The sequence below is a fragment of the Ostrinia furnacalis genome, unplaced genomic scaffold (genome assembly GCF_004193835.3).
Source record: "Ostrinia furnacalis isolate ACB-3 unplaced genomic scaffold, ASM419383v2 OfSCF0885, whole genome shotgun sequence".
Taxonomy (NCBI): Eukaryota; Metazoa; Arthropoda; class Insecta; order Lepidoptera; family Crambidae; genus Ostrinia; species Ostrinia furnacalis.
This window is the reverse complement of record NW_021131124.1, coordinates 12,267-84,355: the sequence shown is the minus strand read 5'-3', so window position 1 is coordinate 84,355 and position 72,089 is coordinate 12,267. Positions and strand designations below refer to the sequence as shown.

The 72,089-nt window shown below is 37.9% G+C and overlaps 6 protein-coding genes across 6 annotated transcripts; 5 read left to right on the top strand and 1 right to left on the bottom strand.

The window, feature by feature from the left end:
* Positions 1-5,212: 5,212 nt before the first annotated feature.
* On the bottom strand, positions 5,213-11,965 carry Octalpha2R (alpha2-adrenergic-like octopamine receptor). Its single transcript, XM_028301199.1, has 6 exons — positions 11,960-11,965; positions 10,974-11,153; positions 10,041-10,144; positions 7,941-8,079; positions 5,852-5,927; positions 5,213-5,761 (listed from the first exon to the last, which is right to left on the bottom strand). Exons 1-6 carry the CDS (start codon positions 11,963-11,965, stop codon positions 5,349-5,351), a joined length of 918 nt encoding a protein of 305 aa, XP_028157000.1. The 3' UTR covers positions 5,213-5,348.
* A 25,948-nt stretch (positions 11,966-37,913) lies between these two features.
* On the top strand, positions 37,914-45,107 carry LOC114350405 (uncharacterized). Its single transcript, XM_028301198.1, has 3 exons — positions 37,914-38,664; positions 42,597-42,793; positions 44,394-45,107. The coding sequence occupies exons 1-3, from the start codon at positions 37,914-37,916 to the stop codon at positions 45,105-45,107; spliced, it is 1,662 nt and encodes a 553-aa protein (XP_028156999.1).
* A 351-nt stretch (positions 45,108-45,458) lies between these two features.
* Positions 45,459-46,292, top strand: LOC114350404 (ommochrome-binding protein-like). Its single transcript, XM_028301197.1, has one exon. It carries the CDS (start codon positions 45,459-45,461, stop codon positions 46,290-46,292), a length of 834 nt encoding a protein of 277 aa, XP_028156998.1.
* Positions 46,293-48,474: 2,182 nt separating this feature from the next.
* Positions 48,475-51,874, top strand: LOC114350403 (ommochrome-binding protein-like). The gene is made up of 3 exons (XM_028301196.1): positions 48,475-48,674; positions 48,985-49,081; positions 51,161-51,874. The coding sequence occupies exons 1-3, from the start codon at positions 48,475-48,477 to the stop codon at positions 51,872-51,874; spliced, it is 1,011 nt and encodes a 336-aa protein (XP_028156997.1).
* Positions 51,875-52,217: 343 nt separating this feature from the next.
* Positions 52,218-53,055, top strand: LOC114350402 (ommochrome-binding protein-like). The gene has a single exon (XM_028301195.1). It carries the CDS (start codon positions 52,222-52,224, stop codon positions 53,053-53,055), a length of 834 nt encoding a protein of 277 aa, XP_028156996.1. The 5' UTR covers positions 52,218-52,221.
* Positions 53,056-53,968: 913 nt separating this feature from the next.
* Positions 53,969-57,207, top strand: LOC114350401 (ommochrome-binding protein-like; the record flags this gene model as incomplete). The annotated part of the gene is made up of 2 exons (XM_028301194.1): positions 53,969-53,985; positions 56,520-57,207. Coding segments are annotated over exons 1-2 (705 nt in total), but the record flags the coding sequence as incomplete, so codon positions are not given.
* Between the last annotated feature and the right edge of the window lie 14,882 nt (positions 57,208-72,089).

Here is a 72,089-nt window from a genome sequence, read left to right as displayed (position 1 = left end):
ATTTGAAATGGTTGTCCAACATGGTTCATTCATGGCCGCACACTTTACATCGAATAAAAAGTAGTAAAAAATAAAAATTGATACTAGATGACATTATAAAGGTAAATCAGGCTGTTATGTCTTTACATGTAATGCTACACAAAAAACAATTTAAACTGCCAACATCCGAAACTATCCGAAACTTTTGAATCGGTTACGGTTACGGATTCGGATATTTTTTTACTTCGGATATCCGAAAGTTTCGGTTACGGTTACGGATATCCATAACATCCCTGGTATGCGGCGCCGCAATACGGCGCCGTCTCGCTCAATCGAAGTGCTGTGTGCCTGCGATGCGGCGCCGGAAAGCACCGTCTGGCATAGTTATCATTGTTATTACAAGCTTTATTACAAGCTTTTTATTATTACAAGCTTTATATTGACTTCACTTGTGTGGGACAAATCTTGCGACTGAATTTAAGACCACTTCTCCACAACCAATTGAGCTAAAATTTGGTATACTTATGTAATTACGATGACAATGCAATGTTATGGTACCATTGAGCTGGTCTGATGATGGAGTCAGGAGGTGGCCATAGGAACTCCTAAACGAAACAGCGGAAACTTATTGAGTTTGGGTTCGTTGGATTCGACTTCCCGAGGACTTTGGTGCTAAATGATGATCAGGGCCCAGAGACTGAGATACAACTAAAAAGTGTAAAATAAAATTCAAATCAAATCAAATCAAAAAGATTTTTATTGAGCCATCCATTAGTCTTACTATAATAAAAAAATAACTTTTTTAAAAACAAGCTTTTTATATGCAGGACGCCGCAGCGACACCGCTCCGCCGCCGCACCGCGACCGCACCGCACCGTGTGGCTTCTCCCTCAGCCAAAACAACGCGTTTAGATCGCGTCAGCAATGGCTATGGCGCGTTGGTTTGGCCGAAGCTTTAGAGCTGAATTACGATTTAATTATTTAATATCTTAGCTAATGCTGAGTTTTTTTTAGTTTCAGTATACTGTAAATTATTAAACTCTTATGAAATAAATATTTATTTTATCTGTATTTTATTTAGGGCTGATTTTGCAATCGTCGGATAACTTTAAACTGAAAGAATGACAAGGTTATTCTTTAGTTAAAAGATATCTGACGATTAAAAAATCAGCCCTTAGAAACAAAGATGGTTGAAATATTTTTTTCTGATCTCTTACTATCGTTGAAATTCTATTATATAGAATGTAGGACACTATTTGTAGTGAATCTGTAGGTTTTAAAATATCTTAGGACATTACATATAGCAAATTATAGTTGAAATCTACAATATAAATACTTTGTACGTACCTTAAGCGTATGGGTAACACTGCCGGGCAAAATCCAAATGAAAAAATATTTTTCAAAAATTATTCCTTAATCAAAAATATTTTTTTATTTTATTCCCACTGCAGTTTTTTAGAAAACTCTACATAACACAGCTAATTATTTAGAATAAGCTATGCTCACAAAATCTTTCATAATTTTTTGTTTTTATTAAAGCTATGAAATTCCTTTTTATTATATTTTACAATGATTAAAGGAATATATTATAGTTAGTATGTATAATCATTCAAATCCTTTAGTGTTTTTGCAGTTTCATATAAATGTACAGATTCTAAGATTGCTACATAATATATTAAATTCTCTACAAAAGAAAATGTTTTTTATATCTTTACATTCAGTTTTTAATGCAAACTATAATGCTCAGGTCATTTCATGTCATGAAAGAAAATTTTATACTAAAGTATTTATGATTTATATTTTTTATTATGACTACTATTTACTTTCGATAGTTCTTAGCTCTAATGTTTAAAATCACTTGATTTGCATTAGAAACGTTTTTAACAGCCTAACCAATAAAAAGTATACTTACTATGATTATTGCTCGCATATTTTTGGTACACGTTTGACCATGAAATGACCGTTTGACTCTAGAAAAAGCCGAAAATATCAACAAATTGACCTAAGACGTAATACTATGTAGATTTATATGTATTATTTTGCCGCTAAATATTATTTGAACCTATTGTAATTGAGCCTTGGTTGATGTCTCTGTATCAAGTAGTATTAATATTATAATTACAATTTTGTGCGAAATTTTAACTTGCGTTGGTTACATCGTTTTCTCGAAGATACGGATTAATTAATGTATAACTTAAATGAAAAAAAAAACACAAGTATAAACTTAAAAATAAACGAGGAAATGGAATTTGAATTTGAACTATACTTGTGAACTGAGACTACTGCTAATCTTTTCGTTAAAATAAGAATTAAAAATAGATAAAGAAAAAGAATATTAAATGAAAAAAGTTTTTATAAAATTAAAAAAAATTTGTTAGTCCTTCGAGAGCTTTAATAGGATTCTGTTTATTTAATCGGATTCGGAAAAGTAATTTTAAAATTAGGGAAATCCTTTTTCATTTATTATAAGGTCGCGTTCACATTGTACGAATAGCCTTCCATCGATTGATCACTTGGCGATAGTGAATCGTTTTATTTTTTCTATCCATGAAATACGAGGTTTAAGGTTACCTTTCTTACATTAAAAAAACGCTACTAATATTATAAATGCGAAAGTAAATCTGTCTGTCCATTACTTTTTCACGTATAAATCACTAAACCAATTTGAGTGAACTTTGATTAGAGATATATTTGATATCAAGGAAAAAACATAGGACAGTTCTATTCCCAGTCTTTTTGTGACTGGCCTATAGCCACTTGGGAGAAGGAGCGGATAAAAGTTAGTTCACAATTAATTTGACCTACGATTTTTTTAAATTAATGGTTCAAATAAACATGCTCTTACTTTATTGCGTATAAGTGCCACTAGTGGTCAAAATTGAATAAAATATTTTTGATTTTGATTTGATTTTAATCCTGTGTGAACGCAGCCTTACCCAGTTTTTAAATATCAAAGTTGTTTCAACGAAATTAAGCAGCGAACTGAAAAATAATCTTTATAAAGAAATATATTTCTGTATAAGTGCTTTGGAGTAATGAAGCTGTAATATTGAAAATCTGATAAAGTTACTTAAGTACCAAATAGTCTATGGGATGAAAAAGGATTTGCTTTTGAGGCGCTTTGAAAGTCCCTCCGAATAAATCATTGAGAATATTTGAAAATCTAAAACAAAATTGATCACCAGTGTTGTAGATAGAAGAGTCGAATCACATCGGATCCTTTGCGTAGACGAGCTTGTGGTTCATACTCATAATTATACTATGGTTTTATACTAACTTCTGTTTTTGTTTTTGCGTGAATTTAGGTATGTCGCAAAAAGACTAAGACCAGAAAAAACTGGGTTCATATAGCTATCATATTATTATAAACCGTGCATTTTTAATCCACTCAACTCATAAGATTTCTTTTTCTGTTGAAAATAAGTTTTATAACCTCTGATGTGTATCTTCATCTCTTTACCAAAATTCATCGAAGTTAGTTTAGTGATTTTGGCCTGAAAATTATAACAGACAGAATAATATTAGCATTGTGATATCTCTGTTATTAATGACATCTTTGTGGAGTTTGTAAATAGTAGTATTTGTAGCACTATCATAAAGCTTTCGTATAGATCTCCTATTTCCCATAGGCCTACATTTAGGCCCAGAACAGACGGTGAAACGCAACTGCAACGAAACTGCAACTGCTAGTTACTTTTGAGTTGCATCTAAGTTTCTGCCATAGCGTCCGTTGAGAGACCACACATGACGCGACCAGTTTGAAACTTTCAGTTTCAGTTTCATTCATTAGAATCATCAGAAAGTTTCGTTGCAGTTGCGTTTCACCGTCTGTTCTGGGCCTTACTCGACTCGATTTATTTATAAGCAGAGATATGCCCTAAATACTTCGTGTTTCCGGTGCGATGGTTAAACCTGAACTGCCATAGGCGTCAAATGGCTCATGTAACGACCTGAGGCACGAGCCGGAACCGACGACGGCTTAACGCACTTACGACGGAATCTTCTCCGTTATTCACTGGCTCTTACGCCATAAAACGTTACGAGAACTGGGAATATTTTAAAGTTTACTTTCATATTTAGACGCACGTTTATCTTATGAAGGTAATAATTAGCCATTATCCATAAGTTGCAAGTGGAAACAGATTTAAAGTTAGTAGACTTACGCAAATCGAACGCACAGAGTTGAATAGAACTCTGTGATTGGTTCATGTGTTACTATGTGCATCCACGCGCACTGTGAGGCCTCATAGTAATGTTTGTGAATACGGACGTTACTAATTTGGTGGTATGTCCAAAGAAACGTTATTAAAAACTATTTCCTCAATCTTTTTCCGCACAATTATAATTAATCCTCATCTTTGATGAAACGATGCAATCATATTAGATTAAACAGTGATCAACGGTTTGTACAGGAATTTTTGTGACAGCAATTTTATTTCTTGAACTGCTAACTATCTCCAAACATCAACATCATCCAAGGCCCATGAACACTAATATCTTGACTGGTATCAATTCACATCAGCTATCGCATGTTGTTATAAGGAAAAACGAGAATTAAACGACATCTTACTCAAGTATATTTTTGTCTGATGTTTCGACCGAATTGCATCAACATTGGCCACAAAATAGCCGATTTGCACAGAGGTTAGGTTCACCTAAAACTATCCACACATTCCACAGTGACCAAATGAGTACAAGCTCTCTCTCGCAACATTTCTGTACACCACCAACGCGTCAGTATTCGGTGTCTACTCAACCGTGAATTGAAGCGAGATTGCGTTCTTTTAATCACTGGATTCCATGTTGTAGATAATTTTAACCCTCTTTTCGAAACTCTTATGCCCGTTTCACCATCAATCCCTAATTTTTAAGTGACCCCTATGGTAACACATAACAGGAATTATGTTTTCATAGGGGTCACTTAAAAATCAGAGATTGATGGTGAAATCGGGCATCAGTTTCTTTTTCATTTTTGATGGTCGAAATGTGAATAAGAATAAGAATAAGAATGTCTTTATTTGCTTCAAACATGGTATAAGGATGTTGGTTTTTACAATGTGCTCATGTTTAGCCTTTTAAAAATAGCATGCAAATCATTTTCATAAAATGTCATTTCAATAAAATATTGTATACCAAATTACATTAAAGAGAGATAAGATGTGAGGTAATTAAAAGGCAATTCTCTTAAGTGAGATTATTTTTTTGATTCGCGTTCTTTCTTATAACATCCACGCAACGCATAAGTTTAAAAGTAATTATCACATGTCATGATTCGACTAGCGTACATTGTAAAGACCTGGCACTGCCCGCCGCTGAGCCAACAGAATGCGGTTGGCGACGCATCGGTAACAGCACAGGTAGGCTAAACATCACTTGAACAGTATCCTTCTGAACGCCCTCCTGAAATCCTTATTGAATATCGTGTAGATCACAGGATTCAGGACAGAGTTCATGTACCCCAGCCAGAACGCAATCGCGAAAGCGTTGGGCGGGATCACGCATTGTCTGCACGCCGCTTTTAGTATGTACAGAAAGAAGAATGGAAGCCAGCAGGCGATGAAGCTCCCCATGATTAATCCTAGTATAAGAGTGGCTCGTTTCTCTTTCTTTCTCGCGAGCCTCTTCTTCTCCCTTTCAGGGTCCCGAGGCTTGTGAGGCTTGGGTAAGGCGGGCTCGAGTTCAGATTTACTGGGTTGAGATTTCTCCTGCCTCCTGTCGGATTTTTTGAAGAGCCGCAGCTTTAGGGGTTTGACGCCTCCGCAGCGGCTAACGACGCCGGAATCTGAGGAAGAGGGTTCTAATTCAGATACCATGTCAGCGTCGATGGCCACGCTAGGCGCGCGCCCCCGGCACTGCTGTAGTTGGAGCTCACCGTTCACGGATAACGTGGAACTTCTGTGCGGGCAGGACGCTAGAGGGTTCTTCGTCACTTGTGCTGATGTTACCACCTGGAAGGTAATGTTTGTGTTAAACGTTGGGTTTCCAAAGTATCGAAGTGGTTTATTGTGGTTTGACACTCTTTCAAAAAGTATTTTTTGTGGAGAAGAGAATATGTAGCCTGAAGCAGCTTAACTGATGGCATTCGCAAGTCTTTAATGATAGTAATTGAGAATTCTCTAACTGGCTATTCGTCTAAGACAATTAGCATGCGTAAAGGAGTGCATCCGAGAGAAATTACTCTTTTCAATAGTTTAAACGCCGGGGCAAGAAAACAAACACTTCACTGAGGCATTAAAACCCTCAGTCTCATATTATTATGATTATAAATCCCATCAATAACCTGATTTATCGTACAGAAATTAAGGTCGCATGAGCTGTCGACATCATCATGACTATCATCATCAGATCATTAAGTTTCCACTGCAGGAGAACGACCCTCTCTAATTTACAAGAAGCAAGAGGGAGGAAAGACCAAATCCTGCCTACACTCCTCAGGCTGACCAAACTGGTTAGGGGAGCCTCCAGACAGGTTGTTTTGATGTCATTCTTTATGAATTAGGCGCACGAGTGACGTTCTATCACCGACAGTATATCTTTCTTTTTACGAAGAGAGAAAGAGAGACAACGTAGTATTCTTTTCTTATCTGCGGAGAGACATACTATAGTCTGGCCTGTGAGCACGTAGAATTTTGTCCAATGACCCCAAGCTACCCATCCTTATCGCTCGCGCGTAATTATGTTGCTGTCGCGCTCGCACACTCACTGCGGGCGCCCGTTGCACAGTCGCGACAGCAATATAATTACGCGCGAGCGATAAGGATGGGTAGCTTGGGGTCATTGGACAAAATTCTACGTGCAGACCGGGCTTTAGGCTGTCACGGTGACAAAATAACCTTTGCGCGCGCGTCTTTTTAGAATTTTTTATTGCAGCTATCTCGCTCTCACCTTCAACGTATCTTTTCTCTCGTCAGGTGGAGGGGGCATCGTGTCGCCCGCTTCACTCGTTGAGATGTCGGACGCGAGGTCGCACGTCACTGTCGGTATTTGAACCTGTGGCGTCTCTATTGTTGATATTTGGCTCTCCCTGGAAATAAAGGTTGGATGTTCTTGAATAGTTGTAAAATATTGTAGGTGTTTTAAATTGTAGATGGAGTAATTAGAATGTAATTTAAATTAGGTGAGCTGTTGCCTTCATAGTATTTTATTTGGCAAGATAGAATAAAAGAAATGATGGCAATTTTAAAATGTGCTGTCATCTGTGCGTTAAAGATTTAAAAGAAACGTCTTAATTTAATAATACTAATATGGAATCTGGATGGAAAACTTGGATGAAAAATGAATAACCCAATGAGGGTAACCCAAAAATCCGCCAGATGGCAATATGTAGACGCGAGGTCCAAATGCTGCGTGATTGGTGGATTTTGACATATCTGTCAATGTCATGTCAAAACAATTATGCAGCATTTGGACCTCGCATCTACGTATTGCCATCTGGCGGATTTTTCAATCGCGAAAACCCTCATTATGTAAAATTTCATGTTTACGTTAGCATTAATCAGTTGAATGGGATTTCTGCCATGTACCTTTTTATTGCCTTATAATTATTGTAATGTGAAGTCAGTAATTATTAAAGTAACAACTCACCCAATCCCGATTATCGATAAAATTAATCCAAAAACTCTACAGCATGCATAGATAAAACTAACATCAAAATTTAGACACAAACACAGCATTCCTCTACTGTAGAACTGTAATAAATTACCTCAAAGGTGACAGATCTCGGAAGGTATGGATGCGGAAAGGGGGCCTGTAGCTACGGGAATAATATCTCCGATGGTTTAGGGCAAGAAACTTTCAAGGAAGCACACTTATCAACCCGGAAACGGATCGTAACCGTATCAACTCGAGGTCAGTATTTTTTGTTTCANCGTGCAGATCGGGCTTTAGGCTGTCACGGTGACAAAATAACCTTTGCGCGCGCGTCTTTATAGATTTTTTTATTGCAGCTATCTCGCTCTCACCTTCAGCGTGTCTTTTCTCTCGTCAGGTGGAGGGGGCATCGTGTCGCCCGCTTCACTCGTCGAGATGTCGGACGCGAGGTCACACGTCACTGTCGGGATTTGAACCTGTGGCGTCTCTATTGTTGATATTTGGCTCTCCCTGGAAATAAAGGTTGGATGTTCTTGAATAGTTGTAAAAAATTGTAGGTGATATGCAGATGGAGTAATAAGAATGTAATTTAAATTAGGTGAGCTGTTGCCTCCATAGTATTATTTCGCAAGATAAAATAAAAGAAGACTGATGTGCTCTAAAGATTTAAAAGAAACATCTTAGTAATATCACAGGTAATATTAACTACGAGTAATATGGAATCTGGATGGAAAACTTGGATGAAAAATGAATAATCCAATTATGTAAAATTTCATGTTTACTACGTTAGCTTAATCAGTTGAATGGGATTTCTGCCATGTACCTTTTTATTGTCTCATAATTATTGTAATGTGAAGTCAGTTAATTAATAAAGTAACAGCTCACCTAATCCCGATTATCGATAAAATTAATCCAAAGACGCTACAGCATGCATAGATAAAACTAACATAGATAAAATTTGGACACAAACACAGCATTCCTCTACTGTACAACTGTAATAAATTACCTTAAAGGTGACAGATCTCGGAAGGTATGGATGCGGAAAGGGGGCCTGTTGCTACGGGAATAATGTCTCCGATTGTTTAGGGCAAGTAACTTTCAAGGAAGCACACTTATCAACGCGGAAACGGATCGTAACCATATAAACTAGAGGTCAGTATTCTTTGTATGAAACTTGTTTCATTCGTACTGCAACGCACACTAACTGAGATCGTTTCATCCACGAAGACGCGCCCCACCAATTTTTGGTCGAGGGAAGCGCGGGGTGCGGGGAGTTTGATCCGAGCAATCCGAGCACATTGAGTGCGTGTGCACTCATGGAAAATTTAGCGTGTATCGAACACACTGAAACATTAGCCGAAGAATGGTGGGGCGCGTCTTCGTGAATGAAACGATCTATACCGTAACGTAAACGCCTCGCCTCACGACGAAAGGCGATACGGTGTTGAACCCTTTCGGGTTGATAAGTGTGCTATGACCTTACTGGGATCCTTTTAAAGTAACAATTATTGTAACTTTTGGGAAAGATCGAGGCTTAAGCTTTAAGTTTTTAACTTTTGGAGAACCAGTTAAATGAAGACTAAATTTAAGGGTCACCGGTGACCCGCGTGGGATCCTATTATTTGTTAAGAGATAGTAGCAGCAAGTTAATATTTTACATTTTATTTGACTTTAAAACAAGGTGGTAAGGTTCTTCCCACATAAAATTTGATAATTTTTAGTTTTGATTTCAGTAACTACTTTTTTTTGTAGATGCATATATAAAAGGATTGTGTATTTAAAAATTAAACTGCGCCTTCAGCCAAATATGAAAGAATTTAATTTAAATTATCTTCATTCCTCTATCTTGACCTGATTTTCGTAATTTTTGTAATTGTTGTTTTTATGCAGAACAAGGCAATCAATATTCAGAATAAGGATATTTGACTGCAATTGCACCTGGTGTTAAGTGAGATGCAGTCTAGGATGGTACATATCTGCCCTGTAAGTGGCTATTCACTCTCGCCTTTGCTTGCCGTTAATTGACAATATTATAAGAATTATAAATAACTTGAAAAAATCGAACTGCCTAAGGCGGGAATTGAACCCACGATTTCTGTTAGATGTAGGGTAGGTATACTTAACATTGATGAAACAAACGCTGGCTGTAACAGCGTATTAAACTTGAAAATTTCGACGGGTTCATCCAGTGTCTAAGTAGCTCAGTTGGAAGAGCAGTCGCCCGGCAAGCGGAAGGTCGTGGGTTCAATTCCCGCCTTAGGCAGTTCGATTTTTTCAAGTTATTTATAATTTTCAAATTAGTTTGAGATGCGACTCCAAACGCTAAAAAAATTTAATAACAATATTATAAGAAGCTGTAATAGCATCGAGTTTCAGCGTTTGCAAACATACAGAGGGGAGGGTACTACACAGATACTAGGTACATTATCCAGACAGATTTTGGTAGAACAAATGGAAGTTATTGTACTTACCCATTATTATTAGTACTGCTAAGATGCCCCAGAGGCATTGGATGCGTGGTCGGCATCGGCCGCGTGCCTTTGGGCGGGTTACTGAAGCTCGTCTGCTGCTCGTTCTAGAAACAAAAAGAAGTAGGTAAATCTTGTGCTTTGTATAGTACCTGTGGTAGTACGTAATCAGAAAATGATAGCTTATTTTTATTGGTCGTTCTAGAGTACAATCAAGGTGATAAAGATTTTTGTTACAACCCACGCAGGGCCCGCATTTAGGGACCCGTTTTTACTAGTCAATAGGGAATGACCACGATAGATCATCATCATCATCATTATCATTTCAGCACAAGTTGTCCACTGCTGTACATAGGTCTACTAATGATTTCCAGATTGGCCGGTTGACAGCTGCCTGTTTCCAGCGCTTTTCTTCTACCTTTATGAGGTCGTCTCTCGTACGTCCACGGTAGATAAGTGATAGAACATTCAACGCACGTTTCCTTTGGCAGTCGCTTTAAGAGATTGTCTTTGATCAGACTTTCTAGTACGCTTGATGTCGACAGACGATTTTTATTGGTACGATAATACGAAAATGGATTATTAAGGACACGTTTGTTACTGATACTAAGAAGAGTTTATTATGTCTCTTTAATTAGATAGTAACGTAAAATTTCTTACTACAGCGGCTCGGTTCTGGTACACTTGCGCGAAAGACACCAGCGCGAAAGACATTAGCGCGAAGACTAAGAAGCCAGTTTCTTTGCGCTATTGTCTTTCGGCTTTTCGGGCTAGTTTCTTTGCGGCGATGACTTTCGCGCTAGTGTCTTTCGCGCAAGTGTCCCGAAACGCAGCGGCTCGCTAGCAGTTTGACGGTCGAAACATACCTAATTGGATCCCGGTGTCACCTCTTAGAAACCCCCAAAAAAACTAGATATTCTAAAAATCTAGACTCACCGGCCTAGGCCTCGGGTTTTTCCTGATGCCTCGCCTCGCGCGCGCCTTCGCCGCGAAGTATATCCTGATGTAGACGAACACCATGATGCACGAGGGTATGTAGAAGCTGCCTAGCGCCGAGTATACCACGTAGCCGATGTCGTCTGACACCTGGGGACGAGGAGAGAGGTTAGAGTAAAACTAATTTTATATTAGAAGGTAAGGTTACCCTACCACTACTTCGGAACAACATATTATTATGGGCTAGTGCTAAGTAGAAGTGGCGAAATATTCAGTCACTTTTGTCAGCCTATTTTTCAATTAATAGTCACAGGAAATATCACATTAATATTGGACAAACTAGTCAGGTAGGTAATGATTTCGGAAGTCACATAAATTGTTAAATAACATTTAAATTTCCTGTCAACACTGCATTGCTTCTGTTTTACTGCGTAGTATGCCTATAGTATGCCTATAGGTTACCTAATTATTTAATAAAATATATGAATAAAGTAGACTCTTTAACTTACACTTCACCTTTTTGCAATTATTGTAAAGTCAATGTTATTAATGCGAATTTCGCATATTTTAATTGGTCTGGCATCGTTTTCGTTTCATTAGTAAGGGCAGTTTTCGTATAAAATATTCACAATAGCAATTTTCGGGCAACTACTATTTATTTAGGATTGGCAAATGAATCTCAAACGTATTGAATAGGTACTAGAAAGTCGTGATTTCAAGTTATGCAACTATAGAATATGTATTTAGAAAGTCGGTTTATTTATTTAATACATTTTAAAGTCCAGACCAATTTTGATAAGGCTAGATTGGAAGTTAAAGAAAGAGATCAAGTGTTTAAAGAAAACGGAAGGCGCATCTGCAGTTTAGTGGTAAGATCAACTGACTCAGACCTAGAGGTTCCGGGTTCGATTGCCAATGGGGTCAAAATGTTCTTCTCGGTTTAGTTGTTTGTGTAGGACGTATTATAAGTCCGCTTGGCTAGCTACCACCATCTTGCCTATCGTGTACCTATAATAGTAAACGGTCTGTTCATCACTTTCCACTAACTGAAATGCAGACCAAAAGACATAATTACGACAAGCATAATAAGTATCATCCTAGACAGCATCTCATATAACGATTGTGGTTAAATTACCTGCTTTGTTCTGCATGAAAAAAGTTAGAAAACCTTAAGTCAAAACTGCCTTAACTTCGTAATTTCCCTTCGTTTAAGCTCTGACCTGACNTGACCTGTACTCAAACCCTTATCATCACCTGTCGAGTGGTCGTTTGTTCTGCGGAATTATACCTCAAATTGTATGCAGAATCGACACTCATGAGATGATCCGATAAGGAAAGTATGCTAATAAGTGGACAGAGACGGATCTAGGGATTAGGGGCCCGAGTAAACAGAAGAAAGGTTTGGAAGAGCCCCTTACAATTAGTAAGATGATCATTATTTTTGAACTTGAACAGCTTGAATTCCTTAAAGATAGATTATTGTAGACCACGCAAAACAGGAAAAAATGCACTAATAAAGAAATCGCTACCAATCAACGTGGAAAGCATTAGGGGAGGCCTGTGTTTAGCAGTGGACGTCCTATGGCTGAAATGATGATGATGATGATGGTGATGAAAGAAATCGCACAATAATTTAGGCGGTTATGATCGTTTTGGAGCGATCGATTCCAGACAACCTAGGTCTAAAGTTTTAAAGTCATACTACTTAAGTTTTTTTACTGCTACATACGATGTTCTTTCAGGGATGTAATTAGGCAAGAATCTTATTGAAAACACTTTTAAATTGATCTAGCCCTATCGAAGAATATTTTGTTTAATTTACAGTTAACTTTAGTTTAACAAGTGGCTTGAGGACCTTTTATAAAACCTAGTATGGCTCTGTAAATCGGTTTTAAGCACACGGTAATACGTTATACCGCTGTCTGACCCATTCGACACGTGGGTGATTGAAAATTTCCTCTTTTCACGCATAACCTCACCTTTGTGGTCTAATTGAAGAGTGTTATAACGTGGTTTATATTAAGATATGACTATTATCGTTATCTGGCAAAAAGTAACAAAGAACCTGAATAAAGAAAGTTTGTAAAGTGATTGGAAGACCATAAAATACTAGCTGATGGAGCAAACTTCGTATCACCTATGTTCATTAGAAATATGCACATTGCATGCACAAAATTATCGGTCCAGTTGTTTTGGAGCCTATTCAATCTTTCGTTCGTTCTTTTCGGCCGAAAGACGTCTACTGCTGGAGACCTTAACAAGGATTTCCACAAAGAACGGTCCTCCGCCGCTCGCATCCAGGCACCTCACTCGACCTTAGCCAGATCGTCGGTCCACCTAGTGGGAGGTCTGCCCACGCTATGTCTTCCGGTTCGTGGTCGCCACTCAAGAACTTTCCTGCCCCAGCGGCCATGAGCTCTACGAGGTATGTGCTCCGCCCACTGCCACTTGATTTTAGTGATTCTGTCTATTCAGTACAAAGAATTAAATCTTTCTGCTTTATAATATTAGTGCAGGTAATTGTAAAGTCTGACACCAGTCTGTATTGTTCCCGCAGTTGTAACAACCCACACGATAGAAGAACCTCCCATTATTCAACGTCGAAAATGGCTATATTTCAAAAAGGATAATGAACTCTAAAGACGTCTTAATCCTTGGACCGGCGTCGCGTTTTGAAAGTTCTTTTCAAGGAATTTAATCTTTGCGACCATTGTCCGGCCTGAAATATTGGCCGAGATGAGATATGTTCCGGACGCTAACAATTGCCGGACACAATGGCGGTTTAGGTTTCAAGATATACTCATCTTGATTAGAATATGGAGACTTTAGAGATATTTAAAGATAAATCTGGCTTCTTAAAACATTAGTCTCATTGGAAATTAATGACTCCCATGTTTTTTCAAGACGTCTACGTATTCCAGTAACACATTTTCCGCAGCAAAATGATGTTAAATAGGTCTAATTAATTATACTCTCTAATATCTCTCTGTCTAATAGGGGTTAGATGAAATAAAATATTTCACCTAACCTAAGCAAAATCTTGATGTGGGTAGGTACCAAAAAACAAATATTGTCTAGTAGGTTTCTTATATGTGCAACGCCCCTGACTAAATTAGTGTGAACTAGCCGGCAAACCCTTGGGGGAGGTCTTTCTCCAGCAGTGGACGTCATTTGGCTGAAACGAGCGTACGGACGAATAATAAATCCCTTAGAGAACTTACAACTAGCAGTTTTCTCGTAGATGCAAAGAAGAACGGTTTTCCTAATAAGCACTTATTACGCTAATTGATTACTCAATAACATCACAATAAGATTCAATATGTTTCAACACTCTGTAAATGGCATTTACGAACAGCCTTCACATCCACAGCTTCGGACCGTATGCTCCTTGATCTAAGGGTTTTAATTAAGAGCACTCTTATAAATGCCATAACCTTCCCACGTCTATGCACGGGTCTGTAAGACCATTACACCATGAATTAGAATTTAGTTATTTTGTTTACAATCTTAAATGAAAGTATGTGCTTATAATAATTTGTTAACTGTAATAAGCACGGCGTGGGACGTCCACCTGCAACGTGGACCCGACGATCTAATAAAGGTAGCAGGAAGGCGCTGGATGTAGGCCGCTACCAACCGGGCGATGTGGAAGTCATTGGGGGAGGCCTATATTCAGCAGTGGACGTCCTGTGGCTGACATGATGATGATGACGATGATGAAAAGCTACGGCACATCAAACTAAACACATATTAATTCTGAATTCTCTGATAGATGATATTTTTCAGGCAATAAATTAATTAATTTAGTCTTATGTGCTGTCGAGACTAAGGAACTTTTTCTTTTAGCCTTTACATTTTTAGAATTAAGTTATATTACAAACTACCATAGACCATAATATTACTACGTTCAGATTGATATGTAGATTCTGTCCTGATTTTTTTTGTATAAATATTGAAATTCAACCAATCAAAGGACTCAAAGTTAACTATGGTTTATTGCGTTCTGAAATAACACCTAAGGAAGAGGAATTTGGTCTTAGAGACCAGCATTTGTGCACGCATTACTTTTTAGGCTTGTGAGTATAGGAAAGGTTAGATACAATGACGTCATCTTATACAAAATTACACTCTATTGCATTGAATTAAGAGTGTTGAAAAAGACCCACCGAAGTCTCTTGTACAATCTAAAATAACGTAATTATTTTGGACTCTATTTCACATAGTATTAAGGGCGACAATTTTCCAGATATTCCAAGACAATAGCTTTCAATGGGTATTAGGGCGATGTAGGGATGTTTTCTTGGGTGGTTAATTAAAAAAAGACAAGTGCTTATTAAAGTCGTTTGTGTTTTATCTTTTGTGTTAATGATCCGGAGTAATGATGTTAATAAATTTTGGGACAGTCAACTGAGTGGTGAGGTATTGTGTTGCAAAAGTTGCGGTTCAGTACAAATATACAGGGTGTCTTTGTCTAGTAGTGGACGTCATTCGGCTGAAACGAACGAACGAATGATACAGGCTGTTATAATGAAACTAGAGAATACCTTCATTCATTATGTATGGTACTATTACAATCTATTCAATACAGTCAGCTTTAAATGGTTCAAACTTTTTAGTGTCCCAAAGTAGCCAAACATATCGAAAAAGGTCTTTTTCAGAGGTCAATTTTTGGCAACTTTGTGTGTCATGAGTTATTTGACGCTGACTGTACATGTTTACCTACATGGCAAGTTTTTACATAACTATTAGTAAAAGCTTAAAAATTCCTAAAGTTTTCAATATTATATGACATTTCTTCAAAGATGGTGTGAAAGTTAATGCTTATCAATCTTTCCTATTCCAATTTGATGTACAATTAATATCCTGTAGAATCGGCCGCCATTAGTTCGCTAAACTTAACCAAAAATGATTTTACTTAAAAATACAGTCAGTAGTTGGTATCACAGTTCCAATTACTCCATCCTGGACCCCTTAAATGGGGTACTATTTCCACACGAGCAAAAAGGTACAGTCCAAAACACATCTCCAATTAGTTAAAACATCAAATGATATCGAATTCGAGTCCTTTCGGGGGCAAAATAGCGGAATCGAATTCACTTACTGAACACCGATCGGTCCCCTCACTAAGCCATAGGAACGCCATTCTCGACCTACCCCCAATTGTAATTGAGGCCATATTCCTTTATTACGTTACGGCGATTACTTTCGAAGAAGGCCGTTGGGGTCTAGTGATGTACAGATTTTTATTTAACGATGTAGTTTCTGCAAATGGAAATTATTGTGTTAAAAAGATTGACGAATTCTCGAAGATACGGGCAACAAAACTAAGATCTCATTTACAGGTAAAAATAACTAATTACGTCGCTAGAAAGCTTTCGAAAGACCATTGAGTCGTCAGAAATAAAATCTTTGAAATTAGGCACAAAAACGCGGCGTTGAAGCAATTTTGGATTAAAACTGTCTAGCTAGAGTGCTATTTAGTGACGTTCAGTCCCCCCTGTTCAAAGTAACCTTCATGACAGAACCAATTACAAGATCGCTTAATGGACCTAAGTAGCTAAAAATATCCAGTGCAAAGCCATTTCGAAATTGGCCACTGCCACGAGTGTTAATTTGATTAGGGGTGTTGTAGCTACAACTCTGAAAAAAATGTTTGGTTACTGCTTACACAACAAAAGTCACCACCGAACTAAGTGTTAACTATAACCAAACTAAGTGTAGCTCACTACAAAATTATTTGTTTAATAAATTAAATGTTGTGTNATTTACACAACATTTTGTTCCTCATAACCAAAGTGTTCGGTGGTCACTTTTGTTGTGTAAGCAGTAACCAAAAATGTGTAGTGTGCAGCAGTGAAGACAAAACATCGATAAGTGAAGTTCCCATCACTATTAGCTAGTCGTTTTCGGTGGATGATGATGCGGGCCCGACGACGTTTGAGAGCGAGTGAATATTCGACCTCTTTTACTCGTACAGCTGGAATTACTCTGTGAATGGGGGTGCATACATTTTTAATCTATGTAAAAAATGCGCCTTCCCTGGGCATGGTCAATTAAGTTTATTCTGCATTTAGTACGGTTTTTGGGCGTAAACGGGATGTGTATCAGAATTTATACTAAAAAGGTTTGCTAACATTGATGTTAATGAAATTGTTCGGAAGTAGGTCAGCGTTTCAACTTGGGAGGACAAAGTTTACAACAGTGTTTTGTTCTGTGCTAAAGTTTAGATAATAACAAAATTAGTGTAAAATAAATAAAATATACAAAGGTCGGAAAAGCAGACCTTGTAGACTTATCAAAGTTAGGTGACCATAGTTATCATCAACATCATCATTTCAGCCATAGAACGTCCACTGCTGAACGAACATAGGTCTCCCCCATGCTTTCCATAGTGACCGGTTGGTAGCGGCCTGCATCCAGCGCTTTCCTCCTACCTTTATGTCGTTCCATGTATCGCACAGTAAATACCATGGTTCGAAGATGGAAAAGTCTCTTCCACCTTCAGATTGATCATCACTTTCAACCATCATTCATCAATCAATCCCCGTTGTAGTTTAAAAATAAAACCGGGATAAAAACTATGCTATTTTCACTAGGTATTTTCCAGATTTCAGCAAAATCGGTTCAGTGGTTTATGCGTGAAAAAGTAACAAACATCTGTCCGTCCATCCACAAACTTTTACATTGATAACATTAATAGGGTCTAGCATATTCATTTATTCATACAGTTTAAGATTTGGTTGTCGAATGCTGTGTAAAAAGGGGACGGGGAAAGGGGCGAATTCTGATGGATAGAGCTTGCGCGTTTCACTTAGCATTAATCGCTTCATACCAGAAACGTACGTGGTTAAAATTAAGCAGGGGTTACATATTAAATGTAAACATTATATCCTAAAGCCTAGAAAAGCCTTCGCGTCGCGGATTTACGAAAATGTGGACTCGGTGGTTATTTTGGTAAAATTAAGTTGGTTTAATTTGTGAAACAAAAATATTTAAAGCACTTCGCTTTAAATGAGCCGAATGCGAGAGTTTTTCAGGATTATGTGTGGGTAGTATAATGCTGTTTTGAATAAGTCACAGCGTGGGAGGTGTCGGTATTTATTTTGAATACTAAAGTACTACTGGATAATACTTTAGGACTCTTATCGCTAACGAGGTTCACCACTCATTTCTAACTAAAGTCTTCGTTCGTTCGTTCGTTTCAGCCAAACAACGTCCACTGCTGGACAAAGGCCTCCCCCAAGGTTTTTCACAATGAACAGTCCTGCGCTGCCCGCATCTAGGCTCTTCCCGCGACCTTTACCAGATCGTCGGTTCACCTAGTAGGAGGCCTGCCCACGCTACGTTTTCCAGCCCGTGGTCGCCACTCGAGAACTTTTCTGCCCCAACGGCAATCGTCTCTACGAGCTATGTGCCCCGCCCACAACGCCCGCCCAAACTAAAGTGTACCTAAGTTTAAGTCTGTTATACGCTGGATTGCAATATTTAGACTTGCGTTGATTTTCAGATGTCAGCACATTATACTACATTTTTGTTACCAACAGCCTATATTTAAATGAGATAAGACCCCACTGGGTTGAGCTTGATGTGCTATCGTCCATGCTTTTATTGAAGGTCGTGATTCAAAATTCAGTAACTAATTAATTTTCATTTTTTTTTTATTATTATAATACAATAGAGATAGGTACATAATTGGTATTGAATCGTGAAGCAAAAGAATTTAAAAAATCTCACAAATGCCTCATCCAAGTATTTCCTTCGTCTCTAAATACACATTGTTGGAATTAATGGAGAGTTATGATTTTGAAATGCTGGTAGAAGAGCCTGTGGAACGTAATATTGATATTTAAGTAATGTACCCATAGTGTATTATATTGTGATGGGACTACATCTTTACAAGATGATAATACTATACCAATATTTACTAAGATTCGAAATCTATCTATCACTATGAGCATATTTGATACTAAATCAAACAAAAATTGGTTGATTCTGGTGCTCAGATGCAACAACTTTTCGCAAGAGACCGAAGATCAAATATAAAAAACCCTTTACATACAAATTATCTTAAGCAATCAGTCATTTAGTGTGGGGGCGTCAATCATTTTTGAAAACAGTTCATAATTGAAAATTACTTCAAGAACACGTTACATTTATTCGTCAATTGTTTTCCGTAAATTGAACGAATACTACCAACATCACAAGTAATAATAATTGACGTCGATTTCCCATTTAAAATATTATTATTACTCCATAAACGTTGTTCATATGTTCCCTTTAATTAAGAGTGCTTTGTCTAGATTGAAATAACAATTTGGCATCGAGCCAATTTGTGTTCATGTAAGAGGAAGAATTCTCTCAGTTAAAGTTTCATACAAGTGACTGGCATGAAATAAAATAATACGTTGGTACTTAAATAAGAATAGAAAATTTTCTAAAAGTCGTGCCAAAATGTTTGTCAAATCTAGCCAGTCCTGAAAATAAAGAGAATGCAGGAATACGGATGGCAGTAAGTCAGAAATATTCAACTCAAGGGGTAAAGATTGCTTTCACCAGTAATTATGAGAACGAAACATAATTCGATATAACTCTATAATATGACAATATAGAAATGGTGTGATAATTAGGATGACGCAGATTCGCCACCTATTTTCAGATGACAGAAATATTAAGGCTGGATTGCACCATCTTACTTTAACTTTAAGACCCAGAACAGACGGTGAAACGCAACTGCAACGAAACTGCAACTTTCTGATGATTCTGATGAATGAAACTGAAACTGAAAGTTTCAAACTGGTCGCGTCATGTGTGGTCTCTCAACGGACGCTATGGCAGAAACTTAGATGAAACTCAAAAGTAACTAGCAGTTGCAGTTTCGTTGCAGTTGCGTTTCACCGTCTGTTCTGGGCCTAACAAACGTCAAAAGTTTATGAAATTCCATACAAAAACACTTGTTGTGATTATAGTTACTCAGATCTCGAGTCGGCCAGTCCGACCCCTTCACTATCGTGGCGGCTAAAAATTTAAGGGAATACATACTATCTATTCGTTTCAAATTGTGCCATTCACAGACCGAAGCCAAACCCTACTCGTTCATTACGCACCTTTCTCCGATCTTAATTAATGGACCCATAACGAGTAATAATTACACATCTGCTTACTAATGCCTTCGTAAGAATAATGGAGAGCAACGTAGCAAGGTTTGATAAAGATAGACCTTAATATCTAGTTTGCGAGTATTTTTTTTATGGGCTTTAGTTCAGTTGTTCTTTAGAGCGTTTTCACATTAGGGCGTTAGAAGCACGACAGCAGCGCGGCAGCGGCGTTTTTATAATGTAAAGGCATGCATCCGCTGTCACATAGTATGAAATTATCGACAGCGCGTCTGTCGCGCGTTTGTCGCGCTGCTAAAGTCACCTAAATGTGAGAGCGCTCTTAGTCAACATTTAAGACATCCACGGCAAGAGTGGGGCTTCAGGCCTTCCAAACCGGCTGGTTAGTGTCTGTAGGCCAAGAGTGCGTGCTCTTGCCATAAAGACTAGGTATATGACTTGACGATGATGATGATGGGTTTGCTATAGCAGATGCAAACTTTGGTGGAGTGAGCTGTCTCAGAAGTTGCCTATTCTGCCTTAAAGACCATTATGGCATATTGAGACAGTTGAGGCCATAGGCTAGTCAGGTAGAGTCTTCCAAAAATAAAAGAGTACACAGAGCATGTTTTGAAGTTTTGGATTTCCATAGGTAGCAAACGTATTAAGAACCTCAGTTTCTTGATTACCCTAATAATCAAAACTAATGACTTTTACCCAGTTAAATTATAACTTAATATATACTTTGATTTTAAATTCGTTCTCTAATCTCGTTAGTTTTCGTTTTCTTTTAGGGCCAGCAATATCAGATTAAACAGTAATTTGCAAGGCCCTTATTTATTATTTTTCGATTATCCGTGGACGGCCCATGGGTTGCGTAATGTATGCGGGTAGTTGACAGTTAGGGTGAAAAGTTTCGGGTGGATGTCATAACATTGTCGTTAGCTGCAGAAAGGTCGATGGCATATCATGCCAATCACGTTACTGTACCTGTATCTTTTAAAAAATATATTGCGTAAAAAATTTTTTTGGGAATAATAGTAACTGGGAATATGAAAATTACTAATATTCTCGCTAACCCACCCTTAGGCTGAGTTGCAACATAGTACTTTAACTAACAAACGTCAAAATTCTGTCAAACTTCACATACAACATCGGTTAAGGTAAATGACGTCCACTGCTGGACAAAGGCCTCCCCCAAGGTTTTCCATAATGAACGGTCCTGCGCTGCCCGCATCCAGGCTCTTCCCGTGACCTTTACCAGATCGTCTTTTTTTTTTTTTTCAGTTTAGACCACAAGTGATTGGGAAAGAAGTACCGAGTTTGAAGCGTTCATGAGCAGACATTGCAGTTGAATATTCAAGTCTGAATTTTATTATTGATGAATAATAAAATAAATCCTACTAAGTCGATTGATGGTTTCATTTAATTTATTTAAACCAGGTTACCTTAATAATATTTTTTCGTTAATTTATGAAAATATCAAATTAGCCCGTAATCCTGAATCCTGATACATAAAGTTAGCCTATTAATTTAACACAGGTACGACTGTACTCAGTGTTGCACTATCAAATGCAATTGACGCGCCTCTATGCCAGGGTTTTTATGTTCCTGGTCAGGCTATAATAGATAAAACTCCACAAGCATAATCAAACAAATTCTAGAAATGAAATGAACCGTGTTTACCTTCTTAAATCTTCAATACTCGAAATAAACTTTAAACAAGTTCACTTTAAAAATTTCCTTTAAAATCGCAATATTTTTGTGTCGAAAGCTTTCAATGCCCGCCATGTTGTTGTCCCGAGGGGATTTTTACTACAGCCATTAGACTATTCGAGGGACCCAGGGTTGCCAGGATATTGAGAAATTATTTTAATGTTTAATTCTTCTGTACGTTTCTGTCATTGAATTTTTCAACATTTATGTGTTTGTTGAGTAAGCCCCTGGATATTTTATATTCACACTTAGACCGATATTGGTGACAATGTTTTCAACCGACTTCAAAAAAGGAGGANCTAACTAACTAACTAACTAGGTATATGACTTGACGATGATGATGATGGGTTCGCTATAGCAGATGTAAACTTTGGTGAAGGGCTTATTATAGCATATTATTATTGAGGCAGTTGAGACCGTAATTGGCTAGCCAGGTAGTCTCAAAAAATAGTAGTAGGTAATTGAAGTTTTGGTTTTCAATTTTTTTTAAGAACCTCAGTTTCTTGATTACCATAATAATCAAAACTTTTACCGAGACATAATATTATTATAACTTAATATCTTTACTTTGATTCGTTTTTTAATTTCGTTAGTTTTCGTTTTCTTTTAGGGCCAGCTATATCAGATTAAACAGTAATTTGCAAGGCCCTTATTTATTATTTTTCGATTATCCGTGGACGGCCCATGGGTTGCGTAATGTATGCGGGTAGTTGACAGTTAGGGTGAAAAGTTTCGGGTGGATGTCATAACATTGTCGTTAGCTGCAGAAAGGTCGATGGCATATCATGCCAATCACGTTACTGTACCTAGTATCTTTTAAAAAACATATTGCGTAAAAGATTTTTTTAAGAATAATAGTAACTGGGAATATGAAAATTACTAATATTCTCGATAACCTACCCTTACGGTGAGTTGCACCATGTTACTTTAACCAACAAACGTCAAAAGTCTGTCAAACTCCACATACAACATCGGTTAAGGTCATAGTTACTGTTGAAGTTCGTTCGTTCGTTTCAGCCAAATGACGTCCACTGCTGGACAAAGGCCTCCCCCAAGGTTTTCCATAATGAACGGTCCTGCGCTGCCCGCATCCAGGCTCTAGAAGGCTAGTAGAAGGCCTGCTCACGCTACGTCTTCCAGCCCGTGGTCGCCACTCGAGAACTTTCCTGCCCCAACGGCCCAGCCTTAACAATCAAAAGTGACATCACTACAATAGTCCTGTTGATAAATCGAAATAACGATCCTCAAATTGGCTGTTTGACACTTAAACCAGGTCATTTTACAAGAAATTAAATTACTTCTTAATTAACAAAATTTGTAAGTAGAGCACGTGATCGTGTAATGTTTACAAAATATTAAGGCCCGAAAACAGGCGGATAATTTCGTGTTTGAGGTAATAAATGTCCTTGTTCGAACGCGATGTTTACCTGTTGTACGACATCGGAAGATACTCGTAATTGCTCGGATTTTACAAAATTGTCTCTCCATTTACTCGTACATCATTTAATAATGTTTTTATTTAAGAAATAAGACAGAACACTTAGAGTGAGTTGCACGGTTGCACCGCCTAACTTTGACGATAACCGGTGTGTTTTGTATGGAGTTTGACAGATTTTTGACTTTTGTCAAAGTTAAAGTAAGATGGTGCAACCCAGCCTTAGAATGAAATTAATTTGAATACTTTTTGAAATGTTTGTATGATGCAATAAAATACCTGAACTTTATTTAATTAGTGTCTTTTTAATTAATGGACTTTAGTACTGAATTGTTTATTTTTCTTTTATTATGCCAATATTGGCAATTATTTTTAGTTAAATGTGTGAAACTAAAAATTTGTTATTTCAACATTAAGTAGGTACCATAGTTTAATCACATAAAGATAAAACATTATTGGATAATTTATCTGAAATCATTGTTTTATTGCCTTAAATTTCTACTTAGACCCTGAATTAGGTGTCAAATATCACAAATAGGAATACCAAAACTTTTGCCTTTATTGTGACATAAATGGAACGAAAACAAGAAAAAGATAAAAATTACAGCCATTTTTTACTCGTATTATCAACGCACGGTGGATATTTGGAAGCTTTTTGTGTTTCGTCACACTGTGTAAACCTTTTATGGAGCAAGGAAGGGTCAATTTTGTCGATATTAAAATTTATGATATTTTAGTTGTTGCATTTTTGCTTTAGACACAAAAACCTAAGATAAAACTGTGACTGTATTATTAGGTACCTACTTAATTCCTTCTGTAAATTGTACAAAGCAAGGAATTATTTTTTATCGAAACTAAGATTTATTCAAGTAACTACTACTGCACTAACTTTTTGTCAGAATTTCAAGATATAGAATTCAATTCTCCGGAAGTACTTAAATTCATAGGTCATTTACATAATTGAAAATCCTTCCTTACTTTAAAGTTAGCGAAATCTCGATATCGACAAAAGCACCGTCCCATCACTAGTCTGTTTAACCCTAATATACGTGTTTGTGGTTCAGAATGCGCGAGAGTGCTTTTTGCGTCATGCCCAGTTGATTAAGGATGTAGTTTCGTGATGATGATCTATCTCTTAGAGTGAGAGTCGGGCAAAAGGTTTGGTTGAGTAAACCATAAATAAGTACTGTTAGGGTCTTACTAGACTTAGAATAGAATAGAATAGAAAAGGTTTATTGGCACAGTAAAAAAAGACACAATACAAAAAAAAGCAACAAAAACACATAATATGTAGGCTATTAAAACAAGTGGTGAGAAAAAACTGTGCCAATAGGCACCCGCTCAGCATTTATCGTGACATGCTCAAAAGGGCAAGTCACGAAGCTGGTCTTCCGCGGACGCCCTAGCTGGTCTTCCGCGGACGCCTTCAGTTATGTAAATTAAACTTCAGATATGTAAATTAAAAGCGGACTGTATTTCATAAGTATAATATTGTAAAATATATACATATATCGCTAGTTCGCGCCTACGTGGGAGGGCCGCGTCTGACACCGGTGACGGTCGAGAGGCTGAGTGGGCGTCGGGCACGTACGGAGTGTGCCGGCGCCTCGCGCGGAGCCGATGATGGCCGATCGATGTCGATAAAGCCCGAGGACCCGAGAAGCGCCAACAGTACTATATTTACAAAAGGAACTCTTAGGCTGGGTTGCACCATCTTACTTTACCTTTAACAAACGTCAAAAATCTGTCAAACTCCATACAAAAACACCGGTAATCATCAAAGTTACGGTCAACTCAGCCTTTAAAAAGTTTGTTTCGTTTCAGCTAAAGGACGTCAACTGTTCGATTGAGGGTTCAACCAAGGATTTCTACAAAGACCAGTCTAGCGTTGCTTGTAGACAGGTGCTTCCCGCGATCTTGACTAGATCGTCTGTCCACCAAGAAGCCAATCTATATTACGTTTTCATGACAAATAATAACAGAGCCTACATGGAACTCTAAAAGAGAAGTTTAAGTAATCTATACTAATATTATAAATGCGAAAGTAACTCTGTCTGTCTGTCTGTCTTACTTTACTTACTCCGAAGCCACTGAACCGATTTTGATGAAATTTGGCATAGAGATAGTTTGAGTCCCGGGAAAGGACATAGGTTTTTTATCCCGGTTTTTGGAACAGGAATGCTTGCGTTAAAGTTTTTCTGTGACAGACGAAATTAAACCCAGGCGAAGCCGCGGGCGGAAACCTAGTACATTATACTGTACTCCACTATTATGATTACAAACAAAATCCAAAGATAGAATGAACCGTATTTACCTCCTTAAATCTTTAATACTCGTAATAAACTTTTTAAGCAAGTTCACTTTAAAGATTTCCTTTAAAATCGCAATATTTTTGTGCCGAAAGCTTTCAATGCCGGGCATGTTGTCCCGAGGGGATTTTTACTACAACCATTAGACTATTCGAGGAACCTAGGGTTGCCAGGATATTGAGAAAATATTTTAATGTTTGATTCTTCTGTACGTTTCTGTCATTGAATTTTTCAACATTTATGTGTTTGAGTAAGCCCGTGGATGTTTTATATTCATACTTAGACCGATATTGGTGACAATGTTTTTGATAAACGTTCATAAAATGCTCTAGTAAACAAAATATTCTAATATTTTTCTAATATCATCATCATAGTTTACTGAAGTAGACGGCTCTCTAATTTTATCAGAGGAAAATGGAGGATTTGACTTAGGTAGGTACACCTCCTATGCCGCCATTTTTCTAAAAAAATTACCTACTCGTAATTTGTTGGGATTAATTGTTAGCCCTTTAGTTAGCTAATAAAACGACAAGTTCCACACAAAAACTCGGATCTTTGCGATTGTACCATTGTCTTTATGCATCTGTGTCAATTTTCAAATATTCCAACTTATACATGGCAACCCTAGTAGCCGCAAGCTGTCTGGTTGATTGCTCTTTATCCGATTGAGTTAAGTAGGTGCCCTCAGCGCTGGACAGCGCTTCAGAAACACGCTTCTAGAGCGCGTGTTAAGAAACAATGCTCAAATCTCAACTAAATCTCCAGATTATTTCATGTGAATGTTTTTTTTTACAAAAGTCTCTTGCTAATGATTAAGGCATCACCATATTTTAACCGTAACAATTACCGGTGCTTTTTGTATGGAGTTGGACAGATTTTTGACGTTTGTCAAAGTTAAAGTCTTTTGTATTTATCTGTGCACTAATATTACTATTAATATATTTTTATCTAGACAATTTTATGCAGCTTACTATTTTTTTTTGTCTTCGGCACTTTTTCGATTACCAATGGTCCGTGACCCTCACTCGGCAAACTCGGCATGGAGAGCACACTGAAAACCAGCGCCGTGGCCTTCGTTACCGTGGGCCACGGCTATGCTGAGTGGGGTCCCGTTGCAGTGGGCATCTTGTTGGTGAATGGGTGGCACTGCTCAGTTTACTCTTGGTTTTTTTTTCTACTTCCGTTATTATGTGCCACTGTCATGTCGATGTAATTGCCTGTATTTGTGTGATGTCCATTGTAATAAATGTATCTTTCTTTCTTTCTTTCCATCTTTCTAAAGTAAGTTAAAGATGGTGCAACTCAGCCTAAGAATTTCTAATTTGTTGTGAAGTATTTGGCTTTTGAAAGTAAGTATAATATTCTGTATTGAGGTGAACTTATTTAAACCTTGAGGTTTCGCTTAAGGAAAATCGGCTTTGGTCCGTCATAAATATACTTACCATTCCAAAAGCACACGGCCGCTTTGATTCTTAATACATTATTAATTTATTAATATACATTCCCATCTCATAAATGCTACACAGAAGTGATTTAGTACCTCCCATTTATATTACTTAATATTTAACGTAGGACTTTATGCTGTAATTCGTTGGGTTCCCAGATTAATTCTAAAAGTGGGTTTGCATATTTTAGTGGTTAGAGGAGAATTTATTTTTTGCCTCCAAGAAATTGGCTCTTTTCTTATCTTGAAATATGGCGTGAGAGGCTTGCTTGCTGATATTTAAAACGTGTATTGAGCTAAGTAAGATGTTGATAAAGTTTTCTTTATTTTGACAAAATGTCGCCTGTGTTGTGTATGAATTCCTCGTTCTTTTAAACCCACAAACATTTATTTATTAGTTTTTATACAGGGTGTTGCGTTTTCCGGTATGCGGCCTCCATTCCAGAACCTTGCTGCCCCGATGGACCGACGACATCGTAAAGGTAGCAGGGAAGCGCTTGACGCAGGCCGCTACCAATCGATCAACGTGGAAAGCATTGGGGAGGCCTATGTTCAGCAGTGGACGTCCTATAGCTGAAATGATGATGATGATGATGATACAGGGTGTTTCCTGTAAGGTGTCATGCCGGTGCTAGGTGATGGGTGCGAACCATAACTATCGATTTAACCCCAAGTATGTTCTACGCCACTTCAGCTTGCTGATCCGTCGGGCTATGTCAGCGACTTTAGTTCGTTTACGGATCTCCTCATTTCTGATTCGATCTCGTAAAGAAACACCGAGCATAGCCCTCTCCATAGCACGCTGTGCAACTTTGAGCTTCTGTATAAGGCCTATAGTGAGTGGCCACGTTTCCGAGCCATAAGTCATCACAGGTAACACACATTGGTCGTAGACTTTCGTCTTCAGGCACTGGGGTATTTTGGACGAAAAGATGTTGCGTAGTTTCCCGAACGCTGCCCAGCCGAGTTGGATTCGACGATTGACCTCCTTCTCGAAATTGGACCTACCTAGCTGGATCGTTTGTCCGAGGTAGACATACTTGTCAACAATCTCAAGAATCGAGCTCCCGACCGACACCGGGTAGGGCGCAACATGGACGTTCGACATAAGCTTCGTTTTGTCCATGTTCATCCGAAGGCCTACCTGTTGGGAATCTCGATTAAGGTCTTCGAGCATGGTGCCGAGGTCCTCCAGCGATTCTGCCATGACCACGATATCGTCGGCAAACCGAAGGTGAGTGATGTACTCGCCGTTAACGTTTATGCCGTATGTGGGCTGGGCACATAGTACGCAGAACTGACGGCCGATGGGGCAGCAAGGTTCTGGAATGGAGACCACGTACCGGAAAACGCAGCGTAGGACGTCCACCCACAAGGTGGACCGATGACCTGATAAAGGTAGCGGGAAGGCGCTGGATGCAGGCCGCTACCAACCGTGCGATGTGGAAGTCATTGGGGGAGGCCTATGTTCAGCAGTGGACGTCCTGTGGCTGAAATGATGATGATGATGTTCTACGACTTTCGTAGTTTAGGTTTCTGTATTAAAACTACTCAGTCATCGTCACAGTACAGGTGCAAGTTCATAGTCGACTCCACACAGCAGCAGCAGACTACTGGTTATTATGTATTTCTATGAAATATCATCTGTTGCTAGCGACATGACGTCTAAAAGTATGTATTTNGCTTGGGCCAAATTCCGTGCCGCTGAGTGTATTTCATAAAAATACATAGAAACTATTGTCGCGACTACACAACGAATTTGCACCTTCAGTAACAATCATTCATTACATTATCTTCGAAAAATGCCTAATTCAGAAACCACCCACCATTGTCTCCTCTATATTTCAATCCGACTTAAAAGGTCGGGCGATACAAAAAACACATAATCTGTGATAATCTAGGACAGAACAAAGCTTCTGGGCTAACTAATGGTGGACTTCCATTCATTGAGGGTTTTTGTAGTCGCCTTAACGCGTTTTTGGGTGTGAGCTGTTGGTACAACAAAACTAATTCTCTAGAAGAGGCTTACAAAAAAATGAAAAAAAAAAAAAGTTGATATGTCAGTCAGTCAGTTTCTCCTTTTATATAAATATAAGTTTGCGAAGAGCTCCAATTTTAATGACACAAATAGTACATGAAGTGCTGGTTAGTTAAAAAGTTAGTAATCATCATCATTTCAGCCATAGGACGTCCACTGCTGAACATAGGCCTCCCCCAATGACTTCCACATCGCACGGTTGGTAGCGGCCTGCATCCAGCGCCTTCCTGCTACCTTTATCAGGTCGTCGGTCCACCTTGTGGGCGGACCGAGGCTTAAAATTAAACCGACCGTGGTGAAAAAGTTAGTAAGATCAAAATTTATATTGAAAGTTATCAAATTAATAAGATGGAGACTAACAGTCTAACAATGAAGTCATTGAATCCACAAAAAGTTTAGTATAGAAGAGAGCACGTCAAGGTACCTTAATACTGCTGCTGACTGTACAATGTACATTCTTCTCAATCCATCTTTGTCGCCCGAGAGAACGACAGCTCAGAATTGGGTTGTCAAATTAAAAAACACAATAGATAGTTGTAATTAACTTGAAACTGAACTAAAGAAAACATGTAAGAGATACAAAAAAGTCTTTGTTATTTTATTTATATCGTTTTTAACTTCTATTTTATGGAAGTAAGTTCGCGACAGTACAAAAATATCGAATGCTAGCGGCCGCCCGCAACTTCGTACGCGTGGATCCCGTTTTACCCTCTTACGAGTTGAATTTTGAAAAATCCCGTCTTAGTGAGCACCTACGTTCTAAAAGGAACCCCCATGCAAAATTTGAGACTACTAGCACTTGTAGTTTCTGAGATTTAGAATAGAATAGAAAAGAAAGAAGAAAACTTTTTATTTACAAGAAAGGTATACAAGCAGGCAGGACATAGATTAAAAACAGAGAGAAATAAACAAGAGGACAATTATTAACTGCTTTCGTGATGAGTGAGTACCTATCTGCCACACAAACAGTAAACAGCAAATAAATCTCTACACATCTGTTAGTCATTTCAAAAAGAGCCTAGTCACACATCCAAAATAAATTGAAAAGGCTCGCTTAAAATTCTTCCCGCCTCATCCATTGACCGTGCATCCTTTACGCCCTTCGTCCCGTACCAACAAAAAGGACAGTCGGAATATTAGGCGAAAATTTCCATACCGCTTTAGTTAAGTGTAAGTAACTTTTTTGCACCCTTTTCAGGGTCCGAGTGGAGTTTGATTGTGACAGATCTTGGGCCCGTTCGCAATGTCGGGCGCCGGGAAAAAGTCGGCTGTTGTGGAAAGATGGACGGTTTTTACTCGGATGTTATCTAAATTGTGTGTAACCTCTGACAAAATCTACTTCCTAGCGATAAGACTCCCTAAATTATAATAAAGATTGAGATGTGAACGTGTTAAGTTAATATTAAAAATAGTTTTCTAACATAAATAGATGCATGTCACTACCAACCAGGTGTGAAAATCAGTGGAGAAGGCCTTTGTTCAGCAGTGGACGACCTCTGGCTGAAATGATGATAACGATGGAATGTAATAACATTTAATTTTACCTAAATTAGTATTTTAACAACTTTTAGAATGAAATTAGTTATGAAACTTAAAGGAAAAGACTTAATGCGTCAAGTTTATTTTTTAATAAAATGCTTTAGTTAATAAACGAGCCCAGATTTTTGGAATTTTAAGCATAAAAACCACACCTTTGATTTTTAGTTGGCTGATAGTTGTGCCCGATTTTAAATTGTATGAAGAATCGGCCAAATCGAATCGGCGTAGTGTGCGCACTCCCATACATGCCCATACTGATCAACTGCCCAAATAAACTATCGGCCGACGAAAAATCAACGGTGTGCGCCTACTCTTAAAGAGGATTTTAAGACCTAGCCTTTTAAGATCTACCACTTTGCGATTATCGCTCTGTCAACACGACTTTAGGCCATTTGTAAACAGGCTTTTAAGTCGGTTTTTTCGTGTATGCTTGCCACCTTTCATGTGAGATAAAGCGCTCAAAAAGGTGTCTCGATTGAGGGATTTGTTACGTGTTTCGGACTAAGCCTTGTGAAGAACGCGAGTCATTTTGGGAGTCTTTCGTATACAATGATGTGTCAATTAGGCGCGTGGNAAGTGGGCAATAGCTATACGGTTTACTGTTACGGTGTAGATTTTTTCGTAGTCTCTCTAGCACGACAGAATATTTTTTTCTTTTTGAAACATTTAAAATTGTTCTTCAATATTTGAATTGAGAATTCGAAATTAGTGTAACATTTCGATCTATTCTTTTTAAATAAGAATTTTTCATTATTCGATGGAAGGCACAATAGATTTCAGTATTTTTTCTGTTCTATTCTTTATTGTCAAGATATTTTGTATGCAATGGTAAACTCTTCAGTTTTTTTTCTATTTTTAAGAAGAGTATAATATTTTTTCAGCCATAGGAAGTCCACTACTGAACAATGAACATAAGCGTCCCTCAATGATTTCCAAACTGACTGGTTAGTAGCGGCCTGCATCCACCGCCTTCCTGTTACCTTTATCAGTTCATGGGTTCACCTAAGGTTGAAGGTTCACCTGGGCAATAAATATTTGATGATGATATTTTTTCCATCCACAAGGTGGACTGACGACATCATAAAGGTAGCAGGAAAACGCTGGACGCAGGCCGCTACCAACCGGGCAACATGGAAAGCATTGGGGGAGGCCTATGTTCAGCAGTGGACGTCCTATGGCTGAGATGATGATGATGATAATATTTTTTGAAAAAATACTAACGTAACTTTAACCAAACTCATTCTACACCATCCAAACGTCTTCAGTGTTTGAAATAACAAAACACAACAGTGATTATGACACTAAACAGCCATGCATGTCATACTCAAAGGCTAAGTTGCGGGAAGCCGGAAAAATATAACGAGCGAACATTCCCTGGATGGTAATGAGACTGTCTAATGGCGCGGAACAACGAAAACTGGGATTAAAAAGAAAACACTACCTTCTTTTTGTGAAGTCGGTTAGATGTAGCGAAAGGTGCCTGGTGTTGGTTTTTAGTTATATTAGAATGTTGGACCGACGACCTCATAAAGGCAGCAGGATGCAGGCCACTACCAACCAATCAATAAAAAAATAATTGGAGGAGGACTATGTTCAGCAGTGGACGTCCTGTGGTTGAAATGATGATGAGAATGTTGGGATTTTCTTGGGCCGGGGTACCTACGGGGTTCTATTTCCAGGAGGAAAAGCAGTTAAACTTTTTACATGATATAAAATTACACTTTTTCTGTCGCAGTCCGGTAAAAAGTAAATATTTTTCACTCATTGGCTTACCGATTCAAAAGACAATGCCGGAAATTGGCGTCTTTTTTTTTCGCGCGGCCATCGACCAAGCCTTGTTTTTTGATTACAAAATAGTGTAATAAACCAAACTTACTATGACATGTATACCTCTAAACTCAGTCTGAACTGAGTTACGAGCATTAGAAGTTTGATGATTTTCATACTAAATTTGCTTTTTGCGCGCAAGTTTTGTAAGAAATTGCAACAAAATAGTGACATTGTATGTGTAAACAAACAATACCATCCATTAAAGGCTCCAGACATCAGTATGCAGCAGAATCAGCGCAATAAAAAAATAGCGCAATATTTTGTTGCAATTTCTTACAAAACTTGCGCGCAAAAAGCAAATTCTAGTATGAAAATCATCAAACTTCTAATGCTCGTAACTCAGTTCAGACTGAGTTTAGAGGTATACATGTCATAGTAAGTTTGGTTTATTACACTATTTTGTAATCAAAAAATAAAGTTTGGTCGATGGCCGCGCGAAAAAAAAAGACGCCACCTTCCATACAAAATCTGGCATTGCCATTTCATCTGTTGTCTAAATAAACAAACCCACCGCCGACATGAGTCGTCGACTTTAGACGTATCAAGTTTATAGAAGGCGTCAGTCGTTCACGTCATATCATTAACATCATTTCAGCCATAGAACGCCCACTGCTAAACACAGGCCTCCCCCAATGACTTCCACATCGCACGGTTGGTAGCGGCCTGCATCCAGTACCTTCCTGCTACCTTTACCAAGTCATTAACGTGATTCTTTGAAATTTTATTATTATTTATTATCTTAAATCACACCTAAGAAACTGAGCAACTTATTTACTCCTGCAAAAAACGTCAACACAAAAGGGCCTTTAAGAAACAACGAAACCAAAAACGTTTCCCTTGAAAAGCTTTACAGGTGTTAATTATAACTAAATAGGTTAGTTACCTCGGAGGCAAACAAATTTCGTTATTAACCGGCTTTGTTCGGCTTAAATAGGGCGCAGCTCATTAAGGCTGGTGCTACACAGTAAGATTATATTTTTTTCGCATTATGGTTTCGAACTGTTTGCACGATAGCTAGTGTTAAATCAGTAATAGTCAAGTTTAGGCAAATGAAATAAAAAAAATATTCCAAAGAAGGGAGGGACAAGGGAACTTTAGTTTCAGTAAAGATGTGGCACTTCTATGAGTCCCCACGCGGACTTACCTATAGTAAGAATTTGAATTCTGATACTGCACAAATAAGTATAGAGAAATGAAGGGAAAAATAAGTAAAACTGCGTTCTGGAACAATGTTGTATGGAATTTGGAAAGGGTAAGCTTACGAAATCTGTATTTTCTTGAGATTGATACCTTAGGTTTTAAGTAAGAAAACGCCATGCCACTGCTAGTTTCGTTTCACATAGCTCGTAGCTTATATTGTAGAGATATCCTTAAGACTAACAAAGAGTCGCTGGTTCACACTATTACCTCTCGAGAACAATGTTAACAAGATAAAGACAGTGATTCGGTACACCAGAAAAAAGAAATGGTGTNGTCGGTTGAAAAAGATAACTTACATTTTGGAATAGAGTGGCGTCCAAAAATATTGATTTAAGAATAATTTTATGTTGTAGACTATTTGTAACTTTTTTTTCTACATAAATGTACCTAGATCTTTTATAGAAAAAACTCTACTTAGGCTGAGTTGCACCATCTAACTATAACGGTAACTATGACGATAACCGGTGCGTTTTGTATGGAGTTTGACCGATTTTTTAACCGACTTCAAAAAAGGAGGAGGTTATAAAATATGTTCGACTGTATGTATGTTTTTTTTTTCTATGTATGTTCACCGATTACTCCGTCAATTGTGGACCGATTTTCAAAATTCTTTTTTTGTTCGATAGGGTACACTTCTGAGGTGGTCCCATTGTCACCAAGTCAGGATCTGATGATGGGATCCTAGGGAAATCGACTGCAACCCTCAAAAGACAATGCCGGAAATTGGCGTCTTTTTTTTTTCGCGCGGCCATCGACCAAACTTTGTTTTTTGATTACAAAATAGTGTAATAAACCAAACTTACTATGACATGTATACCTCTAAACTCAGTCTGAACTGAGTTACGAGCATTAGANTGGCAATGCCAGATTTTGTATGGAAAGTGGCGTCTTTTTTTTTTCGCGCGGCCATCGACCAAACTTTGTTTTTTGATTACAAAATAGTGTAATAAACCAAACTTACTATGACATGTATACCTCTAAACTCAGTCTGAACTGAGTTACGAGCATTAGAAGTTTGATGATTTTCATACTAGATTTGCTTTTTGCGCGCAAAGTTTTGTAAGAAATTGCAACAAAATAGTGAGATTGTATGTGTAAACAAACAATATCATCCATTAAAGGCTCCAGACATCAGTATGGAGCAGAATCAGCGCAATAAAAAAATAGCGCAATATTTTGTTGCAATTTCTTACAAAACTTGCGCACAAAAAGCAAATCTAGTATGAAAATAATCAAACTTCTAATGCTTGTAACTCAGTTCAGACTGAGTTTAGAGGTATACATGCCATAGTAAGTTTGGTTTATTACACTATTTTGTAATCAAAAAATAAAGTTTGGTCGATGGCCGCGCGAAAAAAAAAAGACGCCACTTTCCATACAAAATCTGGCATTGCCATTTTATAGGCACGTATATCGTTTTTCAAACATTTTCTTAAGTTATTCAAGTATTTGCTCATGGAAATCATCATCTCAAATTCATGAGCTGATGATAGAAAGTAAAACTCCTTAATGCTTAGGAGTTGGAGGATAATTCTTTTAATTTTATAGATAAGTATAGTTTCTAAAGTTATTCAAGTGTTTGCATCAGATAGCCATCATCTCATCACGATGAACTGGTCATGGTAGGTACAACTCCTTAACGCTTAGGAGTTGGAGGATAATTCTTTAAATATTATAGGTACAAATAGCCTAACAGTTGTATTCTTTCATGTTTTTAAGGTGGGCTGACGGTTTAAGGTCTATTTAGGTTGCCGATATGGTAACCTGTATTTTGTAGGGAATATTATTTTACACTTGACATTAAGAATATACTGCCTACCTTCAGTGGTAACACCAAGGTAATAATTAGTTAACTAAAAAGCAAGAAATAAGTTAATTTTTATAAAAAAAAAAACCGACTCCAAAAAACATACACTAAAAAGTAGAAAAATAATCACTAATTACTTATTTATTAGGACGAATTAATATTTATGTATACCATGATTGATACTTTTGGAGTCGGTGCCAAGATTATGAAACGTGTGAAGTTTGCCTTTGTTTTTTGGAGTCGGTTTTATTTTTTTTTGTCGTTTGTCAAAGTTAAAGTAAGATGGTGCAACCCAGCCTTAGTCTTTGATTTAGCCCACGCTTACAGAAATTGTCAATTTTACTAACAAATAAAGACGAATAACATTGTTTCCCTTGCATGACCACCATCTTACCTAAGTCTGTCGCCATAACAACAATGTTAACAGCATTGTTGTGTTCCGGCAATTAGAGGTAAGATAGCCAGTTCCTCCGTGGTTGACGATTCCGGGTGAAGCTCGCTTCCACCTTCGGCCTGATCATCACTTACCATCAGGTCAGATACAATCCAAGAGCTTCCTCGTTGTGGATTAAAAAAAAATATTTGTGTAAACTCAACTTTGAGTGCAGTGAAGTAGTGTTAACTGTACGTAATCGAGTCAATACATATTTATCATACTATGGTCCAAATTAAAAGTTCCTAAGTGGCGACCACGGGCCAGAAAACGTAGTAACGGGCAAGCCCCCCATTAGGAGGACTGACGATCTGGTGAAGGTCGCGGAAGGTGCCTAAATGCAGGCGGCGCCAGAATCGGTCGTTATGAAAATCCTTAGGAGAGGCCTTGGTCCAGCAACGGCCGTCATTTGGTTGAAACGAATGACTGTCCAAAAATTTATTAAGCTTTTGCCCGCGGCTTCACCCGCGTGAAATTTAGTTTGCCACAGATCGTCATAAATTATAGCCTACTAGCTTTCCGGCCGCGGCTTCGCCCGCATGGAATTTGTCTGTCACAGAAAAACTTTTTCGCGCGCGTCCCTGTTTCCTATGTCCTTTCCCGGGACTCAAACTATCTCTATGCCAAATTTGATCAAAATCGGTTCAGTAGTTTAGGCGTGAAAGCAAGACAGACAGACAGAGTTACTTTCGCACTTATAATATTAGTAGGATTACTACTGTTTTTCCACAAGGGTTATTTTTACATGAGTGGTCCCTATAAAGATAATTAAAGTCCCAAGTAACAGAAATNCCCCAGATAAAACCCAATTCTTATCAGTCTCAAAAAAAACAAATCACAACAAAGACACCGAAACGCAATTGAATTTCCCCAAACGTACACAAAGGGAATCATCTTAAACCTTTAATTCCGGATCTTGAGACCCTGAAATCATCTTTGAACAACAGTTGACCCGGCGAACTTCCGGAAATTCCGACTTTGTTCAACAAAACGGATCCTATTTCCGTAAACAGAGTTTTATCTAAAGTCTTTAAAGAAACAATACGGTTTATTTCGGAAAAATGAAAGCTTTTAATGGTATTAAGATTTAATTAAAAGCAGCTTTTACTTTTTATCGATCAAATATTTTGCAGGGCACCATAATATTTATCTATACTAATATTATAAATGCGGAAGTAACTCTGTCTGTCTGACTGTCTTGCTTTCACGCGTAAACCACTGAACCGAAAGNAGGGCTACCTTTTTCTTTTTTTATTATTTTCTATTGACGTTCATAAGTGCCACTTGTGGTCTAAACTGAATAAATATTTTTTGATTTTTTTTTGATTTTGATTTTTGAACCGATTTTGTTGAAATTTGGCATAGAGATAGTTTGAGTCCCGGGAAAGGACATAGGATAGTTTTTATCCCGGTTTTTGAAATAAGGACGCGCGCGATAAAGTTTTTCTGTGACAGACAAAATTACACGCGGGCGAAGCCGCGGGCGGAATGCTAGTTTCTTATACATTAGAGCTTTTGACATAGATACAATTGCTTTCAAGCAATATTTGTAGCTACTAATTTTCCTTTACCATCACTTTGGGAAACGAATCATCTTGCTGAATTTAGAAGCTTCATATTATGTTGTCCAAAATTCATAATTCGTATTACGTTTTAAACTAATTTACTAAATTAGAGTCAAAACTGTCCGGCATATGGTTTTGGTTATTTTCACGTGAACACAAACCTGCATGCATTTCAGTCTTGCAATTTAAGCAAAACAGCTTGTTTATTTAAATACTTTGACACAGCCTAGATACATAAGTACGTCAAGTCTATTGGTGGTCGGAGGACATTGCAGAACTGCGCAGAGCCGCTATTGCCGCACAGCGGGAGTCTTCCAATCATCGACGAAGGCGGCGTCGCGATACTACACTAGATGATACCCTTTACGAGACCTACCGCCAGGCCAAGAAAGCCCTTAGAGTGGCCATCGCAAAAGCCAAAGTTCAGGCCCGGAAAGAGATGCTGGACTCACTAAACCGTGATCCGTGGGGACGACCATACCGCGTAGCGAGGGGCAAACTTCGACCATGGGCGCCTCCAGTGACGGAGACCATGGAGCCGGCGTTACTGGGCTCAGTTATCTCCACCCTGTTCCCATCTCGGGCGGAGCACACCCCACCAGCCATGAGGCCCCACCCAGTAGCCTCTACTGAAGCACCAGTACCCGTATCAGAGGGGGAGCTTGGCGCAGCCATATTACGGCTGCGTAGCAAAAACAAAGCACCTGGTCCGGACGGGATCCCCGGAAAAGCGTGGGTCGTCTCGTCTGTGGCACTTGGAGAACGCTTACGGCGCCTTTTCAGCGCCTGTCTAGAACAGGGCAAGTTTCCCATGGCACGTCAAGTCTATTGGTGGTCGGAGGACATTGCAGAACTGCGCAGAGCCGCTATTGCCGCACAGCGGGAGTCTTCCAATCATCGACGAAGGCGGCGTCGCGATACTACACTAGATGATACCCTTTACGAGACCTACCGCCAGGCCAAGAAAGCCCTTAGAGTGGCCATCGCAAAAGCCAAAGTTCAGGCCCGGAAAGAGATGCTGGACTCACTAAACCGTGATCCGTGGGGACGACCATACCGCGTAGCGAGGGGCAAACTTCGACCATGGGCGCCACCAGTGACGGAGACCATGGAGCCGGCGTTACTGGGCTCAGTTATCTCCACCCTGTTCCCATCTCGGGCGGAGCACACCCCACCAGCCATGAGGCCCCACCCAGTAGCCTCTACTGAAGCACCAGTACCCGTATCAGAGGGGGAGCTTGGCGCAGCCATATTACGGCTGCGTAGCAAAAACAAAGCACCTGGTCCGGACGGGATCCCCGGAAAAGCGTGGGTCGTCTCGTCTGTGGCACTTGGAGAACGCTTACGGCGCCTAAAAAAAAAAAAAAAAAAAAAAAAAAAAAAAAAAAAAAGATACATTATAAGTACATATCCATTTTATTTTTTGCCAATTTATGGACTACAAGGACTACAAGCTACTTATTTCACATCCCCAAGCAGGTTCTGGATTGGAACCCCCAAGGAAAACGCAAACGTGGTCACCCCAAACAAACTTGGAGGCGCACTGTAGCAGGCGAGGCGAAGAAGATCGGCAAGACTTGGAGCGAGATCAAACGCGAAGCTCAAGACCGAACGCGATGGAAGACTGTTGTGGACGCCCTCTGCCCCATGTAGGAGACATAAGTCAGTCAAGAAGTCAAGCTACTTAGTTCAATTTGGTAGCTTTTTAAAGAGATGGCGTGCAATCCTGTACAACTGATATCTGACTCAGACATTCTTGCAGTGTCTTTCTTTCTAATTTGAATAACTACTAAGTCAATTTTTTCCAAAATTGTGTACCCCAGGGACATTTTAGAGAAGTTAAAAAAACATTGCTGATCTTCTTTGCTTATGTCACTAAACCACTTTATGAAGCACAGAAATAACGTGGCAATTACACAACTTAGGTAATATGTGCTGGAGAGGTCTGTACATTGAAGTATACATTTTAGTTGCAAAACAACACTTATCACAACTGAATAAGGTTCAGTGTTTAGCTTAATGTGTCTTCCGTATCTAGTAGTAGAGGAATAATTTACGTTCTAGTTTGCTAGTGTAAAAGGAAAATATTTAACATGGATTTATTGCATTTGCTAATGCTATGTTGATGGTTAGAACTTCGGTCACATGTTTATCTGAAATGATAATTTTATAGTGAAACTGGCTTTTATCAGTAGCTTCGTTCGCGTTAATTTAGGATCAATACATACAAACTCAATTATAAATTATGTATTTCCATTATTTATTATTGTAAATGTATGTATTTAAATGCCAAACTTTCAGGGGTGGAATTTTAGAAAATATTAAAACTACTACTAATATTAACTTACTAGCGGCCGCCTGCGACTTCGTACGCGTGGATCCCGTTTTACCCCCTATCTATCTTACGCGGTATAAATTTTTTCAGACAAATGTTTTTTCCCGCTAACTCCAGTTCCCGTGGGAATGTTTCAATATCCTGTCGTAACTAAGCTTTAAGTTTACTAAGGTACCTGCATGCCAAATTTCAAGCGTCTCACTTTAATGCTGAGTTGCACCACCTACCTTTAACGGAAACTACAACGATAACCGGTGCTTTTTGTATGGAGTTTGACAGATTTTTGATGTTTGTCAAAGTTAAAGTAAGATGGTGGAACTCAGCTTAAGATCGTGACAAAACTATCTGGATTTCAAAAAACAATAAACATTCTACTCAAACAAAGATACAGTATCATTCTCTACCTCTTTGTCATTGATTTATTCATTGTTTAAAACAAACAAACACACGAGAGTTAGTTCAGTTGACAGTTTGTTTCTGCTCACAAACCAGTGTGTTGAAGGTTTTAAAAGTATAAAATGTCTACAGAAAAAAATAAGAAAAGTTGAGCACGAATCTTTTAAATTAACTGTATTTTTTACAAGTAAGTCGATTCTTTAATACAGGTTAAGAATGTGGTTAGTAAAATACGTGATTCTTTTTATCTTAAAAAGAGTTAACTGATATAACTACATGAATAAAGTAAATTTTAAAATTCGTATTAAGTTACTAAGTGGACCAACGATCTGTTGAAGGAAGTACTTGGATGCGGGCAGCATAGGACCAGTAATTGTGGAAATCTTTGGAAGGCCTTTGCCCAACGGTGGACGTCATTTGGTTGAACCAATGGACATTTTTACAAACTCTTTGTTCTCGTGGATCTATTAGATACCATTTTCTTCCTTTTATATCAATAGTTCATCTAAAACTAACTAAAACAATTACAATTTCATCCATTGACTTCAATTTGAAATCGAATAAACTGACTGATTTTTCATACCCAGTCTGGTTTACATTCGCCATTTTTTTTCATTTTCTATTCGTTGAATTCAAACCACTTGTATTCAAATATTTTATTTTATTTCTGGCTTTTATTTAACGCAATAAACTACGTCAATAAAACTTGTTATCACGATTTAAAACTCCCAAATCTAAAATACGATTTTCTAGTTCTGATTTTTCAATACCATTTGTTTTAACGCGAAAAATAAATCTTTTTTTGGGTCATACAATTTATCAGAGTACAAAAGAATAATTTACTGCTTTTAAAAACATTTCCATGTGAATAGTAATTTTAACGAGTCAGTAATAGAACTACTAACTCGTTTAACCCTGAATTTGGGAGCTGTACTCGTAGACAATAGATTTTTAGCTCAAAAGAGTTTCTACGTGAACTAAAATGATCTTAAATTTTGACTTAATCGTGAAGAGAGGAGAGTTGTTCGAATTGAAGTGGGAAGGAAGCAAAGTAGGTACTAACTTTAGTTATACGAGGTGTGTTCAAAAAGTAAGGTGGCTTTTCAAATTTCCCGGGCAACGTACTTTCGATTATCGATTTTTTTGTTTTGTTATGTTGGTACACTCTTCCCGAACATCTGTACCAAGTTTCAAGTGTATAGCATTTTTTGTTTGGTTATGAGAGGCGTAAAGGTTATAAGTGTTTTGCGTGTTCGGCGATTTTTTGCTATCGAAAAATATGAATCAAAGGATTTGCATCAAATTTTGTGTAAAAAATTTAAATTTAATGCTCCGAAACACTTGAAATGTTGACAGTGGCATACGGTGAAACTGTTCTGAGTAAAAAAAAATGTTTCAAACTCTTCCAAGATGGCCGGGAAGATGCCAATGACGAGCCTCGCTCTGGACGCCCAAGAACGTCAATAACTGATGAAAACGATCAAGCAGTGAAGAAAATTGTTTTGGAAAATCGTCGAATCACTATCAGAGAAGTTGCTGAGGATATCGGCATATCGCTTGGCTCGTGCCATTAATTTTTTTCTAACGTTTTGGAAAAACAATTCATGGCTTTTGCATCACGGTAATGCCCCTGCTCACTCATCTTTGCTTGTGAGAGATTTTTTGGCTAAAAACAACACCACAATCATGCCTCAGCCACCATATTCACCGGATTTGGCCCCATGTGAATTTTTCTTGTTCCCAAAATTAAAGAAACCTATGAAAGGACGGAGATTTGCAACGATTGAGGAGATAAAGACTGCATCGCTGGAAGAGCTAAAGGCTATACCGAAAAGTGCTTATGAGAAGTGCTTTGAGGATTGGAAAAACCGTTTACATAAGTGTATTGTATCTGAGGGGGATTACTTTGAAGGGGACAACATAAATATTGATAAATAAATAAATATTTTTTCTTAAAAATACAAAGTCACCTTACTTTTTGAACACACCTCGTATTTATTTAATTAATTAATAGGTAGGCTTTTGATCATTATCATAATCGTTCGTTCGTTTTAGCCGAATGACGTCCACTGCTGGGCAAAGGCCTCCATAAAGGATTTCCACAAAGACGGTCCTACGCCGCCCGCATCCAGGCACCTCCCGCGCCCTTCACCAGATCGTCGGTCTATCTAGTGAGTGGCCTGCTCACATTCCTTGTCCCTGTTTTCCGGCTCGTGGTCACCACTCGAGAACTTTTTCAGCTCTGCGAGCTATGTGCCCCGCCTACTGCCACTTGATTTTAGCGATTCTATTTATTTTTATTTATTTTATTTGGTGCACAAAACAGGGACACAACCACAACATACAAAGCGTCTAAAGCAGGTTACACAGCATAACTTGTTGCAGCTCCAATAACAAGTGCACACAACATACAAATCGAGTTAACAATATACTCTGCGGGCATTATCATAATGTCGTTCGTTAATCAACCACAATATCTTGCAGCCTCAATCATGGCGATCAGCTCATCAATACTGCTCATCCTGACGCTCTTCCACGGTCTCCAAGCTGAGAAGGTTGTCTGCGATGGCATCATCTTTAACCACGTGTATTTCGACAGGGAACTCCTCGTGAACAACCTCGGGAGACCATACAACCTGGTCATGCACAAGTTCTCGGGGCTTTTGTTTTTTAGCCACACGGTGAGTTTAGCTTTTTAGATGTAGAGTCATAGAAAACTTATTGCAGCCCAGAATTACTTGGGAATAAAATATTTTTGTGTTCATAATTTAACAGTTACGAGTGACCTTACGAATATAGGAGTTTAGAAGTTGATGTTCATCGAAAACTAAACTTTTCTGTCAGATGTGTTCCGAGAACTGTAAAACAATAAGTTATAGTTTACCTGAACTTTATAAAACTCATTTATTTTTGTAAATAACTACATCGTATTGCCTTGATCCTTTTTCCAACGACTGCATACTAAGTTCAAGACCGCCAGTGCTAGTCATAAGAAAGATTTATGGCGTAAAAAAGCTAATCTCTTTTGCTATTTTCTCGCTGCAATAAAATGCAGCTTGCGTTTTTAGGTGCATAAAACATTACATGTTATTCTGCGGTAGTAGAGTAGTGGTGGGATGTTTGGTTGTAACGGGACAGGGGCTGAAAGAATAGGGACGAATTTTTGTGGGACAATCAAAGTTTTTTGGTTGGATAATATATTTCAAAATCAATTTATTTTCTGAAAGATGGCAAAAAATAGTAAAGGATTCATTATAAGAATGAAAACGTAATGATTTCAAAGCCAAATACGAAAGTCAGACAATGTGTTAAAAACAAAGATAATGTTGAACACATTGAACAAATAAGTATAGAACATTTAATAATTGACAAACCTTTGAAAAAGATGCTGACAATAGTGACTGAGTTTCTTACGCTGCTTCTTCTCAGCACTGGTCCATTTATTGTCCTGAAGCAGTGGTAGGGTTAATACTGGGACGTGTAAAAGTGCTTTTTTTTAAGCCTATTTGCCGAAATAAATGAGTTTTTAAAATCACAAAAAACATTCATACAGCTCCTTATGTAAAGCTCTGAAATGTGCAAATTACAAAGACTGTGACGTCCTATACAATTTTTCCACAATTATAATGTCCCTATAAACTAGGTCAGTAACAGCACTTTCCTTCATACGATGATAAGAAGTCCGATTCCGTAGTACACGCTTTATTTATGACCTGGGCAATATATCATGTTGCAGCATTAGAAGTCAGGCAACATACAAGTACCTTTTATAATGTTTCTATTAATTACTGCCAGTTTCTAAGGATCTTTCTTTGTTAGCTTATTTTGCAGTGCTTAAAATTTTATAATGACGGGAAAAATTTATAAGCTAAGTTCCACGACACGTGAACCGACGAAATCATAAAGGTAGTAGGAAGGCGATGGACGCAGGCCGCTACCAGTCGATCAATATGAAAATAATTGGGAGAGGCCTATGTTCAGCAGTGGACGTCCTATGGCTGAAATGGTGATGATGATGATGATGAAGCTAATTTATGTCACGAGTGGGGTCACCACAATAGTCCAGCGGTGGCGGGGTTCAAACCCGCGTTCCTTGGAGCTCGAGTCGGCCAGTCCGGCACCTTTATCACTGGGCTTTTGTCGCCTTATAGTTTAAGATCTGTTTTTTTTAAACTGAAGCATAATCTCTGACCTCTGGGTTTACACAGATCTTAAGACTAACCGTTGCTTATTTTGTAACTGCATGACGTAATGTAAAATATCCCAATTTATATTTTCCAGGTGCAAAACGGGACCCACGCAGACTTCTTGATCACAACCTGCCACATCGATAAGCGTACTTGTTCCAACGTGAGCGGAGTTCCCGGAGGATATGCCATCGCTTACGACGCCGGCAACGACGACATATACTTAGGAGGCCACGACGGCATCTACAAGTATAACTTTCTCACCAAATCAGCGGATTTCTTCGCCGAAGAAGGCAAAAGCATTTGGGGTCTCTTCGTTAGAAGAAACTTCTATTACATCGAGTACCCAACGCAGAAACTTAGAGTGTACCAAGACGATGAGTTCTTGCCTGTAGCTGAAGCTATAAATATAGAAGTCGACCATTTCTTCATTTCAAAACACATGGATATTTATTTCTCTAACAGAACAGCTTTGTACAAAGTTGAAAAGCCGAAAAAAGAAGCTATAGTTTTAAGCGATGAAGTAGTGATTCGACAAATAGTTGAAGACAGCTATGGAGACACATATTTTTGTACGAGCGATGGCATATACATTGAAGATAAACCGTATCATAGAATAAAAAAAGTGGCGCACATAGTCCAAGCTTTTGGCCTGACTTTCGATGAGCATGATCAGATAGTGTATTCCGATCGAAATGCAATTTATAGATTAAAACCAAGTAAAGTTGGTCCGTTATGCTATGAGGTTTTAACTAACCCTGCTGAAAGAGAAGATTTGGAAAGAATTAAAGATACTCTTATTAGTTAAAATTAATGCAAAAGTAGCTATTAATAAGACTAAATAGAACTTTACACTTCATCCTCAACAAGGAAGTCGGACGATGTTTTTAAATCTAAACAATCGAATCAAAGACTCATCAAGCGCTCCTATTAATTGATGAAACACAATGACTACTGTTATTACATTGCGAACTGTTTGAACAAACACCATTGTTAACAAAGGTCCATGACTAACAATTATCTCATTGTTAAATCTGATATCATGGTAGAGGTAGCTCTCCGAAAATACAATCGAAAATTCATATCCAATTAATCCGTGGACCCTCCTCAGTTAATTGTAAAGTAAAAATATTTGCGATTGGATCAAATGTTCTCCCAAATGTTGGTCATGTTTGCCATATCGTATTCTGTGAAAAGTGTGCCAAAGAAGGCTTGCAATAGAGTTCGAATGAACAACACGTGGTACGAAAGAGAGATCATATTAACCAACATTGGTCGACCATACAATTTGAATGTGCACAAATCTTCAAACACACTGTTCTTCAGTTACTCGCTGCCAGATACTTACTCAGATGTGGATTTCCAACTGGCCTACATAGACTTAGATACAAGAGAAAGTGAAATCATCGCTGGGATTAGAGGTGGGTGTACTGTTGCTATAGATCAAGGTAACGACGAAATTTATTTGGGAGGAAGTGACGGCATCTACAAATACAATATGCTGACGAAGCTAGCCGACAATTACAAAGAAAAAGGAAGAAATATCTGGTCCTTATACTTCAGAGCAAATTTGTTTTACATCAGCTACCCAGATCAGAAGTTATACATTGATGTAGATGGAAAATTCATCAGAGTTAGTGAGTTCGAACACTTTGAAGTCGATAATTTTCACGTGATGCCGAATAATGACATCTATTTTGCTAACAAAAGTGGTTTATATTTCTTTGACAATTTAAAACTTACTATTGAAACTGTGAACGAACTGGTTACTGTTAGGCAAATAGTTGAAGATAACGATGGCCGCTTGTATGTTTGTACCAATTTCGGTATATTACTACGTGGTGGTAATGAGTTCACGAAAGTTTTGGATCTAAAAGGCATTTATGGTTTGGCCTTTGATAAAGACAATAACTTCATAATGTCAGACGAAAAGAATATTGTGAAACTAGTACACAGTGACGGAGGTTGTGTGAGTGATAATATATCTTGGTAAGTTTAGTTTTTTAATGCAATTTTAGTTTCATTAAATAATTTAATCGTTAGTATTGTTTCGTTTTATTTCATATTTCGCTATTCTTAACTAGCCCATTATTTCATACCAATATTTGACTCAACACAATTCTTACAAAACTGCCAATCATGATTGAATTTCCCATTAAAATTTATTCCAATCCCAATTATTCAATTTGAATGTTCCCCGTAACAATCCACTGATTAATTCCAATCTGGACGAAATCGCCTCCATGTTTTAAGCCCGCCGGAGGTACTGCAAGGCGATATTTTAAAATTTTAATCGCCGTTGCATGTTTCACATAATTGAAACGGGAGTTATCGAAATTGCTTGTTGAAACGCCGATCGCTCGCGACGGTTTTATCAAATTTAATTTTTTTCGCCTCCGGTTTATTGAGTGGTGCAGTAACGGTTTAATTGTGTGCCAGTGAAGTAAAAGGCTTTTTGTAGTTTAAAAATAAAAAGCTTCCTTTTTTAAATTCCTTTTTGTTTCATTTTAAGTTATATACAGCCAAAATAAAACGAGCTAGTTTCCGTGGAGTTCTAAGTAGTCGCATGAGACTACAGTTGCATTTGATTTCTATTGCTTCTCGATTCACTGGTACTTGAACTTGAGAAAAACGTTTTAGAAGTCTTTTTTCTTTTCATTTTTGTTACTGTCCTGAATTAAGACTCATTTTAGTCTCTCACGAGTGAGTAAGGCCCGCGAAAGTTGTAAGTGACAAAATAACATTGTGATAAAACATTGTCACCAGTTTACGTTGAATTTATTTTAGGTAACAGGTGCACTTTCTGTGGCACAATTTTCATTCCGTACTTCATTCTATCCACTAGTATAGTAAGAATTATTTGCCTGTGTCATATAAATTATACGCAAAAGGAACTGGTCCAGAAAATGCTGTCCAGAGACGGGTCTGCAAATGGTGCTATTACTCTGCCTCCACAAAACANGCATAAGATAGGTAATTCATTCTTGGGGAAATGTATTACCATATTTAACAAAATACCACACAACCTTGTCGAATTGCCAATAAACAAATTTAAGATACATATAAAAAATACCCTTATGTCCAAAGGGTACTACAAGGTTCGAGACTATATTGATGACAAGGATGCGTGGTCAGTTCAGTCTGCACATATTTGATGTACTTAAATTTGACTATTCTTACCGTTAGATAATTCCTGGCAATAAGTGGTGACTGAGTTTGTTCCGGCGTTTCTTCTCAGCACTTGCCATATGTTTGTCTCGAAGCGCTGGTAGGGCCCAAAAGATAAGGAGACATGTAAAGTGCCCCATAAGGGCTACCTTTTTCTTTTTTTATTATTTTCTATTGACGTTCATAAGTGCCACTTGTGGTCTAAACTGAATAAATATTTTTTGATTTTTTTTTGATTTTGATTTTTGAACCGATTTTGTTGAAATTTGGCATAGAGATAGTTTGAGTCCCGGGAAAGGACATAGGATAGTTTTTATCCCGGTTTTTGAAATAAGGACGCGCGCGATAAAGTTTTTCTGTGACAGACAAAATTACACGCGGGCGAAGCCGCGGGCGGAATGCTAGTTTCTTATACATTAGAGCTTTTGACATAGATACAATTGCTTTCAAGCAATATTTGTAGCTACTAATTTTCCTTTACCATCACTTTGGGAAACGAATCATCTTGCTGAATTTAGAAGCTTCATATTATGTTGTCCAAAATTCATAATTCGTATTACGTTTTAAACTAATTTACTAAATTAGAGTCAAAACTGTCCGGCATATGGTTTTGGTTATTTTCACGTGAACACAAACCTGCATGCATTTCAGTCTTGCAATTTAAGCAAAACAGCTTGTTTATTTAAATACTTTGACACAGCCTAGATACATAAGTACGTCAAGTCTATTGGTGGTCGGAGGACATTGCAGAACTGCGCAGAGCCGCTATTGCCGCACAGCGGGAGTCTTCCAATCATCGACGAAGGCGGCGTCGCGATACTACACTAGATGATACCCTTTACGAGACCTACCGCCAGGCCAAGAAAGCCCTTAGAGTGGCCATCGCAAAAGCCAAAGTTCAGGCCCGGAAAGAGATGCTGGACTCACTAAACCGTGATCCGTGGGGACGACCATACCGCGTAGCGAGGGGCAAACTTCGACCATGGGCGCCTCCAGTGACGGAGACCATGGAGCCGGCGTTACTGGGCTCAGTTATCTCCACCCTGTTCCCATCTCGGGCGGAGCACACCCCACCAGCCATGAGGCCCCACCCAGTAGCCTCTACTGAAGCACCAGTACCCGTATCAGAGGGGGAGCTTGGCGCAGCCATATTACGGCTGCGTAGCAAAAACAAAGCACCTGGTCCGGACGGGATCCCCGGAAAAGCGTGGGTCGTCTCGTCTGTGGCACTTGGAGAACGCTTACGGCGCCTTTTCAGCGCCTGTCTAGAACAGGGCAAGTTTCCCATGGCTTGGAAGATCGGCAGACTAGTTCTCCTGCCTAAAGCGGGACGGCCAGCTGATTCGCCATCGGGATATAGACCTATAGTGCTATTAGACGAGGGTGGGAAGCTCTTGGAGCGTGTCATCCAATCGCGTCTCGTCCGGCACCTTGACAATGTGGGGCCCAATCTCTCGCCGCAACAATTTGGATTCCGTGCAGAGCGTTCCACCATTAACGCCATTCTTCGGGTGAAGGAGATTGCAGAGAAGCAAATTGCCCGCGGCGGAGTGNGGGAGACCGTACAACCTTGTCATGCACAAGTTCTCGGGGCTTTTGTTTTTTAGCCACACGGTGAGTTTAACTTTTTAAATGTAGAGTCATAGAAAACTTATTGCAGCCCAGAATTACTTGGGAATAAAATATTTTTGTGTTCATAATTTAACAGTTACGAGTGACCTTACGAATATGGGAGTTTAGAAGTTGATGATCATCGAAAACTAAACTTTTCTGTCAGATGTGTTCCGAGAACTGAAAACAATAAGTTATAGTTTACCTGAACTTTATAAAACTCATAAAGCTCATTTATTTTTGTAAAAACTATAATATCGAATTGCCTTGATCCTTTTTATAACGACTGCATACTAAGTTCAAGACCGCCAGCGCTAGTCATAAGAAAGATTTATGACGTAAAAAAGCTAATCTGTTTTGCTATTTTCTCGCTGCAATAAAATGCAGCTTGCGTTTTTACGTGCATTAAACATTACATGTTATTCTGTGGTAGTAGTGTAGTGGTGTGATGTTTGGTTGGAACGGGACAGGGGCTGAAAGAATAGGGACGAATTTTTGTGGGACGATTGGCGTTTTTTGGTTGGATAAAATATTTCAAAATCAATTTATTAACTGAAAGATGGTAAGAAATAGTATAGGATATTTATTAAGGAAATCATACATAAGGATGGATAATTAAATTAATAAGAATCAAAATGTAATGATAATATCAAAGGCAAACACGAAAGTTAACAGACATTGTGTTAAAACACAACGATAATGTTGAACGACAAGTATTGAACATTTTAATAACAATTAACCAAAAGTCGCAAAAAAAATTTCATACACCTCCAAGATGTACAGCTCTGGAATGTGCAATAAAGACCGTGACGTACTACACCACTACATTTTTATCACCGTTTTTTCTACAATAGGGATGATGACTGGGTAATGAAATCGAAATACTATTTAGTCCGTCAGATAATTAGAAAATATTAGACTCGTATTTTTTAATTTTTTCCATAATCGAATAATTACAGTAATATATTGAGTTGAAATGTCGCGTGACGTCACTTTTGAGTAAAAATTCTACTCAAGCGTGACGTATCGCGCTATTTCAACTCGATGTAGCACTGTTATTTTTAATTATGAAAGAAAATAAAAAATATGAGTCTAATATTTTCTAATTATCTGTCTGACGGACAAATAATTGAAATTTTGTCATCTTGACTTACTTGACTTATGGTCCTATGTCCCCTAGATGGGGCAGAGGGCGTCTACAACAGTCCTCCATCGCGTTCGGTCTTGAACTATGTGTTTGATCTCGCTCCAAGTCTTGCCGATCTTCTTCGCCTCGTCTGCCACAGTACGCCGCCAAGTTTGCTTGGGGCGACCACGTTTGCGTTTTCCTTGGGGGTTCCAATCCAGAGCCTGCTTGGGGATGTGATCGGGATCCCTTCGGAGAGTGTGGCCAATCCAGTTCAATTTTGTCATCTAGCCTATTATAATGTCCCACTTAAACTAGGTCAGTAACAGCACTGTTCCTCACACGGTGATAAGAAGTCCGATTCCGTAGTACACGCTTTATTTATGACCTGGGCAATATATCATGTTGCAGCATTAGAAGTCAGGCAACATACGAGTACCTTTTATAATGTTTCTATTAATTACTGCCAGTTTCTAAGGATCTTTCTTTGTTAGCTTATTTTGCAGTGCTTAAAATTTTATAATGACGGGAAAAAATTATAAGCTAAGTTCCACGACACGTGAACCGACGACATCATAAAGGTAGCAAGAGGGCGCTGGACGCAGGCCGCCGCTACCAGTCGATTAATATGAAAATCGTTGGGGTAGGCCTATGTTCAGCAGTGGACGTCCTATGGCTGAAATGGTGATGATAATGATGATGAAGCTAATTTGTGTTACGAGTGGTCCACCATAATAGTCCAGCGGTGCCGGGGTTCAAACCCGCGTTCCTTGGAGCTCGAGTTGGCCAGTCCGGCACCTTCACCACTGGGCTTTTGTCGCCTTATAGTTTAAGTTCTGTTTTTTAAATTGAAGCATAATCTCTGAACTCTGGGGTCACACAGATCTTAGGACTAACCGTTGCTTAATTTGTAACTACATGACGTAATGTAAAATATCCCAATTTATATTTTCCAGGTGCAAAACGGGACCCACGCAGACTTCCTGATCACAACCTGCCACATCGATAAGCGTACTTGTTCTAACGTAAGCGGAGTTCCCGGAGGATATGCCATCGCCTACGACGCCGGCAACGACGACATATACTTAGGAGGCCACGACGGCATCTACAAGTATAACTTCCTCACCAAATCAGCGGACTTTTTCGCCGAAGAAGGCAAAAGCATATGGGGATTATTCGTCAGAAGAAACTTCTATTACATCGAGTACCCAACGCAGAAACTTAGAGTGTACCAAGACGATGAATTTTTGCCTGTAGCTGAAGCTATCAATATAGAAGTCGACCACTTCTTTATTTCTAAACACATGGATATTTATTTCTCTAACAGAACAGCTTTGTACAAAGTTGAAAAGCCGAAAAAAGAAGCTATAGTTTTAAGCGATGAAGTAGTGATTCGACAAATAGTTGAAGATAGCTATGGAGACACATATTTTTGTACCAGCGATGGCATATACATTGAAGATAAACCGTACCATAGAATCAAAAAAGTGGCGCACATAGTCCAAGCTTTTGGCCTGACTTTCGATGAACATGATCAGATAGTGTATTCCGATCGAAATGCAATTTATAGATTAAAACCAAGTAAAGTTGGTCCGTTATGTTATGAGGTTTTAACTAACCCTGCTGAAAGAGAAGATTTGGAAAGAATTAAAGATACTCTTATTAGTTAAAATTAATGCAAAATTAGCTATTAATAAGATTAGAACTTTATACGCCATTCTCAACAAGGAAGTCAGATGATGTTTTTAAATCTAAACAATCGAATCAAAGACTCATCAAGCGCTCCTATTAATTGATGAAACACAATGACTACTGTTATTACATTGCGAACTGTTTGAACAAACACCATTGTTAACAAAGGTCCATGACTAACAATTATCTCATTGTTAAATCTGATATCATGGTAGAGGCAGCTCTCCGAAAATACAATCGAAAATTCATATCCAATTAATCCGTGGACCCTCCTCAGTTAATTGTAAAGTAAAAATATTTGTGATTGGATCAAATGTTCTCTCAAATGTTGGTCATGTTTGCGATATCATATTCAGTGAAAAGTGTGCCAAAGAAGGCTTGCAATAGAGTTCGAATGAACAACACTTGGTATGAAAGAGAGATCATATTAACCAACATTGGACGACCATACAATTTGAATGTGCACAAATCTTCAAACACACTGTTCTTCAGTTACTCGCTGCCAGATACTTACTCAGATGTGGATTTCCAACTGGCCTACATAGACTTAGATACAAGAGAAAGTGAAATCATCGCTGGGATTAGAGGTGGGTGTACCGTTGCTATAGATCAAGGTAACGACGAAATTTATTTGGGAGGAAGTGACGGCATCTACAAATACAATATGCTGACGAAGCTAGCCGACAATTACAAAGAAAAAGGAAGAAATATCTGGTCCTTATACTTCAGAGCAAATTTGTTTTACATCAGCTACCCAGATCAGAAGTTATACATTGATGTAGATGGAAAATTCATCAGAGTTAGTGAGTTCGAACACTTTGAAGTCGATAATTTTCACGTGATGCCGAATAATGACATCTATTTTGCTAACAAAAGTGGTTTATATTTCTTTGACAATTTAAAACTTACTATTGAAACTGTGAACGAACTGGTTACTGTTAGGCAAATAGTTGAAGATAACGATGGCCGCTTGTATGTTTGTACCAATTTCGGTATATTACTACGTGGTGGTAATGAGTTCACGAAAGTTTTGGATCTAAAAGGCATTTATGGTTTGGCCTTTGATAAAGACAATAACTTCATAATGTCAGACGAAAAGAATATTGTGAAACTAGTACACAGTGACGGAGGTTGTGTGAGTGATAATATATCTTGGTAAGTTTAGTTTTTTAATGCAATTTTAGTTTCATTAAATAATTTAATCGTTAGTATTGTTTCGTTTTATTTCATATTTCGCTATTCTTAACTAGCCCATTATTTCATACCAATATTTGACTCAACACAATTCTTACAAAACTGCCAATCATGATTGAATTTCCCATTAAAATTTATTCCAATCCCAATTATTCAATTTGAATGTTCCCCGTAACAATCCACTGATTAATTCCAATCTGGACGAAATCGCCTCCATGTTTTAAGCCCGCCGGAGGTACTGCAAGGCGATATTTTAAAATTTTAATCGCCGTTGCATGTTTCACATAATTGAAACGGGAGTTATCGAAATTGCTTGTTGAAACGCCGATCGCTCGCGACGGTTTTATCAAATTTAATTTTTTTCGCCTCCGGTTTATTGAGTGGTGCAGTAACGGTTTAATTGTGTGCCAGTGAAGTAAAAGGCTTTTTGTAGTTTAAAAATAAAAAGCTTCCTTTTTTAAATTCCTTTTTGTTTCATTTTAAGTTATATACAGCCAAAATAAAACGAGCTAGTTTCCGTGGAGTTCTAAGTAGTCGCATGAGACTACAGTTGCATTTGATTTCTATTGCTTCTCGATTCACTGGTACTTGAACTTGAGAAAAACGTTTTAGAAGTCTTTTTTCTTTTCATTTTTGTTACTGTCCTGAATTAAGACTCATTTTAGTCTCTCACGAGTGAGTAAGGCCCGCGAAAGTTGTAAGTGACAAAATAACATTGTGATAAAACATTGTCACCAGTTTACGTTGAATTTATTTTAGGTAACAGGTGCACTTTCTGTGGCACAATTTTCATTCCGTACTTCATTCTATCCACTAGTATAGTAAGAATTATTTGCCTGTGTCATATAAATTATACGCAAAAGGAACTGGTCCAGAAAATGCTGTCCAGAGACGGGTCTGCAAATGGTGCTATTACTCTGCCTCCACAAAACACTGTATTTGGAAGGCAGATGTTATTATCAGATGCCCTGAACAAACGGAAAATGCAAATGGTGGCAAAAAAACGCATTTACAATGTTTACAGAGAATTCGACTGATCGAGCGAAAAAAAATCTGAGTGGATACTTACTAGGAATTTTCTGGATGTAAAATGTTATCAAAATCTTTAAAATCTTCTGTCTATAATGTAAAATGAATAATAGAAGCTTGATTCTTAAATATATTTTAGTGTCACAAAAATGGGATGTCCAAATTAATGCACAATGTAATTTCGGCTTCTATGATTTTATGAGACGTGAAATATGTAGGAGGTATTTCTTTTTTATGGGACAGGAGGCAAACGAGCAGACAGATAACTTGTTGAAGATCAATGATGAATGACCTGATGGTATGAAGTGCAGACGACATTGCATCAAAATAAACACTGGGGTATTTATGTAGTTAATTTTGTTAATTGATAGTGTAATGTACTGTCCAATACACAGAGCTCATTGATAGATTTGCAGTACTTGACTCGTACTTGGCCAGTTTTTAAAATGTCGTCTGAATCACAAAATGTAGACAAAAAATATATCTTCATTGAGCATTCACGTACACAACCATCAATTAATTCCGCTCAATTATTTCAATATCAACAAATACTCGAATTCCCTCTTATTTTACTTCACAAACGAATACTCGATTATGTACTTGCAAACCTACAAGCGTGCTGCGACTGTATAAAATTTCGGGGACTGGAACAGGATGGGTTCAGACTGGATTAAATTAACAATTGCAGATGGCCACTAGATCACACAACTGTATGNAAAAAAAATAAAACCGACTTCAAATGCGTGAACACAAAAAAAAACTAAAAATTAAAAATATTGCGTATAAAAAAGTTCATCCCCAATTTTCCACCCTTGGGGGTGAAATATTTTCTTCAAATTCGCATGAAACCACCCTTTTGATAATACCTATTCAACAAAAAAATAATCAGTCAAATTGATTTATAATCGGCGGAGATATTGCGTATAAAAAAGTTCATCCCCAATTTTCCACCCTTGGGGGTTGTTTTCTATTATTAAATTTAAATGGGACCACCCACCACCTATACGCCGAAAAAAGATTTGTTCAAATCGGTTCATAATTGGCGGAGTTATCGCGTAACAAACATAGAAAAAAAAAAAAACACGGGTCGAATTGAGAACCTCCTCCTTTTTTGAAGTCGGTTGAAAATATAAAATACATTTTTCTAGCAAATAATAATATCTGTAACAATACAGACATTACATTTTAGACATAGCTATGTATACTTTTTTATTTATATCCCAAAAATATAATATCAGAAAAATACTTGTGTATATATGCTGTTAAGATACCTAGCAGTTGTCAGATTTCCTAATATCCAGCTGGTTTAGGAATACAACTTTATGAAATTAATTTAAGTCAGAAAATATCATCTTGATAAAAATTATCGTATTACGATAAAGCTTTCAATATCTTAGGTATATAATTTGATGTCTATAGATATAATGTGTATCATATATTTAAAGGTGAGTATAGATTAGAGCATTTACCTGTAACAGAACAACGAGCCACTCTTATGATAGTGTATCACCCTTTTACGAACCAAACGTTGTATATTTTACCTGTATTGTACCATTCGTAAGAATGTTACATTACATAGAAATGCTCTAGTTTATACTCACCCTAAGGCAGCGATTACGGAACCACTCTTCTCCCGTTCAACTCTAATTTTCTCATCGTTTTAGTTTCGTGTACACGGTGTCGGTTTTTCGAGTGACACAACACAAATGCCTCTTTTTTCCGAGCCAAATGGATTTTTTCGAACAAACCCTACGGAATATGAGTCAGAAAGCGTTTTTCTAGTGGCCAGTGTTGGTCAGCACTGGCCTGTAACCAAATTGAGTTTGACAGTTGAATTCTAAAAGTAATTCGACAAATGAAAACAGATGAAACAAAACACTGATGATTATTTTAAAAAGTTCTTTAACGTTTTTTTGCAATTAAAATTATAAACTCGTGTTTTAGTACAAAATACAACTTACCATGGTACTGCTGATATTGACAATAATGGGTTAAGTACATACCTGAAACAAATAACAAATATGATTAATTAATTTATTCATTGATATTAGGGAAACAAACAATTTTGATATACGGACAAATAATCACACAAAAAATAGGACAAAAATCAGCAAAGTTTCCTCAGTTAAAATGAATCCCATCAAAAACAATACTTGTCAAAAAAACCAAGTCTCGCAACTCAGTTGTTCTACGGTAAAAAGTTGTGAGATCCATGTAATACCAAGTCCAGGCCAGGAAATCTTTAACGTTTTACATAAATTATTGACTTGGCCATCGCACTAAATAATTTAATTTACACGTGTTTTCATGCGATGGCCAAGTCAATATATTTATGTAAAACGTTAAAGATTTCCTGGCCTGGACTTGGTATTACATGGATCTCACAACTTTTTACCGTAGAACAACTGAGTTGCGACACAAATCTTCAAACACACTGTTCTTCAGTTACTCGCTGCCAGATACTTACTCAGATGTGGATTTCCAACTGGCCTACATAGACTTAGATACAAGAGAAAGTGAAATCATCGCTGGGATTAGAGGTGGGTGTACCGTTGCTATAGATCAAGGTAACGACGAAATTTATTTGGGAGGAAGTGACGGCATCTACAAATACAATATGCTGACGAAGCTAGCCGACAATTACAAAGAAAAAGGAAGAAATATCTGGTCCTTATACTTCAGAGCAAATTTGTTTTACATCAGCTACCCAGATCAGAAGTTATACATTGATGTAGATGGAAAATTCATCAGAGTTAGTGAGTTCGAACACTTTGAAGTCGATAATTTTCACGTGATGCCGAATAATGACATCTATTTTGCTAACAAAAGTGGTTTATATTTCTTTGACAATTTAAAACTTACTATTGAAACTGTGAACGAACTGGTTACTGTTAGGCAAATAGTTGAAGATAACGATGGCCGCTTGTATGTTTGTACCAATTTCGGTATATTACTACGTGGTGGTAATGAGTTCACGAAAGTTTTGGATCTAAAAGGCATTTATGGTTTGGCCTTTGATAAAGACAATAACTTCATAATGTCAGACGAAAAGAATATTGTGAAACTAGTACACAGTGACGGAGGTTGTGTGAGTGATAATATATCTTGGTAAGTTTAGTTTTTTAATGCAATTTTAGTTTCATTAAATAATTTAATCGTTAGTATTGTTTCGTTTTATTTCATATTTCGCTATTCTTAACTAGCCCATTATTTCATACCAATATTTGACTCAACACAATTCTTACAAAACTGCCAATCATGATTGAATTTCCCATTAAAATTTATTCCAATCCCAATTATTCAATTTGAATGTTCCCCGTAACAATCCACTGATTAATTCCAATCTGGACGAAATCGCCTCCATGTTTTAAGCCCGCCGGAGGTACTGCAAGGCGATATTTTAAAATTTTAATCGCCGTTGCATGTTTCACATAATTGAAACGGGAGTTATCGAAATTGCTTGTTGAAACGCCGATCGCTCGCGACGGTTTTATCAAATTTAATTTTTTTCGCCTCCGGTTTATTGAGTGGTGCAGTAACGGTTTAATTGTGTGCCAGTGAAGTAAAAGGCTTTTTGTAGTTTAAAAATAAAAAGCTTCCTTTTTTAAATTCCTTTTTGTTTCATTTTAAGTTATATACAGCCAAAATAAAACGAGCTAGTTTCCGTGGAGTTCTAAGTAGTCGCATGAGACTACAGTTGCATTTGATTTCTATTGCTTCTCGATTCACTGGTACTTGAACTTGAGAAAAACGTTTTAGAAGTCTTTTTTCTTTTCATTTTTGTTACTGTCCTGAATTAAGACTCATTTTAGTCTCTCACGAGTGAGTAAGGCCCGCGAAAGTTGTAAGTGACAAAATAACATTGTGATAAAACATTGTCACCAGTTTACGTTGAATTTATTTTAGGTAACAGGTGCACTTTCTGTGGCACAATTTTCATTCCGTACTTCATTCTATCCACTAGTATAGTAAGAATTATTTGCCTGTGTCATATAAATTATACGCAAAAGGAACTGGTCCAGAAAATGCTGTCCAGAGACGGGTCTGCAAATGGTGCTATTACTCTGCCTCCACAAAACACTGTATTTGGAAGGCAGATGTTATTATCAGATGCCCTGAACAAACGGAAAATGCAAATGGTGGCAAAAAAACGCATTTACAATGTTTACAGAGAATTCGACTGATCGAGCGAAAAAAAATCTGAGTGGATACTTACTAGGAATTTTCTGGATGTAAAATGTTATCAAAATCTTTAAAATCTTCTGTCTATAATGTAAAATGAATAATAGAAGCTTGATTCTTAAATATATTTTAGTGTCACAAAAATGGGATGTCCAAATTAATGCACAATGTAATTTCGGCTTCTATGATTTTATGAGACGTGAAATATGTAGGAGGTATTTCTTTTTTATGGGACAGGAGGCAAACGAGCAGACAGATAACTTGTTGAAGATCAATGATGAATGACCTGATGGTATGAAGTGCAGACGACATTGCATCAAAATAAACACTGGGGTATTTATGTAGTTAATTTTGTTAATTGATAGTGTAATGTACTGTCCAATACACAGAGCTCATTGATAGATTTGCAGTACTTGACTCGTACTTGGCCAGTTTTTAAAATGTCGTCTGAATCACAAAATGTAGACAAAAAATATATCTTCATTGAGCATTCACGTACACAACCATCAATTAATTCCGCTCAATTATTTCAATATCAACAAATACTCGAATTCCCTCTTATTTTACTTCACAAACGAATACTCGATTATGTACTTGCAAACCTACAAGCGTGCTGCGACTGTATAAAATTTCGGGGACTGGAACAGGATGGGTTCAGACTGGATTAAATTAACAATTGCAGATGGCCACTAGATCACACAACTGTATGCGTTATGCATTTTTTGCCTTTTTTGGGGTACCGTACCCATATTTTTTTAAGTCGGTGAACTAAATTATAAAATATATTTTTCTAGCAAAGCATAATACAATGCAGACATTACATTTTAGACTTAGCTATGTATACTTTTTTATTTATATCCTAAAAATATAATATCAGAAAAATACTTAATGCCGTTAAGACGTACCTAACAGTTGACATACGAGTAGTTCCTAATATCCAGCTGGTTTAGGAAGGAATACAACTTTATGATATTGATTTAAGTCAGAAATCATCTTGTTAAAATTATGGTATTAAGTTAAGAGCTTACGATTTTCTTTGAAAATATCTTAGGTAAGGCTGTATAAGATGTCTATAGATATAATTTGTAGCAATATATTTAAAGGTGAATATAGATTAGAGCATTTACCTGTAACAGAAACGAACCACTCTTATGATAGTGTATCACCCTTTCACGAACCAAACGTAGTATATTTTACCTGTATTCTACCATTCGTAAGAACGTTACATTACATAGAAATGCTCGAGAAAATGCTATAGTTTATACTCACCCTAAGGCAGCGATTACGGAACCCGTCTACTCCCGTTCAACTCTAATTTTCTCATCGTTTTAGTTTCGTGTACATGGTGTCGGTTTTTCGAGTGACACAACACAAATGCCTCTTTTTTCCGAGCCAAATGGATTTTGTCGAACAAACCCTACGGAATATGAGTCTGAAAGCGTTTTTCTAGTGGCCAGTGTTGGTCAGCACTGGCCTGTAACCAAATTGAGTTTGACAGTTGCATTTTAAAAGAGATTCGACAAATGAAAACAGATGAAACAAAACACTTAAATATTTATTTATTTAAAAAAGTTCTTGAACGTTTTTTTTTAATTATAAACTCGTGTTTTAGCACAAAATACAACTTACCATGGTACTGCTGATATTGACAATAATGGTTTAAATACATACCTGAAACAAACAAAAAATATGATTTATTTATTTTTAGGGAAACAAACAATTTTGATATTACAGACAAATAATCACACCAAAAATAGGACCAAAATCAGCAAAGTTTCCACAGTTAAAATGAATTCAGAGTACAGACTAAAAATTAATTATAGAAGTAATAGTCATAGTCATAGTCATAAATGTTTAGTAATAATAAATAATAATAATTACTTAAATAATTTAGAAACATACTATGTATAGATAAGTTTTTTTTTATGTGATAGGAGGCAAACGAGCAGACGGATCACCTGATGGTAAGTGATTACCGTCGCCCATAGACACCCGCAGACCCAGGGTAAAAATATAATAAGAAATAAAGTAAATGTATTCCATCAATATAATAAGAAACAAGAAGAAAACAAAAAGATAGCAATTACCTAAGTAGATTATAGTCAAATAAAAATTATGCAAAAATAAGCTAACAGTGTGATAATAATTTTATGTAAACTGGGGTTGCTAGTAAATATTTAGGAATTGAAACAAATAACAAATTCCATAATAATATGCAGAGGAATCCCACGACAATTTAAAAATTACCGCACTTTTCCGTTTACATGCGACTTTTTCCCGGAAGAAAATTTTAACGTCACTCAAGGCATAATGCTCCGAACTTCGAACAACTTCAAGGTGTTGCCACACTTGTAATGTAATTTGTTTATGTTTTGGAACTCCTATTTAACGTGTAGGATGGCTTTAAGCTTTTAGCAACGACAATATTGTGAGGGGTAACAAATGATAGACACATTCGCTTTTTGTCTTGTTTTTCTTTCTGAAGGTACAATATTTCACTTACTATTTACAGTTTGTGACAGAAAAATCGAATCGTTATAGAGTTTTTGTCTCCCATTATAAGTACGTACTTTTATAAGTGTTCAATGTTAAGCTTCTTATTATGTAGTGTTTCAAGTTACCGATAGATGGCGCTGTGTGTAGGTTGAATCGCGATATGCAAGTTTTAGACTGAGCTTTATTTTTAGAGTCAACTTAGCAGATGAACTTAAGGATACCAGATGCAAAACAAGTTATTTAAAAATAATCATTTGGTAACTTAGATAATTGTTTTTTACGTATAAATAACTCACTAGCTCACCTATAATAACTACACCTAGTAGTGTGCAATTAAGAATACAAAAGATATTAGTTAGATAAATCAACGTTAGCTCCAAATCCTATATGTATAAATCACATCATTCATGTGCTAAATCAACTCCAGCGAAACGATGATCAAACAAGCCCAAAACAAACCATTGAGGGATCAAAATCGTTCAACATAATGGCATTTCCATCAAATAGCCTCGTATCACTGCAACAATTTATAAGCGATCGTCACCGTACACCTAAATATCAAACGAACATGGATCCTAAATAACCCAAACTGGGGATGTATTAGGACTACTTATGGCGACACTGGTCGTATTTAGAAATAAATAGGTATAAGTTCAAAAAAGCACTATTTAGGCACATGGTTGTAGGAAATATCTGGATGCAGGCCGCTTCCCATCAGCTTATCTGAAAGTCATTTGGGCCCATTTTCAGCAATGGACGTCCTGTGGTTAAAATGATGATTGGTATACTCGTACCTATGTTTTTATTTGTTTTAATAGCATAAATATTATCAATCAATGCTGCAGTCTTTCCTGAACACTATAAACCAGGCCTTTTCAAGGCGAGAGTTAAGGCACTTACAGGGCAGATTTGTACCATCCTAGACTGCATCTCACTTAACACCAGGTGCGATTGCGGTCAAATACCTGCCTTGTTGTGCATAAAAAATAGATTTTTGCTCAAAACCTGCATCTTTAGAAGAATTGGGTGAATGTTTTGACATGACAATATTCTCATCACTGAACAGAACCTATTCGCAGAACTGACGGCCGATGGGGCAGCAAGGTTCTGGAGGGGAGGCCGCGTACCGGAAAACGCAGCGTGGGACGTCCACCCACATGGTGGACCGACGACATCATAAAGGAAGGAAAGCGCTGGACGTAGGCCGCTACCGACCGGGCAACATGGAAAGCATTGGGGGAGGCCTATGTTCAGCAGTGGACGTCCTATGGCTGAGATGATGATGAATATTCTCATCCCACTATTTCTATTTCGAATGAAAGCGATTTCTCTTCACTCGCTATCCACTTGCCATCAATACGCAATAGCCCCCATCCTAACTAGCCCCAAGCTAGCACAATATATTAATTTTAAACTACATCGGCCGGCGGATGCGTGTTTCTGATAGCGCTAGTTCGAAGTTATTAACATTTATATTGTTTGTCGCTTATTTTATTGTTATTGCTGGCAATTGTTTTGAACATTATACACCGAAATGGTTAAGTAACTGCGTTTTAGTATGGTGCCTTTAGATCACTTTACCGTGGATTTTGAGGAAAGAATTTTTTATGGAAGAAAAGTTATCAATAAGCTCACATCCATCAGCTTTAGTGTAATTCTATTGAAATGATGAATCGGTGTAACCTAACAAAGAAATAATAGAGGCAGTATTTTTTTCCAGTGTGTATCATTCTTGTTTGAGGTATCTAAGATCGATTTATTATATATTATTTACACGAAATTTTTAGAAAAACGAGCTTTTTTTACAAAGCACTGCCCATCCTCTGTTTTCAAAAAACTACCTTTCTCTCTCCGGATTTGTTTGGAAGAGATTGTTTTCATGCGTTAAGGTCGTCTTAATTGTGTCGAGTAAATGTTGTCTAAGTAAGTTTCTTGAAACTGAAAGTTTTGTGTGGCGTGCAACCTCTCTATTTAGGTATCAAGACTAATGTCATATTTAAATGGAAATTTTGTATTCTGGCCACGGCGTTACAAGCACGTACGCTTAGTGCAGAGACCGCTAGACTAAAACTGTACATTTGTTATGATTAAGAAATAAAAACTTTTTTTACTTGTACTTTTATTTCTTGATCTTAGAGACCACGCTTTTATTGCATTGATTCTCCATTCTTCCATCATTTAAATTACTCTTACGTCGCCACAGACTTACCTACCTATACCACAGCTACGCACAGCAAGTAATCAACATTCCGCGCGCCTCGCATTCCGTACCTTGGAACTGGATTGTTAGGTGAGGGTTTTATGTAACTGAATGCTATGACTTTCAAGTTTGTAGTCTAATTGTTTTGATCACATACCACCTGTTTGATGGACCTACGACTTCCGCCCGTATTCACAAACATGAGGTCTCACAGTGCGCGTGGATGCACAGGGTCACACACGAACCAATCACAGAGGTCTGTTAAACGCTGTGCGTTCGATTTGCTGCTGCTCACTTAAGCAAGCATCGTTTGTGAGTACGGGTGTTAAAGAAGTTAAAAGAACATCATTTATACTTGGTAAACGTAAACGAATTGACGGACAGACGATCTAAAGAAGCGGGCGCAACATTATCATGTACGCGGTAAACTTAGACTGAGTTGCATCATCTTAACTTTAACCGCAACTATAACTACTATTATAACAGTTGTTTTTACAGACTTTTGACGTTTATAACAAACGTCAAAAGTCTGTAAAAACAACTGTTAAGTTTAGAGTAAGATGGTGTAACCCAGGGTTAGTGTAGAACTACTTGACTTGATGGCTCAAGAAACTGACAGAATATATCACATATTCGGCGAATGTGGAATAGAACGACTTAATGGACTGATGACCTCAAAGATCGACTGGTTTGGGGATTGCTACGTCCAAAAGTGGACACCTTTTGCTGACACTCAATAGAGCTATATGCCCATTCGCCCATAATATTTGAAAGCCATCAGTGATTTTCATTCATGAAGATGAATATTAACTCTAGCATGCATCACGTTAAACCGCAAATAATGGAGTCTCTATTTCAACAGCATACGTGAATTTTTTTAAACTTCAAACGAAATTCATAGTCTAGTTTACTCAACTGTTAAACAAATAGTTGCCAACCGCCAATATGTTGCAGTATCAGTCAGCCCAAACAGGCTGAGCATGAGAAATGTTGCCATTTTATTAGTTTTTTACTCGGCCAGTAACAGTTATGCCGTTGAAAAATTGCAGCTGACTTTGAAATACTGAGGGAACGAAAATCGTAGAACTGGCGAAAATTTGAAATTTAGTAGATTTGAGGATAGGAAAATGTTAGAAGCTAAGTTATAGGTACTATAACAGTACAGTGTATTCACTGTCAGTCTACACATTTTTGGAGTAAAACTGCACTCTACTACTATAAGATGCTCGCAGCATGACAGCAGTTAGCACGCTAAATACATTAATCAAGCTTTTTTAACCAGTCTGGCGCAGTCGCGCCAGGGTTATGTTTTTACTTTAAAGTAACCACTGTACAATATCTATTGAAACTTTTTCATTAACTTTCTACTTGACCAAAACATTTCAAACTGATAAACATCACGATAAGAAAAAGGAAAATGGTGTTTATATATTTTGTTTAGGGCATTTTTTCTTATTTTACTCTCTTGAACAAATTATGAAAAAAAAACGAATGTTCGGGCCAAGTCAAGTTTTGTTCATAAACAATATTGCGTTTATAAATAAATTTAAAAGCTCAAAGCTCTATAAGGACTATTTCCATACTTTTGTCGCTCTGCACCGACCGCTGTCGCTTCGTAGCGTCGAAATTTCAAAGCGTTTTGCACATTCGCGATACACACGACTCTCGGGGTATCGTAGCGTTCGCGTTTTCAGATCGTTAGCGGGGCGCTGATGATGCAAAAACTGGTGTAACGCCATTTTGAAGTATCGTGCAACTTGTTGTCCTTTTTATTGGTCGACAACATATCAAATTATGCATTTTTGTTGCAGAAATAGCACCCCTTACAAATAATTATAACACCACTGTTTGGCTTGACACGTGTACTTTATGACAATGTAACCAGCTGTTTATTGTCTGTGTAAACACAGTCTAAAAGGCAGTGTTAACACTGAGCTTTTTGCCTTTTGCATCGCTATGGTACCTACACCACCGTTCTAATATTTAAAAAAATACCTGTGTTATTACAAGAAAATTATACACGTGTTAATAATGACATCCCATACTAAGGCTGAGTTGCACCACCTTATTTTTATCCGTAACAATTAAAATAATCGGTGCTTTTTGTATGCAGTTTGACAGGCAAAGTTAAAGTAAGATGGCGCAACTCAACCTTAAAGTCAAATTTATTAACCAATGTGTTTAAAAACCGTTTAACTTTTTGTAATGAGCCCCTACTATTTTAATGCTTGTCTCTGTCACATGTTGTTTGCTCATTAAACCTTTGTTGATGTTTGAAATTGCTTGCAAATAAAAGATATCTATTTAATCTATTAAACAGCTTCAATATGTGGGCTTCAATTCTCAATCATGCCTCAGGAATTGTATCAATCAATGGAACCCAATCAAAATCAGTACAAACCGGAATCAAGGCCTCAACCCCTTCACCGGCTATGATCTACCCAACACCTCAAGATGTCTACGATCCGAAATAGTGATGTGGACTATTGTATCGATAAACTGACACAACTCTAAAAGTCATAAAAACTTATTTATTTTTGCAAGCAGGCTTTTAAAAACCACTTTTACGCATTCCAGTATTCTACCCTATCACTGCTTCGGGCCATCAGTGCTGAGAAGAAGCAGCGCAAGAAACTCAGTCGCTATGACTCTATGTCGATATAGGCTGAGTCCTCTTTGTCAAAAGAGCACATAAGCCAGTTGTATGAACTTTATTTCTCGTTTTGCTAGTATACTTTTTGTCACATAGGCAAAAAATAAAACTATACATAACAAATAGCAAAATGTAAAAATTGACTTTTTTGAATTTAATTTAATGATGTGAATTGAAATGAAATTTAAATATTTTATTATTATTACAATTTAAATTATAAACACAAAGTTGATGTAAAAGTATAATATTAATGTCAAAGTAAAAATGTTCACACACTTGAAACATTTACCAACAGCAACAGCTGTCGATTTGATCGATTTATGTCTCACTGTTTTTAATACATCTTAAGCCACGATAGCCGAACGGTGAAGGAATCAGACTGTCCTACTCGTGATCTGAGTAACACGGCTTCGAATCCTGCCGCCGCGCTCGACTATTGTGGTAAACCCTTTCGTAACACAAGCATATTTAGCTTACCACGAGGGGCTAACGTTATTATTAGTAATTTGTTTTTAGAAATTGCTACTTAATATTCTTAAATAAAAATGTTAAAAGCATTCTATTTTCTCTTCTTATAAAACAGTTGGCCACTATCCCAGCCATAGTTATAAGTGATTGTTGTTTGGCAATTCCCAAAACTTATCGATATATCGATATCGATAGCACAGTTTTTGGCAGCACTAGCCCCAATATGTCTAGTTTGAGACCCTAATCTGATAGAGGGGCCTCAAAGCGGCTAAAATTACAAAGCGGGACTTAGTAAGAGCTATTAGGTGGAGCTTTGTCCACTAGATGGCGTCTTTGGCTATGAGAATCCAAACCAGACGGCTGTTAATAATCACGGATTGAATCAAATCAAAACACGCTCAATTCTGGGCCTAAACGGTCTTGCAAATGGGAGAAGGCTAAGACCCCTTTTGGTGTGCTAGCTAAGATGATAATTTTGATTTAATATGACTTTTTTTGTTTTTTATTCACAATTTTGAAGCTCTTGGCCTGTATCTTACATGATGGTAAGTGACGATCAGGCCGAAGGTGGAAGCGAGCTTCACCCGGAATCCTCAACCACGGAGGAACTGGCTATCTTACATCTAACTACCGGAACACAAAAATGCTGTTAAAATTGTTGTTATGGCGACAGACTTTGGTAAGATGGTGGTAGCTAGCCAGGCGGACTTAGAACAAGCCCTACTACCAACCAAACCGAACAGAAATATCTGCCCCCACTGGGAATCGAACCCGGGAACTCTGCGTCTGAAGCAGATGGTCTTACCACTAGACCACAAAGGCGCTTAAAACTTCTCATAATATTCGATCGAACTTCTCTTATATGTATTCTTCTGATGTCTGGGTAGGGTGTCTCCGGGACTGTTCAACTCTCGGTAAAAAGTTTAGATTCTGGTTATGCAGGACTTGCTTGCTTGACTTGCAGTATGTCTACCTCGGACAAACGATCCAGCTAGGTAGGTCCAATTTCGAGAAGGAGGTCAATCGTCGAATCCAACTCGGCTGGGCAGCGTTCGGGAAACTACGCAACATCTTTTCGTCCAAAATACCTCAATGCCTGAAGACTAGAGTGTATAACCAATGTGTGTTACCAGTGATAACTTATGGCTCGGAAACGTGGCCTCTCACTATAGGCCTTATACAGAAGCTCAAAGTTGCACAGCGTGCTATGGAGAGGGCTATGCTTGGTGTTTCTTTGCGAGATCGAATCAGAAATGAAGAGATCCATAAACGAACCAAAGTCGCTGACATAGCCCGACGGATTAGCAAGCTGAAGTGGCAATGGGCAGGGCACATAGTACGCAGAACTGACGGCCGATGGGGCAGAAAGGTTCTGGAATGGAGGCCGCGTACCGGAAAACGCAGCGTGGGACGTCCACCTACAAGGTGGACCGACGACATCGTAAAGGTAGCAGGGAAGCGCTGGACGCAGACCGCTGCCAATCGATCAACATGGAAAGCATTGGGGGAGGCCTATGTTCAGCAGTGGACGTCCTGTGGCTGAAATGATGATGATGATGAGGACTTGCTAGGTGGGAAAGAGAGGTGGGATTAGTCCCGTATATTCAGACTAAGTTTTTCATAGAAGATTAGTTATTTCCCACTTCGTGTCTGTCTGTTGCGGATTTTGTTCTCAATTATTTTAGAAAACTTAAGTTTTTTTACTCATGAAAAGCCCTGTCCATGTAGTTCAAGTCATTTTAGATATTGAACAGGATAGTCCTGTGTGTGTAGATGTGAACCAATATGCCAAAAGTATTATGCCCGTTTTCACCATCAATCCCTAATTTTTAAGTGACCCCTATGGAAATCAAAATGCCTGATAAGTGTTACCATAGGGGTCTCATTAGGGATTGATGGTGAAAACGGGCATTAGTCTTTCATTTTCAAAACATGTTTATTCTTCTCTTCTTTTCGTGTCGACAACAAACCTACACAGTGCCAGGCCAAAACTCCGCCACAAAAGTGGCGTTGTCAGTAGCACTCATCAAATCCTCCGGAGTTCAGTTGCATGTTATTGACACTCTATTTTATATCCTAGTGAACAATAATTCTAGAATTCTTACAATTTCAAGACTAATTACCATTAGTGCTCAGGAGGAATCTGCGCATAATAGACAGGCCTCATTACCATATCAATCAAGTTGTAATCAGATCGCATCTCATTACCGGCCCATCAGTGCTATAACGTTATTAGCTGTGCGATGAGCGAGCTTATCTAGATGATAGGGATGTTCAGGATATGAAGTTTCGGTTATGGATACGGTTACGGATATTCATCATCATCGGTCATTTAGTCTCCACTGCAGGAACACGACCCTCTCTAATTTACCAGCAAATGGAGGATTTGGTCTACACTCCCCACGCTGGCCAGACGGGTTGGGGAGACGGTTACGGATATTAGAATAATATTATTCCGGTTTCGGTTACGGTTACGGATATAAAATCATTTCGGATTATCCGAAAGTTTCGGATAATTTCGGTTACGGATAATTTCGGTTACGGATACTTATTAGAATTTTTAAAATGTAAAATTCTAATAGCAAGATGCTGCGTGCCACATAGCCACTTCATGTCCTATAACGACACCTTTGATAAAGGTAAAACAGGCTTGATGGTGCCAGACAATTAACAAATATTAAAAAATATTAAGATTTGGACTCCACCTATATCCGAAACTATCCGAAACTTTTGAATCGGTATCGGTTACGGTTACGGATATTTATTTATTTCGGATAACCGATAGTTTCTTTTACGGTTACGGATATCCATAACATCCCTGGTCTCTATACATTCGCTTAATCTATTTGGTAAGGTATAAAGGTATTAATTTGTAGTGACGGTGCCTGGTCGTTGTGGAGATTCTTAGAGGTCTCTGTCCTGCAGTTAACGTCATTTGGTTGAAACGAACGAGCTAAACTTAGTAAAAGATGTATAGAATTCCTGCCCTCATATTTTCCAAACCTGTGGTGTAAACACGAATTTCTATTTACTAAGAAGAAAGAGCTGAAAAATCTTTACTGAGATACAAACTACGGATTTGCGAGTATAGAGTCGAGTCTATTTATTGCTAGCTTTTGCCCACGGCATCACCCGTGTGAAATTTAGTTAGTCATAAATTATTCTGGGCTATAAACAATAATACTGTAAAGTTTCATCACAATCCGTTCAGTAGTTTTATGTGAAAGGGTAACAAACATGTTAACATCCAAACATCCATAAAAACTTTCGCATTTATAATATTAGTAGGTATCGTTCGTTCGTTCGTTTCAGCCAAATGACGTCCACTGCTGGACAAAGGCCTCCCCCAAGGTTTTCCACAATGAACGGTCCTGCGCTGCCCGCATCCAGGCTCTTCCCGCGACCTTTACCAGATCGTCGGTCCACCTAGTAGGAGGTATAGCACTTATTAAAAGCACACTATCTCTACCTAATATTGCTTATTTTTGGATTACTCGTAATGTTTAACTGGTATTATTGTAAAAAATGATCACGAATGTGTGTATTTCACTGATACAAACCTTTGTATTTCTGTGATATTGCTGGTTTTTGATTCCCGCAAAACACATTTCCATCATACGAATGTGTCTAAATTTAATTTGCCTTATTCCGATACAGCCTTGCGGCTTCAAGATGAAAGGGAAGCACGAAATAACAGGGGAGGAGGTAATAGGATAATTGATTTCAATATTTTCATAACTCTGATCCATATTTCATATCACGATGTTTATCAAATTTTCTCCCATCATCCCTAAATCAATTTGGATAAATTATGCCGATGGTAATGCTGCCGATATATTGATTGGGTATCGATGGAGTCGATAAAAAGTGTTGTTAAATATACTATTGGTAAACACTAAACATGTTTGTTTGTAGTATTTATTTTCACAAATTACTAACAGTCCCGTTAGCCCCATGTACTGAGCTAAATATTATTATGCTTGTGTCACGAGTGAGCTCACCACAATTAGTCGAGCGGCGGCGGGGACCGAACCCGCATTCCCTGGATCACGAGTCGACCAGTCTGACCCCTTTACCGTTCAGTTAGTCTCAACATTATTTTAAGATGTCTTTTGGCCAACTCTATTGGAGCGAGTTTGTGATTCAAGTTTGTTGAACAATCGTTGAGTTCCGTAAACACTATCGACAAACAGTCGATATTTGTGCAACACTAGCCGGAGGTAAATCAAACTCTTTCGAGACCTTCACAGCACAGCCGTATTTTTATTACGGCGGGAGCTTATTTCGTAATGCTTTCTATAAGCTCCTAAGACTCTGAACTGGAGCTTTTCCTGAAAATACTTCCATTTTAATCATTTTCTAAGATTATTGGATGGTCACGGCTCAATTGTTCAGTGGTAAGAGATTTTCGCGACTCAGAGAATCTGAGTTCGATTTTAAGGGAATAAATATTGTGAAAATACTTTATGTATACCTATATTTTTCTAGTTTGGTTAAGAAATTAGAAGCTTGAATCGGCCTGACGGACCAGAAATAAATATCCGTGTAGGCTTACGATGTGAATACAGTCAATCAGGAATTACGGATGAAGAAAATATAGGTTTATAATTCACCAACTCAACTCAAGAGACTGGACACATGTGTGTCCGGTTGGCGAAACTCTACATTTAGCGCGTATTTGGAAAAAACTTAGAAGTGACTTAATTTATGTAAAAATCTTAAGTGTCGAATCCAGATGACGAATAAATAATAAATAAGTAATAATAATTTTTAGTTTCACCAACTGGACACAGGTATGTCCATTGTCCAGTTTCTTTTGTCGAGTAGGTGAATAACCTACTTGGGTTTGTTGCAGCAAATATTATTAAAATGTTTTTATTCATAAATAAAATGCTATGTAGGAGTGCTCCATTTATTATTCGTCGTACAGACGAGCCATCAAGGTAACCACTGTGGTGTTTTGTATGGTTGTTATAGGGTCTGTTTTCCAACAAAAATTTACAGCCCGATGCGCCGCTTCATGTACCAGTCTCTCAGTGTTACGTATGGCACATTTTTATTACCACATCAAAACGTGCAACTAGACGTTGACACAATAGAGTTGGATATGGTAGAACTTCCAACGTTCTCTGTAAAACCTATGCACATTGCACACGGCGTTTTTAAAACGCGCCTACGAAGTTCGATGTCGTTTCTACAAACGTTTTTAATTGGGTCTGACTTTCAGTTCCCGTTTGTTTGTTCAGACGCGCGTCGACGGCATGTGCGCAAAGGTCTTAAAATATTGTAAGAAAACACACTAAGTACTCCAGGGCATGGGAATTAGGTAAGTTTTACCGTTCCATAAGTATTATCATCATCACATCATGGAATTGAATGAAGGAGCACAACTCTCTTTAAACTATCTGATTTAGATGTTTCATGTTGGTATAAGAAAAGATATAGATTGAGTCCCAAAAAGGACATTTATGATACACGTAGTTTTAATCCCGGTTTTTTAAACAGGGACGCGTACGGTAAAGTTTTTCTGTGACAGATAAAATTTCACGCAGGCGAAGCCGCGGTGTTAATCTATTTCTAATAAAGAATTATAGAGAGACTACCGGCCGCCCGCGACTTCGAACTCGTGGATCCCGTTTTCCCTTAGGGGTGGTGTTTCGTAAAATCCTTTCTTAGCGGATACCTACGTCATAACATCTACCTGCATGCCTTTTAGCCCGATCCGTCTAGTGGTTTGGGCTGTGCGTTGATAGATCACTATGTCAGTCAGTCACCTTTGAGTTTTATAGATATTTATCTTCTGTACAAAAATTACTGGCACAACCTCCATTGTGTTTTGATGAAGCGCACATGAAGATGGATGAGGATTTTCGTATAAATTACTGCTTACAATATACGCAGTGAAATACGTCTGTGTGTTGCTAAGAATTTGTTTTTTGCATAAAATATGTAATAAAGTTGATGTTACAGA

What these genes read in the sequence shown, in the direction of transcription:
- Octalpha2R (XM_028301199.1), bottom strand. An exon ending in AGCAGTACTAATAATAATGG is followed by an intron (nt 8,080 to 10,040) that starts GTAAGTACAATA and finishes CTTTATTTCCAG; the next exon opens with GGAGAGCCAAATATCAACAA. An exon ending in AGAGAAAAGACACGCTGAAG is followed by an intron (nt 5,928 to 7,940) that starts GTGAGAGCGAGA and finishes ATTACCTTCCAG; the next exon opens with GTGGTAACATCAGCACAAGT.
- LOC114350405 (XM_028301198.1), top strand. Translation starts at nt 37,914, where the DNA reads ATGGAGCCGGCGTTACTGGGCTCAGTTATCTCCACCCTGTTCCCATCT. An exon ending in TAGCAAAAACAAAGCACCTG is followed by an intron (nt 38,665 to 42,596) that starts GTCCGGACGGGA and finishes AATATCTTGCAG; the next exon opens with CCTCAATCATGGCGATCAGC. An exon ending in TTTTGTTTTTTAGCCACACG is followed by an intron (nt 42,794 to 44,393) that starts GTGAGTTTAGCT and finishes TATATTTTCCAG; the next exon opens with GTGCAAAACGGGACCCACGC.
- LOC114350404 (XM_028301197.1), top strand. Translation starts at nt 45,459, where the DNA reads ATGTTGGTCATGTTTGCCATATCGTATTCTGTGAAAAGTGTGCCAAAG.
- LOC114350402 (XM_028301195.1), top strand. Translation starts at nt 52,222, where the DNA reads ATGTTGGTCATGTTTGCGATATCATATTCAGTGAAAAGTGTGCCAAAG.